Here is a 60,948-nt window from a genome sequence, read left to right on the forward strand (position 1 = left end):
TTGGGATCGTTTGGTCGAATGCATTATGGTCGAATGTCATTACATCGAATCCATTAGGTCGAATTGCTAAAAGGTCGACATGATTCTAGGTCGACATGGGAAAAGGTCGAAATGATTCTAGGTCGAAAGGTCATTAGTTCGACAGGTCATTAGGTCGACAAGGTCATTAGTTCGACATTGTCTAGGTCGACATTCACAAAGTCGACATGGGGTTTTTCACTGTTTTTTTACCTGAATGTCAACACAGTCGACATGGACACAGTTTAAAGTGCACTGCATCCCCTCGCATCGCTCGCTGCGCTCGCAATGCGTCGGGCACGGTGCCTCGCTACGCTCGGCACACTATTTTATTCTCCCACCACGCCCTAGTGGATGGTAGGGCATGAAATACCGCCTGTCAGCACATGTAGGCTCAAAAAACAGTGAAAAACCCCATGTCAACTTTGTGAATGCCGACCTAGACAATGTCGAACTAATGACCTGTCGAACTAATGACCTTTCGACCTAGAAGCATTTCGACCTTTTCCCATGTCGACCTAGAATCATGTCGACCTTTTAGCAATTCAACCTAATGGATTCGATGTAATGACATTCGACCATAATGCATTCGACCAAATGACCGCATCCCCTTTACACATATCGCACATTATTTAAAAGGTCCCCTAAATACAAATGACACATTGTTCTAATACACAGAGCTATATGGTAACTGGGGTATGGTATAATAGCCCGACAGTCAGTACTCCGACGTCGGAATCCCGACTGCACAGCGTGGGGAGCGCAATGAAGCCCCTTGTGGGCTCACTGCGCTCGCCACGCTGCGGGCACGGTGGTGAGCTGCACTCGCCACCTATTTTATTCTCCCTCTATGGGGGTCCTGGACCCCCACGAGGGAGCAGTCGGGATTCCGACGTCTGAGTAGTGACTGTCGGAATCCCGACTGTCGGGGAGCCGTCCGGCACCCGGTAACTGACAAGCTTGCAAATGCTCATCAAACCACAGAATGCTTAATATTGTAACCCACGAACCAGAAAATGGTCACTGATCCCTTCCAGGAAAATAGTTGCTCTCATACTATAAATTCCATTCTAATGTAAAGCTGGCCATACATCTACAGATCGATTGTCCAATCTGGCTGGTTGGAAAAAACACCTGGTAATGGATGAAAGCAAAGGACAGTTGACCATTTGCTTTGAAATGCTGGAAAACTGCCAAAACAGGTTGTTCAGATATTACCAGGTTTTTGTTCTAATCTGACAATCGATCTGTAGATGTATGGCCACCCTAACCTCTGAGACCAGTGGTCACCATGTACTGAGTATCTCACCTCTCACTTATTGCACAGGTTTGAAGTACTTGTCCTAAATGTGGAATCCTTCAGGTACCTCCTGTGGATCCTGCTGTCAGCGTATTTTGGGAATTGGCAGATGTACAGTAGAACTGGTGGTAAACTCCACATTTTATGCATTTTTGGTTTGGGCCTTAGGATAGAGACAATCAAACAATTAGCCACTTTGGGCTGGTTATGGGGTAGCACAGGTTCAAGACCTGCCCTGCGCATGTGCAGAATGGGTAATGAGCTATTGATCACAGCCCCATCTGCCGCAGCATGATTGACGCAGACCTATTGGCCTGGGTGGTGTTATATGCAGCACTCTGATCCATGTTAATGCAGTCAGCTGGGTCCTAGAGACTCCTCCTGCTGCATTTCAGTTTTAATTACACAGAATTGCAGTCACTTCCTTGCAGCTGTGCGGTTCCTTAACTAACATAAATTGGGTCCTATCCTATATAATAAAATGCTAACTCTGCTCTTTATCTTTATGGGGGGAATTCAAGTGTTATGCAATAAGAGTAATATAAGTGTTTTTCTGCTTAGAAACATGCGCTGACATGACTGTTCCATCATTTTATAATGCCTTGGCTAGGATCTGTATAAGCGGACAATTTGGGATGTATGTACTTAATCTGCGCTGATGGATGGAAGGCTGCCTGGGTATACGATAGTGAAGGTTCACCAACCTTCGGTACAAATGGCAGTAAAGAAAAAGGAATCGATACCCCTGACGCTCTCCAATCATATAACACTTACACTATAAATAGTGATTCACAGGATAAAAGTCCACAATACTGTAAAGGAGGAAGTCTCTCTGTGTTTTTCCACACAGCCAATCAGAATGCGAGACGAGGTATATATCCTCCAAAATGCAGTGTGCGTTAACCTTTCTCCCCTCTAGGTTTTTCTAGGGAAGAAAAAACGGTACTTATGTATTATCTGGGCTCCCATGTTAAATGCACCCCATTTTTTCATACCCCTACTATCCAATTACGCATGGAGTTGATTTTATATAGTGTGGCGAGCGCAGCGAGCCACCGTGCCCGAAGCGTGGCGAGGGTACGCGGTGTCATAATAAAAAACGGGAGCCCAGATATTACATAAGTACCGAAAAAACTGATCGTGCAAACCCTCTTTTTAAAGGATAACACAGTTTATTAAGGCACTCACAATTTTCCAGCATAAACAAGCATATAGTCACCAGCCGGTGACACTCGTTGTGGGAGGTTACACCCAGTAGCTTCCACGAAAATCAAGGCTCCGGAACCTCTCAAGCGTTGAAGATAGCAGGATGATCCACAGAATGCAATTGGACAAAGTCAGGTGATTTTACCAGCCACGGGAACACCAGCTTAATGCATTTTGGACCTTTTGGTCCTTCATCAGAAGCGTGATGTTTCCCGTGGCTGGTGGGGTTTAAATAGCACAAAAAGGGTGCCAAGGAACCTCCGTTCCTGTGCGCCGATACCGGAAGTCCATGTCACTTCCGCCGGAAGGAACGCTTGTGCGTTCCATTCTCCGGACCTCCATGCGTTCCACATCGCGGAATCTTACTTCCGGTTTTGATATAGACACAATTTACATATTGCACATGACCCGATATTTAACAACATTGAAAAAAAACAAACATGCTCAGTGTCAATATTATGTAATAGCGCTAAGGAAGATCTTCTTTCTCTGTGAAGATTCTTTTGTTATCCTTAATAAGAAATCCAATTTCATACCGATTTCAGTTCATCGGGAGTCCATTTTTGGATAAAGTCCATATACAAAAACATAAAATTAAAAACAGCAGATTAACCCCTTCCCGACATTTGACGTATATATACGTCATGGCCGGGATGTACTTCCCGACACATGACGTATATATACGTCATGACTTTAAACTGTCACCGCGTCTAGGGACGCGGTGACAGAGGGACGATGTCTGCTGTCCCTGATAGCAGACATGTCCCAGCATGCCCAGGGGGGGCGGCGATGCCTCCCCCCCGTCGGCGATCGCTGCGATTGGCTGTTCAATGTGAACAGCCAATCGCAGCGTTTTCCTGTGTTACCGGCGAATCAGACGCTCGGTAACACAGGGATCAATCACTGCCGGGTGTGAGGGGACGTTAGGGGGTCACCGGTGATGACCACACCTCACCCCACCTGCCCCCAAGGCTGTGATTGGTCCGTCGGACCGACGGACCAATCACAGCCATGGCGCGTGATTTAAACTAACGGTGACTGCGCTGCAGACGCCATTCCGGTCTGGAATTGCGTGCAGAGCGGTCACCGTGCCAATCTGTCGTGATATACTGACCTGATCCTTGCCTGATACTTACCTGATCACCGCTGGTAGCGTGCTGCCAGCAGCTGGATGCTTCCTGGATCTTGTGACTTCCTGTGTGCTGCTGCTGCAGTGTCATAGAGTGACAGATAGTGAGAGATAGTGAGAGAGAGTGATAGAGAGTGCTATATTTTGTGTCTGCTGCCCCCCCTTTTGTGCTGATCAGTATATCTGTGCTGAGCAGCAACTTTTTGGGGGTGCAGGTTTTTTTTTTTATATATATATATACACCTGTCAGTTGCACCAAAGGTTGTGCTGCCTGTGCAACTGACTGCTGCCCCCCCTTTTGTGCTGATCAGTATAAATTAACTGATCAGCAACTTTTTGGGGGTGCAGGTTTTTTTTTTTATATATATATACCCTGTCAGGTTGCACCCACAGTTGTGTGCCTGCTGCCCCTCACTGCTAATCAGTGTTGCATCACTGCATCACTGATCTGCAGTGTTTTTTTTTTGGAGAGTGCAGTGGGGTTTTGTTTTTACACCCACGTTGCTTTTGTGGGTGTCCTGTGGCCGCTGAGCGCTGATCAGTGACGTACATCACTGAACAGCATTTTTGGCACAGGGTTGATATAATTTTTTTTCTGCAGTTTTTTTAAATTGTTTTTTTTTTTTGGAGAGTGCTGTGGTTTATTTTTTTTAAATTGTTTTTACACCCACGTTGCTTTTGTGGGTGTCCTGTGGCCGCTGAGCGCTGATCAGTGACGTACATCACTGATCAGCATTTTCGGCACAGGGTTGATCTATTTTTTTTTTTTTTTTTGGATCAAATTCCTGTTGCCTTTGAGCGCTGTTCAGTGACGGACGTTACTGACCAACATCTGTGCTCAAGAAAGAGATGGTTTTTGGATTAACCTTGCGCTATGATCGTTGCTCTAGATTATTGTCAGATAGTATGTATCACCTTACATACAAGAAACAATTTGTAAAAAAAAAGGGGGTACCGACAATGTTCTTGAGCGCTGATCCTATATGTGTCTTTCAGCAGGTAGGTACCCAAAACACAAAAATAAAACCACAATAGTGCATTATCGTTAGAGATATAAAACAATACACAGAATTATCCTTTTCCAAATAAAATGCAGGAGGACTCGTACCCTATATTCTGGTCTACTAATAGGTAGACCGAACAGGCTTTGGGGGGAGCGGTTCTTTTTACCGACAGATCCACAGGTGTTCAATTTCGCTTCCACATGCAAAACAATTAATACACTGGCATGGTGTGATATCGCTTTGATACAATGTGTTGATTTCTTATATACACAATAACAAGCAGCCTCGTACCGTGTACTTTGGTCTACTTTTCACGGCAGACCTCAATTGCTTTGGGGAGGAGCGGTTAGTCACCGTCGGACCTCATCCGAATTTCACAACCAGTGGTGTATATAAAAGAGAAGAAAAGCTGGTATGGTGTAATACCGCTTTATTTGCAAATAATAATAAAAACAACAGTGTGAGGGGGGTCAAATCAGCAGACTCTCACCGATTCCGAATGTCCACAAGGCATGCAGACAAAGTAGGCAGATGGTTAAACCAGGCGTCCCTGTAGCCTTTCCCGGTGAAGGTCTTGTGTGTGTACCCCTCTAGCTCCAATGGCCAACGCGTTTCAAGACCACAATGGTCTCTTTTTCAAGGCATGTGGAGCTGTAAATGAGTACACATATTTATACCCCCTTTCGGGGGAGCCTATTTCCAGACATGGATTACCTAGCAGCTAAATCCCTATGTGCTCCGCTGGATCAAAATGTCCATAATTTATCCCTCTCCCTCTGATCTTTATGTTACAATCAGCTGGCGCCCGTTACAGCTGAATTTCTCTGTGATGCGGGGCGGATGTGACGTCTGCTTGTGTCCATCCGACTTGGAACACAGCGCTGATTCTCCTGCGTCGGCGGAAGTGACGTTTTTCTCTCCTAGTTCCGCCGGCTGTATGTGACGCGATTTGCGTTCCATTTCATCTTACTTCCTGGTTAAACGCCAGTTCTGCGTTCCAGCTCTTTATAATGGTTCAGTTACGTCCAGTTAATCTCCAAAACATAAGGAAATGTGCATATTTCTCCGATGTTAATATAAAATGTAGAAGAAATATGAAAATTAGATACTTTCAAAACATTTTCTATAAGTATCTTAAAGTGACTAAGTGCATCCACGAAATTCTTAAAGTGACAGCGTGCAATATAAAAAAAAATTTCATGATATTCAGTAATAAATAAGTTAAAATGGAAAAAGGATAAAAACATTGATAAAAACCTTTGAAATTTTTACTACATAAACCACTTTAGCTCGAAATCTTTGTTAAGACCACCTGGGATAAGGGTTTGTAGGTTAAAAATTAAAGTCATTTCACTCCTCGCTAATAGGGCTGCCATATCACCTCCTCTATTATTCCCCTCTATTTTTTTTATTATATAGAAATTTTTTATACAATCAGGGTTGGATTGGTGCTGAGTTTTAAAGTGCATAGGTAGTGCATGTGTTTCCAATCCTTTGCGAATATTGCGGAGGTGTTCGCCCATCCTTACTTTAAAAGGCCTGCTTGTCCTTCCTATATAAAACTTGCCACAAGTGCATTCGATGGCATATACCACGTTCACTGAGTGGCAAGTTACAAATTCTCTGATACGGTGTTTCTTTACATTTATTTGGATTTCTGTAATTTTTGGCCCAAAATTATTTTTAACGGTTTTACACCCAATGCAAGTACCACATCTATAAAAACCTGTAGATGTTATCACGGCCTTTTTAGGTGATGTGGGGCATAGACTTTTTACCAATTTTGATTTTAAATTGGGCGCCCTTCGGAAAATGCATGTTGGTTTTGGGGGAATTTCACCACCTATAATGGGGTCCTTTTTAAGGATATCCCAGTGTTTTTTTAGGATTTTCTTGATTTCCAGATGTTGTGAGGAATAATTTGTTACAAAGGACCATTTAAATTTATCATCTTTTTTGGTTCTTTTTTCCTTAGGTGCAAGTAAGGTGACCCTATCTGACTCCTCTGCTTGTGTGCGGGAAATTCCAACTTTTTGGGGGTCATACCCACTTTCTAAGAATCTTTCTGTCATTCCTTGGGCCTGTTCTTGGAAAGTCGTGGGGTCTGTGCAATTTCTTTTAAGCCTTTTGAATTGCCCAATCGGGATTGACTCAAGCCATCTATCTTGATGGCAACTGTTACGGTTGATATATGCTTGAGAATCCGTTGGTTTTGTATAGTTTTTTGTTTTCAGTACCCTGTCCTCTGCATATATAATAACATCGAGGAAACTGACTTGCTCACTACTAATATTGAGTGACAGTTTGATTCCCTTGTTGTTGTCATTTAAGTAATTACAAAAGGTGTCTAGACTTTGTCTGTCACCTCTCCACAAGAAGAGAATGTCGTCTATATAACGACGCCATGACACCAGGTTTGCCCCATATGGGTGGTGGGACCAGATGGTATCGGTCTCCCACTAACCCATAAAGATGTTGGCATAACTTGGGGCAAACCTGGTGCCCATGGCTGTGCCCCTCTTTTGAATATAGAATTCATCTTTAAACACAAAGTAATTGTTCTGTAAGATGAACTCTATACCTTCTACTACGAAGTTTTTGAGTTTTGAGTTCAGGTCACTGTTGTTAAGGGCCCTTTTGACCGCTTCTACACCTTGGATGTGACTTATAATGGTGTATAAGGATGTCACATCTGCTGTGACGAGGAACATGTTGTCTTCCCATTGTACAGTCTCAATAAACCTGATGACTTCGGTAGTATCTTTGAGGTGTGATTGATTTTTCAGCACCAATGGTTGTAAGTGAACGTCTATGAACATAGAGAGATTTGAAGTTATTGAGTCCACCCCGGAGATAATTGGTCTTCCGGGGGGATGTTCTGGATTTTTATGTATTTTTGGGAGAATGTATATGGTAGGTATTATGGGACATTCTATGTTCAAAAATTTGTTTTGGTCCTCTGTTAGGGTTCCAGATCTACTGTATTTATCCGTTAAATTTTTAAGGAGGATAATAATTTTTTGGGTGGGATTCCCTCTCATCTTTTTGTATGTGTCTTGATCTGCAAGCTGTTTATGAATTTCTTCCTCATAGTCCCCCTTATTAAGGAGGACTATGCCACCCCCTTTGTCAGCGGGCTTTATGATGAGGTTTTTTATCCTCTTTCAATGTTTTAAGGCCTTTTCTTTCTTTAGACGTTAAATTTTGGCCTATTTTTTTTATTTTCAAGTTTCCTGACATCATCCATTACCAATGTGCTCAATTTTTGGCGCAGGACCTTTTTTTTTTTTTTTTTTTTTTAACCCCTTCAAGGTTGTACCAAAAGCTGCCTTGAAGTTGCTGAGTGACGTACATCACAGATCAGCATTTTTGCCACAGGGTTGATCTAATTTTTTTTTTTTTCATTGGGATCAAATTCCTGTATAAAGTATTTTTTTTTCTGCACTACATACACACTACACACTACATACCCCCCGTGTTGAAATAAAGTTTGTACCCCCCCTACACTATACACGTGTTGAAACATTACACTTACAGAAACACAAAAATAAAAATGGCATCCCAAATGTCATCCCAAAGAATGTATTCAGCGGAGGAGGCATATGCCATGCTTGCCTCTGACTCTGACACAGCCAGTGATGCAAGTGGGGAATTTGAAGGATTCGTCTTAACCTCATCTTCCTCCTCTAGTGATGAGGGACCCCCTCAAAGACGCCCCCGTAGAGCAGCTGAGACCCCCCCCCAAATGATTGATCCCGTATGGACCCCACCACCAGACAATTTTGAGCCCCAGGTTCCTGCGTTTTTGGCCATCCCAGGAATCCAATTTGATTCAACAGGTCTCAGAGAAATTGACTTTTTCAAATTATTTTTCTCTGATGATTTTATAAATTTAATGGTGGACCAAAGTAATTTATATGCCCAGCAGTTTATTGCTCAAAACCCCACGTCATCATTTGCTAGGTGGACCCCTGTAGATGCAGTAGAGATGATGACGTTTTGGGGTCTGGTGTTACATATGGGCATAGTAAAAAAGCCAGAAATTAGGCAATATTGGAGTACAGATGTTCTGTACAGCACCCCACTTTACCGTATGGTCATGACTCGGACTCGTTTTGAGACAATCCTTAAATTTTTACATTACACCGATAATGCACAGTGCCCACCCAGAGATGATCCCACCTTTGACCGGCTATTCAAAGTCAGGCCGGTCATTGATCATTTCAGTGCCAAATTTGCAGAGATGTACATCCCTGAAAAATTTATTTGTATCGACGAGTCCCTTATACATTTTAAAGGAAGGGTTAAATTCCGCCAGTACCTTCCCAGTAAGAGGGCAAGGTATGGCATAAAAATGTATAAACTGTGTGAAAGCACCTCAGGGTACACCCACAGGTTTAGGGTATATGAAGGGAAGGATTCAAGAATTGAACCGCCAGAATGCCCCCCCTCCCTCGTAGGTGTTAGTGGAAAAATTGTCTGGGATTTAGTGCACCCCTTCCTGGATAAAGGTTATCACCTCTATGTGGATAACTTTTACACTAGCATCCCCCTGTTTAAGGCCCTTGGTTCAAGAGGTACAGCAGCTTGCGGTACTGTGCGCAAGAACCAAAGAGGCCTCCCAAAAACGCACATTGCCCAAGTACTGAGAAGGGGTGAAAGCAGGGCACAATCCACCGAAAATATGTTGTTGGTCAAATATAAGGACAAGAGGGATGTCCTTATACTGACAACAATTCATGGAGACAGTACCACCTCCGTCCCTGTAAGAGGAACCAGTACCCACACCTCAAAACCTAATTGTATCCTAGATTACAATAAGTACATGGGCGGAGTGGATCTTTCAGATCAGGTACTGAAGCCGTACAGTGCCCTGCGGAAAACAAAAATCTGGTACAAGAAGCTGGCCGTGTATATCATCCAGATGGCACTGTATAACGCTTACGTGCTATTCCGTTCTACCAGCCAGAGGGGGACATTTATGCACTTTCAAGAGGAAGTCATAAAGGGCCTAATATTTGGGAACCAGCAGGCAGAGGGCCCCAGTACTTCTAGTACTGGCCCCCGTATTGTACCAGGGCAGCATTTTCCTAACGAAATCCCCTCCACTGCAAAAAAGGGCAGGACACAAAAAAGGTGCAAAGTTTGCTATAAAAAGGGAATAAGAAAGGATACTATTTTCCACTGTGAAACTTGCCCCGACAAACCCGGCCTATGTATAAAGGAGTGTTTTAAAATATACCACACATCTATGGATTATTAGGTTCATCATTTCACCGTGCTTCGGGGGTCTTGCTAATGCCACATAGCACCCACCATTCATTCCACCAGAATCTGAGCTGCAAAATCCAAAAATCACTCCTTCCCTTCTGAGTCCTGCCATGCACCCAAATGGTATTTTTTGGTCACATATGAGGCATTGCCGTACTCGGGAGAAATTGGGGCACAGATTTTGGGGTGCTTTGTCTCCTTCATTCCTTGTGAAAATGAAAAATTTTGAGCCAGAACTGCATTTTTGTGTAAAAAATGTAATTTTTCATTTTCACAGCCCAGTTGTACCACAATTGGTGAAACCCCTGGGGGTTTGAAATGTACACTATACCCCTAGATGAATTCCCTGAGGGGTGTAGTTTGCAAAATGGGGTCACTTGTGGGGGGGTTCCACTGTATTGGTGCTTCGGGGGTCTTGCTAATGCAACAAAGCACCCACCATTCATTCCACCAGAATGTGTGCTGCAAAATCCAAATATCACTCCTTCCCTTCTGAGTCCTGCCATGCACCCAAATGGTATTTTTTGGTCACATATGAGGCATTGCCGTACTCGGGAGAAATTGGGGCACAGATTTTGGGGTGCTTTGTCTCCTTCATTCCTTGTGAAAATGAAAATTTTTGAGCCAGAACTGCATTTTTGTGTAAAAAAATGTAATTTTTCATTTTCACAGCACAGTTGTACCACAATTGGTGAAACCCCTGGGGGTTAGAAATGTACACTATACCCCTAGATGAATTCCCTGAGGGGTGTAGTTTGCAAAATGGGGTCACTTGTGGGGGGGTTCCACTGTATTGGTGCTTCGGGGGTCTTGCTAATGCGACATAGCACCCACCATTCATTCCACCAGAATCTGTGCTGCAAAATCCAAAAATCACTCCTTCCCTTCTGAGTCCTGCCATGCACCCAAATGGTATTTTTTGGTCACATATGAGGCATTGCCGTACTCGGGAGAAATTGGGGCACAGATTTTGGGGTGCTTTGTCTCCTTCATTCCTTGTGAAAATGAAAAATTTTGAGCCAGAACTGCATTTTTGTGTAAAAAATGTAATTTTTCATTTTCACAGCCCAGTTGTACCACAATTGGTGAAACCCCTGGGGGTTTGAAATGTACACTATACCCCTAGATGAATTCCCTGAGGGGTGTAATTTGCAAAATGGGGTCACTTGTGGGGGGGTTCCACTGTATTGGTGCTTGGGGGGTCTTGCTAATGCGACATAGCACCCACCATTCATTCCACCAGAATCTGTGCTGCAAAATCCAAAAATCACTCCTTCCCTTCTGAGTCCTGCCATGCACCCAAATGGTATTTTTTGGTCACATATGAGGCATTGCCGTACTTGGGAGAAATTGGGGCACAGATTTTGGGGTGCTTTGTCTCCTTCATTTCTTGTGAAAATTAAAAATTTTGAGCCAGAACTGCATTTTTGTGTAAAAAAAATGTAATTTTTCATTTTCACAGCCCAGTTGTACCAAAATTAGTGAAACCCCTGGGGGTTTGAAATGTACACTATACCCCTAGATGAATTCCCTGAGGGGTGTAGTTTGCAAAATGGGGTCACTTGTGGGGGGGTTCCTAACTTTTAGCATCTTATGGTGCCTAGAAACCTACATGGTGCCTAAAAAATAATCTCATAAAAAGGAGGCTCCAAAATCAAGTAGGTGCTCCTTCTATTATGAAGCCTGTGGTTTGGTCAACGTGCACACTAGGGCCACATATAGGATATTTATGAAAACAAAAGAATTGGGGGAATCATTTTTTAGTCACATTTCTCTAGTAAAATCTACTGTGTTCCTTAGAAAAATGTATTAAAATTGAAAATCTGCAAAAAAAATGAAATTTTGAAATTTCACCTACACTTTGTTTTAATTCCTGTGAAACACCTAAAGGGTTAACAAACTTCCAAAATGCTGTTTTGAATACTGTGAGGGGTGCAGTTTTTGAAATGGCATCATTTATGGGGGTGTCTCACATACAAGTCCCTCAAAGTCACATCAGAACTGAACTGGTCCCTAAAAAAATCAGTGTTTGAAATTTTCTTGAAAATGTGAGAAATTGCTATTCATATTTTAAGCCTCCTAGTGTCCAAAAAAATTTAAAGGAGGTTGAAATAATGATGGCAACATAAAGTAGACATATGGTCTATGTTAGTTATTAACTATTTTGAGTGGTATGATTATTTGTCTCACAAGCAGAAAATTTAACATTTTGCAAAATTTTCAATTTTTTTACGACATTTTGGTATTTTTAACAAAAAAACACAGACTGTATCGACCAAAATTTACCACTAACTTGAAGTACAATGTGTCACGAGAAAACAATCTCAAAATCACTGGGATAAGTAAAAGCAAAAAAAAGTTATCCCCACTTAAGTGATACCGGTCAGATTTGAAAAAAAGGGCTCTGTCAGGAAGGCAAAAACAGGCTGCGGCGGGAAGGGGTTAAAAGAGATATAAAAGATAAAAAAATACATGATTTTAGGAACAGAATTATACGACAACTTTTTCCAACTGCCGGTGTCTGGCAAGACCGACATTTAAACTTCTGTGGTTTTTTTTCCGGTACTTACGTATTATCTGGGCTCCCATGTTAAATGCACCCCATGTTTTCATACCCCTACTATCCAACTATGCATGGAGTTGATTTTATACAGTGTGGCGAGCGCAGCGAGCCACCGTGCCCGAAGCGTGGCGAGTGGACGCGGTCTCATAAGAAAAACGGGAGCCCAGATATTACATAAGTACCTTTTTTTTCTTTTCCTGCCTTCTGATGGGTTCCTGCTTTCTGGATGACCAGTTTGCCTTTAGTATTACTGCAGACCTTGGCCCTTATTTATATCTGATCGCAGTACAAATTTGTTCTCAAAATGGGCAAAACCATGTGCACTGCAGGTGGGGCAGATGTAACATATATAGAGAGAGTTAAATTTGTGTGAGTTATTTTGTTTCTGTGCAGGGTATATACTGACTGCTTTATTATTACACTGCAATTTAGATTTCAGTTTCACATGGTTATCCATTGTTTGTTCTGCTTTTGTTTATTGCTTTTCCCTTGTGTTTCACATGTTTGTTATGTTTATTGCTGTTCTGTCTTGATTTGCTTTTCTCTTTTTGACAAATAGACTAAAGAAAAAAAGAAGCAAAGTGAAACCAATGGAACAATAGATAAAACTATCATTAACTACTAAAACCTGTTATTGGTCTGTTGACATTTTTTTATATTGTATTCATAGCCCTACACCAACTCTCGTGATGTTTACAATGGGGTATGGTTACTAGGTTCACCTCATTTAGGTCGACATGCATCGGGTCAATGGGACTTAGGTTTACATGGCTAAGGTCAACCGGTTTGGAAGGTTGATCAAGCATTAAGTCGACATGAGTTTTTCACGTTTTTTTTGCCCTGCTGACGGGCGATAGTTCATACCCTACCATCCACCACGGCGTGGTGAGAGAATAAAATAGTGTGCCCGAAGCATGACGAGCACAGCAAAACAGACAGCCGGGTTCCCGACAGCCACCTGCTATTTTCCCTCGTGGGGGTCCAGAGGGAGAATAGAATAGGTGGTGAGCGCAGCGAGCCACCGTGCCCGCAGCAAGGGGCTTAGTTGTGCTCACCATGCTGTCTGGGTCCAGCCAGTCGGGATCCTGACTGTCGGACCCCTGTACCACACCCTTTTGGATTCTGGGAGGAAACCCACGCAAGTACGGAGAGAACATACAAACTCCGCACAGTTAGGGCCATGGTGGGATTCGAACGCATGACCTTAGTGCTGTGAGGTGGTAATGCTAACCATTACACCATCTGTGTGTGATAATATATATATATATATAAATTAGCATATTATTAGTTATGCTATTATAGCATTCCAGTTAAAGTCCATAGGTACTGTAGCTCTGTCCCTTTTTTTGTTTACACAGCAGATTATATTTATAATGGTACTAGCTGGCTGAGCTTACATTTATGTTCTTAAATCCATTTTTACTGCTTGTATAATGATTAACCTGCTGATAGTGAAATTGCCACCTTTTACTTTTAAAGCACCTGTGCCCTACCGACCTGACCTCAGACATCTCCTGCCGATCCCCGATACATCTGTCATGAGAAAGGTTGATGCTAGCATTTGCTCATGTGTCAGTAGTAAAGATGGCCATAGTGAGCAGAATGTATAGTACACAAGGTGGAATGGACAGTATATTGGATTGGCAGTAGGGGGTTATTCATTGCTGGGTTGTGGCTGCCCCTTTTTTGTTTATGTGTGAAGTTGGGGTTGACCTCATGTCTCTTACTATCACTTGTTCAACCAAAGGTAATTGAGTAGTTCCCCTGTACTATAAGAGCCTTCCCAGGTGTGGTATGGTGGTCCGACAGTCGGGGGTTCTGATCATTAGTATTTGACATCGGAATCCCGACTGCCTGGACTCTGACAGGGGGGCAGGTGTATTGAAGCTGCGCTCGCCACAGGTTCTATTCTCCCTCTATGTGGGTCAGGGACCTCCACAAGGGAGAATAGCATCTGTAAATCGGGATTACGACTGTTGGCCATTTAACAGTTGCAATTCTGATGTCTGTATGCTGACAGTTTGAGACTCGGAACCCCAACTGTCGGGATGTAATCCAGCACCCCTAGTGTTCAGATCCTGCTTATAAAGTGGAAGCTGGCCATACACTATAAGATCCATCGTCCAAAGGGGATTGGAAGGACCATCTTATGATGCCGATTTATTGTTTTCACCTCTCTATCATATCTTCCCATTTGATGTGTGGTGATGTAGAGCATGTCGGATGGGACAATGGAATGAATGATGTGTATTTACAGTGGGATGCTGATAGAAGATTGGTGTTGGGACATGAAATACATCATGATGCCGGCGTTGGCATACCAACAGCCGGCAACCTGATCGTTGAGTAGGTTCTGAGCATTAGCGTGCAGCTAAGGAAGGGGGTGGGGTAGGTTCACTTGGTTAGGCTGCAGGGAGGGGGAGGTTAGGCTGTAGGCCTGGTGGGATTTATGTTTAGGTGATGGATTAGGGTCAGGCTGCGGGGGAAAGGGTTAGGGTGGATTCTCCTTTTCAGATTTTCGGGGGTTGGTCTCTTGACAGCAGGCATCCTAAATGCTAGGATATCGTATGTATCCCCACACATAATATACAAGAGAAATAATACATTGAAGTTATTCCTCCGACAAAGTGTAAACGTGACATCGTTTGGAAGATCATAAGTCTTGATAACGTCAATATTCATCAACACACACATTATATAAAATCTCCTGTGCTATGTGCAGGGCCTGGCCCCGTGGGTGACCTCTGTGACAGAACGACCAGATCACCTGGGTTACAGGTATAAGGACACGTGTGAAGAGCAGCATTACCAGTGTGTCCCTGTATGCCGGCGGTAAAATTACAACTACCAGACGGACTCGGCAGGCGGAGAGCCACCGGGTGCATCAGCCTAGCACCATGCAGTAAAGACACTGCCACTGTGACATGAGATTGTGCCCATGTTACTGTGGCCAGTGACAGCAGCAGTTTAGCACTATAATAGATGACAGGCAGTAGTCACGCCCCCGACACATCATCCTCCTCCCCCCGTGCTGCTGCGCGTCTGCTAAGGCCCGCCCTGTGTGTGCTGGACCTTTCCTTTCTCCCTGGGAGTGACGATCCGGTTTTGTCTATTTGCCCTTCATGGTAAGGACCTTGTCCTTATGGTGAAGGGTGATTAGCTAAATCTTTACAGAGCAGGCTATTTCCCCTTCACCGTAATTATTTTTTTTTTTGCTCCTAGTGGTCAGTTCTTGCATACCAAGAGGAATCAGCCAGCTTTTTAGTGATAATGCTATTTTCCCTTCACCATAAGTACCTTTATGGACCAATAGATGTTAGGTCCTTATAGTGATAATGCTATTTTTCTATAGAAAATGTATGATGATGATGATGTTGCAATGCTTATCTTTCCTACCGCACAGTTCTGTCTTACGCTGGATGCACACCTGTCCAATGGGTCAATAGTTTTGTGAACCAAGCAGTTTTTAAGTGCATACAGATGGAGCGACTACCAGCCAGCTTGCAGGATTGCCAAATGTCCTGCGCTGCTGGCGGACAGGCACTCCATATGACAGGGATGCGCAAGCGTCCCGTCAGCACGGAGGCAGGGAGCGACTTCCCTGCCCGTCTCCACTTCAGGGAAATGGGCAGGGGATCAAGGGGAGCTGCTGGGACTGGTGGAGGGCTCAGACGGAACAGGGTGCGCAAGCGTCCCCTTCAGTCAGTGGGTATCGGCAGCCAGCTGCTCCATCTGTACATACTAACCATCCGTCTAAAACATTGTAACTTAGAATGGTTTGGGCATGTTTATATACTGAAGTTAAGATGTTATACACTTCTTGCATGGGCCATGGGTGTGATTCTAGTTAGCTCGGTCCCTGGCGAATTTGCAATGGGGACTGCTGTTCAAGCACTGCTCATGCGCATAATTGCTTATGCACATGTGCAGCTATGCGGGCCCCTTCCGCGCTTGCACAGGGGGTGGAAGCGGGCAGTGCGTTTCCTGGGTGTACCCACAAAACAGTGCAAAACATCCATTCGCCAAGTGGCGGGGATGTACGGACCATGGCGGGGGTGGGCATTTTTGCAGACGGCGTTAAGCTGTGTACACGCGCTTCGATTTTTCCCTGTTTTCGATTTCATTTTACTTATGGAAGCAAATTCGAATCCACATTGAATTGTTTTTAGGACACTTTCGATCTGCATTCGATTCGATGCGCGCTCCCGTTTTCTCAAAATCGAAAAGAAAAATAGACTGTGCAGCCGAGGAAATATCAAATGTGTACAATGTACCATTAATGTAAATCAAATTCGATATCTAATGCAAAAGTACAGATCTAATGCCAGATCTAATAGAAAATCAAATTTAACATCGAATGTAAAGCAAAACGAAAAGTGTGTACATAGCTTTCGAAAGCAGCAAATTATTCAGAATCACTTAATTTTAGAAGTTACATTTTATACCATGTTATAGGATTTTCTGTGCATCCATAGCTCTACTTACTTTTCTTGAATAGGTGCTTTAGTTCAATATATTAGTAGTGGGTAGCACCTCCAAATTTAATTATAAAGTATTGCTCCTTTGAATATGTGTGTCATTCTGGTTGACTCGCAAAGCTGCGAAATTCATGGTTTTGCAAGTCAATTAAATGCCATACACCGTGAATGTCCTGCACGCATGTGAATGGTTGTTTTGCATAAACACCATTTGCATCCCCCCCCCCGCTATAGAAAGGTGCTCTGGCTCCTTCCAGTACAAAACAAAAACTGGCTGCCTAGGGTGGAGGTGGGGCATAGGGGAGGAGGAGCCTGAGCTGCACAGAGGCAAGATGTTTAACCTGTTTGGTGCCAGGCTGCTACTCCACCCCTACACCCCGGCCCAGTCTCCTTTGGAGCGAAAAATAAATGTATTCTAATTTCTTTCATGCCAGTTCATTTATTATGCTAACATGATACATTTACGTGATTTAGGTAATGTTATTATATGGGGAAGTGGTTAGCATATCAGCAGTCTGTATGCCTCCAGTTAAAATCCCAAACGCTGGGCAGAATATTTGGGTTTAGGGTTAGGCTGCGGGGAGGGAGGGTTATTCAGCAGTTTAGCCTCTGCAGGGAGGGGCCCTGCCAGGATGCCTTCTGACCGTTGGCCACCCATATGTATAGCGATATATGGACTGCCTCATCAATACTGTACCAAATATAGAACAGATTATGTTAGGATAACAATTGTTGTTCAAGTAAACTTTTATTGTAAAATTAAAACTTCAGTTCATATATATCTGGTACATTTGATTCAGAGACTTGTCGGATCTCTGAAACAGTTTTAGAGTCCATGTTTCCAGTGGCTGTTGTGTGTCACTGGTGCCAACCATCAAAATAAATCTGCAAGAGAGATGAAATATATAAACGGATTAGCATTTCCCTACTTTTACATAAAAGTACCACACCTCCCAACTTAATGAAAAGCCTCAGCAAAACGTCTGCGCATGCCTGAAATTTGGGTGCATGGTGTGGTGATAAGGGGGTGTGGTCTACAAATCACATCATTCTGCGAGGCCACGCCCCTGTTTTGCTATTGTGGGGGCTGAGCTATCCATGCTTCCAGCCCCTCTGGCTGCCGGAATAGACGCTGTGTCTATTGACTGCTGCTCAGCAAGTGACAGGGGGGGACTTACAACTGCCCCCCACCCCCACAGGACACTGCGGGCCCCATCCCCAAAAATGGGATGTTCCTGCGGAAAGTTGGACAGTTGGGAGGTATGAAGTACTGTACACCATGAAATTAATCATGCAAACCCTGCATGTTGCCATCATAAAGGGTGGGAACAGGAGGTTTTACCCTGTTTTTTTTCCCCAAAATATATTTTATTGAAACTAGAACGATGAGGTAACATACAGTAAAGGTGCACTTATATATGGTCCTTTAAAACTGCTTTGTGTCCACTTCTTTGTGTCTGAGTGCCGCCGCCCCCTAACCTGATACAAGAAGGATGGATACATGCTAGTTTAAAATCGACCACATGGTACCTCACTAGGCTGGCTGCCCAAGATCCCCCTGTCCCTCTTGATTAATAATTGGCTATGCCATATAACTGATTCGCTACCAAGATTGTTTATATAAAATGTATGACGGTTGGATTAATGACATCAGACTTATGTACATTGTTCAAATATTTTATTATATACCAAGCATTGTACAACATTTACTGTATACTATGTGTATATGTATGCAATGTCTCAATAAAAAAGTAAAAAAAATAAAATAAAAGAAGTTATCTTGCATAAAGCAAATTGTGTGTTTTACCACAGATTATACATTATGTGTATGCCATGAAATTCCTGATAGCACTAGATTGTTACAATCCGTGTTTTGCCTAGAAGGATGCGTGTACATCAAAACTGGGTTTTGTCCAAAACGGAGGACAAAACAACATAAACATCATTAATAAAACAAACCAGTTGTGCCTACCCGGTCCCAAAAGCCGCCGATCCATCCATAGGGCAATCCATCTGCAGAAGAGGCTCAAGCATGAAGAGAAAGAGAGATAGAAAGAAGAAAAAAAAGGGGGGGGGGATGATTGGGTAAAGCTGGGTACACATCTATACAATCCCTGTTTTCTTGCGACCGTTCGACCGACAGTAGATGCGTTGGACCGTCCACTAACAACAGCCGATACGCACATACTCACCTGTACAATTTTACTTGCGACGTCCGATGTACTCCCTTCCAAACAGTCACAAGAAAAACATTGTACCACTGTGCACACTCTCTCGATTGTCATTGCATGATGGTTAACACCCCTGTTGTACAGGTACTTGTAGTGCCACGTAAAAAGATATAGTCAGCCGGCAGGGTGACTAGAGACAGACATACGGCAAATAGCCGGGGTGCGTATCTAGATGTAGTCAGCCGGCAGGGTGACTAGAGACAGACATAAGGCAAATAGCTAGGGTGCGCGTCTAGATGTAGTCAGCCTGCTGACTACATCTAGACGCGCACCCTGGCTATTTGCCGTATGTCTTTCTTTAGTCACCCTGCCGGCTGACTACATCTAGACACGCACCCCGGCTATTTTCTGTATGTCTGTCTCTAGTCACCCTGCCGGCTGACTACATCTAGACGGCCAGATACACCGTTCTACAGAGCAGTTTACCGGACTTAACTTTTTCCTGGTGTTAACCATCATGCAATGACAATCGAGAGAGTGACTACATGCTGTGCTGTGGGAGAGATCATGCAGCAATGGAATGCCCACATGGGCGTTCCAGCTTTGACAGTATAGTCGCAAGAACGGCCAGCATATCGATCGAACGTGCATACACGCTGCACTTTTGTTCTGATATGGGCCCGTCCTGTTGGATGAAAATTAAACAAACAAACCTTTGACCGACCGAGTATGGACGGACAAGACCGTTTTTGGCCATTTATCGCTCGTACAGAGGGAATCGTGACAGCGTACACACCTCTGCAATTGACCGGCCGTCTGACCCAGAACGGGAGAGTTGATAGGAGCACCAGGTTGTAGATTCAAAACATTGATTAAGAGCAAGTTTAGTTGCAGGAGGCAGGGTCTGGATAAATTTCTCCCAGCATCTAAACAAAGCAAGTCTTAAGGTTTCCCTGTACTGGGAGGTCTCCAGCCAATCCATTATGAACAAAAAGATTAGACGAGAGGGTATGCCATGGGTAATGTGGGTCTAACATCATGGCTCCATTGTTGCAGGATCGCCTTACGGCCTACAGCTGATAAGATCATTATTAATTTTTTGTCGTCTCTAGGAATTTCTGGTTGATCTGCTAGATAGCTAAAAACTGCCAAAGGAGCCGTGCAACGAAATGGGATGCCCAGGACTGTGGTCAGGGCAATTTTTCAGCCAGAACGCCGTTCCTGAAGCTCAAATTAAAAATGATGTCATCAGGAACGGCGTTCCGGAACCTGCTCCAGGCCGCCCGGCATAGCCTGCCCGCTCCCTGCTCCCTGTCCGCCCATGTATCCGGCCACCCGCCCGTCAGCTGCGGCTGCCCTTGCCTTCCTTCCCCTGCACACGGAGAGACAGACGCTAGAAGTCATAATTCACCTCTAGCGTCTGACAGGTAGCACAGCTCTGCGACTTCCTGGTGACGCTGCCGGGCTGTGCTTCCTGTCAGACGCTGGATGTGAAAAATGACTTCTAGCGTCTTTCTCTCTGTGCGCAGGGGAATACAGGGTAAGGCAGGGGCAGCAGCAGCTGACGGGCAGGTGGGCACGTATTAACCCCTTGGCAACGAGCTGGAACCCCTGGCAATGGAATATAACCCCCCTTGGCAACGAGCAAAAAATATTAACCCCTTGGCAATGAATAAGCAAGAACCCATGGCAATGGACATTAACCCCCCCCCCCCTGGCAACAAGCAAGAACCCCTGGCAACGAGCATTGACCCCCCTTGGCAACGAGCAAGAACCCCTGGCAACCCCTGTTCTGGAAGGAGGAGATGGAGCTGACCCTGGTGGGGCTGCAGTACTCCGGGAAGACCACCTTTGTGAACGTGATTGCGGTGAGAGATGGGGGCAGCAGGAGGCCCGGCCAGGGAGTAGAGTTCAGGGATGGCGTGTAATTACAGCTCTATCACTGGGATTATTTCACGGTGTGGGGCATATGTATAATGGGCATCTCTGTGTGGGGCATATGTATAATGAGCATCTCTGTGTGAGGCATATGTATAATGGCCATCACGGTGTGTGACATATGTATAATGGGCATCTCTGTGTGGGGCATATGTATAATGGGCATCTCTGTGTGGGGCATATGTATAATGGCCATCACTGTGTGTGCCATATGTGTAATGGGCATCACTGTGTGTGGCATATGTATAATGGCCATCACGGTGTGTGGCATATGTGTAATGGGCATCACTGTGTGTGGCATATGTATAATGGCCATCACGGTGTGTGGCATATGTATAATGGGCATCTGTGTGTGTGCCATATGTATAATGGCCATCACTGTGTGTGCCATATGTATAATGGGCATCTCTGTGTGTGCCATATGTGTAATGGGCATCACTGTGTGTGGCATATGTATAATGGCCATCACTGTGTGTGGCATATGTATAATGGGCATCTCTGTGTGTGCCATATGTGTAATGGGCATCACTGTGTGTGCCATATGTATAATGGGCATCACGGTGTGTGGCATATGTATAATGGCCATCACTGTGTGTGGCATATGTATAATGGCCATCACTGTGTGTGGCATATGTATAATGGCCATCACGGTGTGTGGCATATGTATAATGGCCATCACGGTGTGGGACATATGTGTAATGGGCATCACGGTGTGTGGCATATGTGTAATGGCCATCACGGTGTGGGACATATGTGTAATGGGCATCACGGTGTGTGGCATATGTGTAATGGCCATCACGGTGTGGGACATATGTGTAATGGAGCATCACTGTGTGGGACATATGTGTAATGGAGCATCACTGTGTGACATATGTGTAATGGGCATCACGGTGTGTGGCATATGTGTAATGGCCATCACGGTGTGTGACATATGTATAATGGGCATCACGGTGTGTGGCATATGTATAATGGGCATCACGGTGTGTGGCATATGTATAATGGAGCATCACTGTGTGACATATGTATAATGGGCATCACGGTGTGTGGCATATGTATAATGGAGCATCACAGTGTGTGACATATGTATAATGGGCATCACGGTGTGTAGCATATGTATAATGGAGCATAAACGGTGTGTGACATATGTATAATGGAGCATCGCGGTGTGTGGCATATGTATAATGGAGCATCGCGGTGTGTGGCATATGTATAATGGAGCATTATGGTGTGTGGCATATGTATAATGGAGCATCGCGGTGTGTGGAATATGTATAATGGAGCATTATGGTGTGTGGCATATGTATAATGGAGCATTATGGTGTGTGGCATATGTATAATGGCCCAATTCTCTGCGTGCAGGTTGCAAAACCGCGGTATAAAGTAGTCTTTTCCTGTAATGCTGTGCCCCTTGCAGTGAGGCTACACCCCTAAGGCGCGCGCATATTCTCCACTTTGCTGCTGGGGATTGTTATGTTACTGCCACTGTTGGGAGGAATTATATGTTTGTTTGTTTTTTAACTGTAATGCCCCGCCCCTTTTGTAGCTCCTCCCACATCACCGCCCACTTTCTGCCCCCGCCCACAGTTCCTGAACCTATTTTCCTACAAAAATAGCACTGACTGTGCTGCCATATATATATATGTAGGTCAGACCAAAATTGTCGAATATGAGGGCATTCCCAAAAACAATGCATTATATCGGCTTCTGTGGCCAGGCACTTGGTGCAGCCTGCAGTGTCAGATATGCCCATTAAATGTCTGGTTTTACCCTGTTTAATGTTGGCACGCTTCTCCCTACCAGCTGACAGGTGTGAAAGGGGGGGGGGGGGCTGCCAGGTGGTAGGGGTGACCATCGCTGCTATTACCATGGATGGCGATAGTGCAATCATCAATAGCAGCATATTTAATGGATAACCATTGATTTTTTTTTGGACTGAATGGCCCCTGGGCCAATCAGGGGCAGGGCTCTCACAGTTGCCAGAGGCCGGGAACTGCACCAGGCAGGGGGTGGTGGTATTTACAGGTGAACTGCACTAGTCAGGGGGTGGGGTTATCTACAGGTGAACTGCACTAGTCAGGGGGTGGGGTTATCTACAGGTGAACTGCACTAGTCAGGGGGTGGGGTTATCTACAGGTGAACTGCACAAGTCAGGGGGTGGGGTTATCTACAGGTGAACTGCACAAGTCAGGGGGTGGGGTTATCTACAGGTGAACTGCACCAGGCAGGGGGTGGGGGTATCTAGACGGGAACTGCACCAGGCAGGGGGTGGGGGTTTCTACAGGAGAACTGCATCTGGCAGGTGGGGGGTATATATGGGGGAACTGCACCTGGCAGGGGGGGGGGGATATAGAGGAGACTGCAACTGGCAGGTGGGGTGTATATATGGGCGGACTGCACCTGGCAGGCGGGCGGTATATATGGGAGGGTTGGGGGATTGCAACTGCAGATGAGAGCCGGGCGGTGTTGATGGATACAGCTATATATGATATAAATAGGGGTGAAAAGCGGGTGATAACTAGATGGGGGGTGTCCGGGTGCAGCCGCGGGTGAGAACTGAGGGGGGCTGATTAAAAAAAAAAAAAAAAAAAGGAAGGAAGGTGGTCCGGGTGGACGGCGCAGCCACGGGTAAGCGGGGTGTGCAGCACATGTAAGTTCACCCCACAAATGCGTACCTGACACCGGCACACAGAGCATCCCGCTCCTGCAGCGGCCGGGAACTGTGGCTGGCTGGCTGGCTGCTGCTGCTGCTGCTCTGGTGAGTGACTCCTCCCCCTGATGAGGACAGCGGGTCACATGGGGGGAGACGTCATCAAAGCTCCTTTTCACGAAGGGAAACTAGGTGCTACCGTACCGTGGCCCCCACCGAGGAGGAGATGGACGACAAGAGACCGGATCCACCTGCGGGTCCCACTGGGGAGGGCGGGCATGAAGCCAGCCAGCCCGGTACCGGTGCCCGCGGCGCCGCTGTCAGAGTGCTGAAGGTGAGGAGGGTACTGCCCGGCAGCCAATGAGCTCTCCCTGTCACCTGTGTGTAGCGGGGCCATCTCCTGTCTGTCCTCCTCACCTGTGTGCAGCGGGTGTCATCTGTCTCCTGTCCTCCTCACCTCTATGCACTGGGGGTCATCTCCTATCTGTCCTCCTTACCTGTATAAAGGTGTCATCTGTTATCTGTCAGCTTCTGTCCTCACCCGTATACAGGCGTAATCTCCTATCTGTACTCCTCACCTGTATACAGGTGTCATCTGTTATCTGTCTCCTTCTGTCCTCACCCGTATACAGGTGTCATCTCCTATCCATCTCCTGTCCTCCTCACCTGTATACAGGTGTCATCTGTTATCTGTCTCCTTCTGTCCTCACCCGTATACAGGTGTCATCTCCTATCCATCTCCTGTCCTCCTCACCTGTATACAGGTGTCATCTGTTATCTGTCTCCTTCTGTCCTCACCCGTATACAGGTGTCATCTCCTATCCATCTCCTGTCCTCCTCACCTGTATACAGGTGTCATCTCCTATCCTCCTCACCTGTGTGCACCGGAGGTCATCTCTTATCTGTCTTCCTCACCCGTGTACAGGTGTCATCTCCTGTACTCCACTGTATACAGGTGTCATCTCCTATCCATCTCCTGTACTCCTCCACGATATACAGGTGTCCTCTCCTGTCCTCCTCCACTGTATACAGGTGTCATCTCCTGTCTGTACTCCTCACCTATAAGCAGGGGGGTCATCTCCTATATTTACTCCTCACCCGTGTACAGGTGTTATCTGTTATCTGTCTCCTTCTGTCTTCACCTGTATACAGGTGTCATCTCCTGTACTCCAGTGCATACAGGTGTAGTCTCCTATCCATCTCCTGTACTCCTCCACTATATACAGGTGTCATCTCCTGTATGCCACTGTATACAGGTGTCATCTGTCTCCTGTCCTTCTCATCTGTATGCACCAGGGGACTTCTTCTATCTGTACTCCTCCACTGTATACAGGTGTCATCTGTCTCCTGTCCTCCTCACCTGTATACAGTGTCATCTCCTATACATCTCTATTGCTCCACTGTATACGGGTCTCATCTCCTATCCATCTCCTGTACTCCTCCACTGCATACAGGTGTAATCTCCTTTCCATCTCCTGTACTCCTCCACTGTATACAGGTGTAATCTTCTATTCATCTCCTGTACTCCTTTACTGTATACAGGTGTCATCTGTCTCCTGTCCTCCTCCACTGTGTACAGGTGCCATCTCCTGTCCTCCTCACCTGTATACTGGTGTGATCTCCTATCCATCTCCTGTATTGCTCCACTTTATACAGGTGTTATCTCCTATCCATCTCCTGCCCTCCTCACCCGTATACAGGTGTCATCCCCTGCCCTCCTTACCCGTATACAGGTGTCATCTATCCATCTCCTGCCCTCCTTACCCATATACCAGTGTCATCTCCTGTACTCCACTGTATACAGGTGTAATCTCCTATCCTTCCCCTGTACTCCTCCACTATATACAGGTATAATCCCCTATCCATCTCCTGAACTCCTCCACTATATACAGGTGTAATCTCCTGCCTTCCATACCCGTATACAGGTGTCATCTCCTCCTATCCATCTTCTGCCCTCCTTACCTGTATACAGGTGTTATCTGTCTTCTGTCCTCTTCAACTGTATACAGGTGTCATCTTCTATCCCTCTCCTTCTGTCCTCCTCACCCATATACAGGTGTCACCTCTTATCCTTCTCCTTCTGTCATCCTCCACTGAATACAAATGTAATCTCCTGTCCTCCTCAACCGTATACAGTTATCATCTATACTTCTCCTTCTGTCCTGCTCAGCTGTATACAGATGTCATCTCCTGTCCTCCTCACCTGTATACAGGTGTCATCTCCTATCCTTCTGTCCTCCTCAGCTGTATACCGGGGTCATCTCCTATCCATCTCCTGTCTTCTTCACCCGTATTCAGGTGTCCTCTCCTATCCGTCTCCTTCTGTCATCCTCATCTGTATACAGATGTCATCTCCTTTCCTCACCCGTATACAGGTGTCATCTGTAATGTCTCCTCCTGTCCCCCTCAGCTGTATACAGATGTCATCTCCTGTCCTCCTCCTTCTGTCCTTCTCAGCTGTATACTGGGGTCATCTCCTTTCCATCTCCTGTCTTCTTCACCCATATCCAGGTGTCATCTCTTATCCGTCTCCTTCAGTCATCAACATCTGTATACACATGTCATCTCCTCACCCGTATACAGATGTCATCTCTTTCCCTCCTCACCCGTATACAGATGTCATCTCCTGTCCTCTTCACCCATATACAGGTGTCAACTGTTATCTGTCTCCTCCTGTCCTCCTCAGCTGTATAGAGATGTCATCTCCTGCCCTCCCCATCCATATACAGATGTCATCTCCTGTCCTCCTCACCCATATACAGGTGTCATCTGTTATCTGTCTCCTCCTATCCTCCTCAGCTGTATACAGGTGTAATCTGTTATCTGTCTCCTCCTGTCCTCCTCAGCTGTATATACAGGTGTCATCTGTAATCTGTCTACTTCTGTCATCCTCCACCTGGTATACAGGTATCATCTATTCAGCCCCTGTCCATCTCTTGCCCTAATCTCTGCTAGAGATAACCATGTCACTCTATCTGTGCCTGTATACTGGTATTATCTCTTATCCATCTCATTCTGTCCTTATCTGTATACAGGTGTCATCTCTCCAAAATACATCTTAGTCTGCCTTTACCTATATACAGGAGTCATCTCTTATCCATCTCTCTCTGTCCTCCTCACCTGTATACAGGAATTATCTCTGCTGCAGACATACATCCCATTCTGTCCTCACCTGTATGCTGCTAAAATCACGTCATTTTCTCTTCACCTGTGTATAGGTGTCATGTCTTCTAGAGATATGCATCCTGTTCTAGTCACTTCTGCAGAGATATTTCCTCTTCTGAAAACATCCATCTCATTTTGCCCTTATCTATATAGAGTTACCATCTCTTCTAGAGATATCCATGTCATTCTATCCAAACCTCTATATAGGCATCTTCTCTTCTAGAAACATCCATCTCATTCTGCCCTTATCTATATAGAGTTACCATCTCTTCTAGAGATATCCATGTCATTCTATCACACCTGTATATAGGCATCTTCTCTTCTAGAAGCATCCATCTCATTCTGCCCTTATCTATACAGAGTTACCATCTCTTCTAGAGATATCCATGTGATTCTATCACACCTGTATATAGGCATCTTCTCTTCTAGAAACATCCATCTCATTCTGCCCTTATCTACAGTATAGAGTTGCCATATCTTCTAGAGATATCAACGTCCTTCTCTCCTTGTGTCATCTCTTCTAGAGATATCAACGTCCTTCTCTCCTTGTGTCATCTCTTCTAGAGACATCCATGGCCTTCTTTCCTTGTGTCATCTCTTCTAGAGACATCCATGGCCTTCTCTCCTTGTGTCATCTCTTCTAGAGACATTCATGGCCTTCTCTCCTTGTGTCTTCTCTTCTAGAGACATCCGTGGCCTTCTCTCCTCGTGTCATCTCTTCTAGAATCATACATTTCATACAGTTCTTCTCCCCTGCCTATATACAGGTGTAGTCTCATCTATAGCCAGAGATTTCATTTTGTATTTACAGCTAAGTCAGTGGTGTCTAGTGGAGAAGAAAATATCCAAATGTAATCTATTAGATCGGTGGACAGTAATTAGATTAACTGTCAATATGTCAACACAAGCAAAAGGCCGACATGCCAATGGTCGACACATGAAAAATGGTGTGGGGCAATAGGTCGACACATGGAAAAGGTTGACATACACTAGGTCATCATGGACAAACAAAATGTCGACATGGGAATGTACAGGAGGGCTACCCACTGACATTACACCTACGTTACACAGCAGGGCTGCACACTGACATTACACCTACATTACCCAGCAGGGCCACGCACTGACATTACATCTACATTACACAGCAGGGCCACGCACTGACATTACACCTACATTACCCAGCAGGGCCACGCACTGACATTACACCTACATTACACAGCAGGGCCACGCACTGACATTACACCTACATTACACAGCAGGGCCACGCACTGACATTACACCTACGTTACACAGCAGGGCCACGCACTGACATTACACCTACGTTACACAGCAGGGCCACGCACTGACATTACACCTACGTTACACAGCAGGGCCACGCACTGACATTACACCTACGTTACACAGCAGGGCCGCCCACTGACATTACACCTACGTTACCCAGCAGGGCCGCCCACTGACATTACACCTACGTTACCCAGCAGGGCTGCCCACTGACATTACACCTACGTTACCCAGCAGGGCTGCCCACTGACATTACACCTACGTTACCCAGCAGGGCTACCCACTGACATCACACCTACGTTACCCAGCAGGGCTACCCACTGACATCACACCTACGTTACCCAGCAGGGCTACCCACTGACATCACACCTACGTTACCCAGCAGGGCTACCCACTGACATCACACCTACGTTACCCAGCAGGGCTACCCACTGACATTACACCTACGTTACCCAGCAGGGCTACCCACTGACATTACACCTACATTACACAGCAGGGCTACGCACTGACATCTCAGCTACCTTACATGCTGACATCACAGCTACATTACCCAGCAGGGCTACACACTGACATTACACCTACATTACACAGCAGGGCTGACATTACACCTACATTACCCAGCAGGGCTACACACTGACATTATACCTACATTACACAGCAGGTCTATACACTGACATCTCAGGTACCTTACACACTGACATCACCGCTGCATTACACAGCAGGGCTATACACTGACATTACACCTACATTATAAATACATTACACAGCAGTGCTACTCCCTGACATTACACAGCAGGGCTACACACTGATATTATACCTACAGTATGCAGAAGGTCTATACGCTGACATCACAGCTACCTTACATGCTGGCATCACAGCTACCTTACATGCTGACATCACAGCTACATTACACAGTAATGCTACAAGCTGACATTACATCAATGTTACCCAGCAGGGCTACACGCTTACTTCACAGCCACATTAACACAGCTGTGAAGTAACATCACACCTACACAACAGCATTACACACTGACATCACAGCTGCATTACACGGCATGGCCGCCTAGTACATACTGACATCACATAGTGAAACTTCCTCTCCCCATTACTTCTATACCACCAGGACTGCATCACAGACCCATGACCCAAATGCTGACCTACAGGAAGAGACTGGGTGCTGATTGTCCCACGCATTACCTGCCAAAAGAAAAGGCACTCACAGCCATGTATGACTGTAGTGGAATGTGGGATAACCGGTCAAATTTTATAAATAGTATTCTATAACTCTGCTGTTGTGTTTTTAGGGCCGATGTATGGCTTCTTGTCACCCTAGGCAAAACTTCAACCCACTGCCCTCACCCCACACAGCCCCTCCAATGAAAGTGTGAAGGTGGTGTCTTAGAAGTTCCACAACCGACACCTGCATAATATACAACAAGAATGCCTCCCTCATAGACATCCAGATACCGGCAACCTAGGTAGATGCTCATTGTTCATTCTAGAATTCTTTCAAATCCCATGCAGTTCCTCTTCCTGCCTGTGGTGTCGCTGTCTGATGTGATGTCTTTATCACATTATGGCCTGTATCACGTTACAGTCCAGACTTTACTAGAAGCACCAGAGCAGAGAGCGACACCCCAGGCAGGAAAGAGGAACTGCACAGGTTTTCAAAGTCGTAATGTGCCAGAATGAACACTTATAAGGTAACATACAGTATGTATAGTTCAGTGCCCACTCTGAATCCTGTTATCTAGAAGAAGAGGTGGAGCCTTAGGCAGTGGGACCTACCGGAGGTTTCCCATGTACCCCTATGGGCCACTCCGACCCTGGTTGTACTTGGTTAATGCTGCCTAGTTTCACTAAAGATGGCAACTGTCAGCAAGAGGGACGATAGCAAAGCAGATGGGTCAAATATTTTGAGTGAAAGTTTAATTTGTGGTATATGTACTCCATGGTCTGGAGATCGGTGTTGTTCATATTTGTTTGTTTATAGCGAAACATGAAGCGCAGCGCCAGCAAAACCAGCTTGAGTCAGAAGTGCTGCCTAGGATTACGCGAGAGGGAGTGGCTGAGAGAGGATCCCAGCCGGGGATGTATCTGTATATATGGAATAGACCATGGGTCATCTATCCCCGACCTGCACGTGGTGATGTGCACTGTCCACACTGAAGCCTCCGAGATCTGCACCAGTCAGGAGACTGAAGGCTTGTACATGCAACTCAATGGAGACTTGGTCAGGTGAGGCTTGGTACTGGTAATCCTGTTTCGGCGTAATACTAAAAACTGATGCACAGAATACAATAGACCAATGGGTCTCAAACTCGGTCCTCAGGACCCCACACAGGTCACGTTCTCCAGGTCACCTGACAGGTGCACTCATTACTGACACATTTTAAAAGATCCACAGGTGGAGCTAATTAATATCACTTGATTCTGCGAGGAGACCTACAAAACATGCACTGTGTGGGGTCCTGAGGACCGAGGACCTTATTCTGACTGACTCGCAGCCTTGTGAGACCATCAGATGTAGCCTGCAGTGCCGGCCACATGAATAAATGTTTGCATATAGAGCCAGTCTTTCAAGGAAAGTCAGACACGGCGTTGTGACTGCACGTCCACTATGTACAGTGTATTGTGTATGACACAGCTCGGTTCTTTCATGTATCAGGTGAAGGTTTGTAAGTTGTGCGCCGCTGGCTGAGCGACTGTTTGCCTGCTGCAAATATTTAAATGTCCAACTAATTTGTCTTGAGATTACGCTGCACTTCGATAAAGATGTTTATATATCTGATTGGCATGTTGTACATTGCTAGTTAATTAATGTCAGCGTGTGCACAGGTGAAAGAACAGCGTAATAAGTAGATGACTGACAGATCGTAATGGCATAGGCTTTATGCATAGTTTCCATGTACGGTACAAATCCCAGGGAAACATATGGCTGGATTATGTCACTTTCATGTAATAAAATATCACCAATAGAACAGTGCCCCTAGTGGTCAAATCTGGAAAATCCTCAAACAACATTTAGTTGAAACACGTGTTTCATTCTGAGCAAAGGGAATCTCTTATATATTTAGCCAGATCTGTCACTCATTCCCTTTTGTATATAACGTTTCCACCCAGCGGGATACACAAACCCGCCCCCCCCCCCCCCCCCCCCCCCAGGCAAAAGACCAGTGTTCTATGTGTATAACGTTCCTGCCCAGCGGGATACACAAACCCGCCCCCCCCCCCTAGGGAAAAGACTAGTGTTCTACACAACCCACCCCCTTGACATCACCTCCCCCCGCCCAGCCAGGGCTACAGTACACGTCCACCATCCACCATTTCTCCACAGCCACCATCCACCATTACTCCCGCACCCCCCCCTCTGTCAGCACCTGACCCCCCCCCCCTCCCGCGATTTGCGCCCCCCCCCCGCGATCCTCCCATGATTCACAGCACCCCCCATGCCCCCCCTCCCACATTTCACGACGCCCCCTCTCCTGCGATTCACGGAACCCCTCGCGGGCCCCCTCCCGCGATTGACGGCACCTCCCGCGGGCCCCCGCGATTCACGGCACCCCTCGCCCTCCCTCCCGCGATTCGCCGCGCCCCTCTCCCGTGATTTGCAAACCCCCGCCCCTCTTGCAATTCTAGCCCCGCGCCTGCGACCCCCTCCCGTGCGATTCGCGCCCCCCTGCGGACCCCCTCTTGCGATTCATGGACCCCCACGGCACCTCCCGCGCCCCCTCCCGCAATTCGCGACACCCCCCACCCGTGATTCACGCCCCCCCCCGCATCACCCCCCTTCTGCAATTCGCGGACCCCCGTGCCCCTGCGCCCCTCCCTTGATTCAAGGACCCCCACAACCCCCCTCCCGCAATTCACTGACCCCCACAACCCCCCTCCCGTAACTTCCGCCAGTGGGGACCCGCTCACCCTGTGTTGCCCACATTCCCCTATCATGCTTGACCACCCAGCCTCCTGCTCTCATACAGCCTAACTCCCACCCAGTAGGAGGAGACACTGTCTCAGGGACACCATCCTGTACTCCTGTGCTGCCTCACCCACTGGCAGAAGCTGCACAGTGTCCCCCACCCTCCTCTTTAGTCCCCTGTATGCCCACACACCCCTATCACTACCCAGCTTCCTGCTCTCCTGAACCGTAACTTCCACCGCTGGGGAGTCGCTGACGCTGTGTTGCCCACATACCCCTATCATGCCTCATAGCCCAGCCTCCTGCTCTCATGCACCCTAACTCCCACCCAGTAGGAAGAGACACTGACTCAGGGCCACCATCCTGTACTCCTGTGCTGCCACGCTGGACCCTCATCCACTGGCAGAAGCTGCACAGTGTCCCCCACCCTCCTCTTTAGTCCCCCTTATGCCCACACACCCCTATCACTACCCGGCCTCCTGTTTTCCTGTGTTGTGACCTCCGCCAGTGGGGAGCCGCTGACTTAAAAACACCCTACTATACTATTGCACACACACACACACCTAAACAACACGCACCCCCCCCCCCCCACACCCACAAATGTCACTGTACCATCCACACTATCAATGTACATCTTACTCTGTAACCGCTTTTCAATTAAAAAAAACAATACACACCCCCTTCCACATCATATGCTCTCTATTTAACACATTTCACCTCAAGTTGCAATACAGGCATCTTTCATACAATTCTAACCATATTTCTCACAATACAAACGTTTACAAATTAAGGGGTCGCAGCCCCTTACGCCGGTGTGAAGAGCGCCCGTAGGGCACGATGAATCACCTAGTTCTATATAATATCTGTGATGAGATGGCCTCGCTCCAACCGGCGATCACAGATATTTCTCCACTGCCTTGGAATAGAGAGAGGGTGGTTACTCATCCCAGAGTGACTTGAACCACTTCTTCCAGGCTCCTACTATTGGCAGCAGGAAATGCCTGTGTCAGGGTATGTGTGGTTGGTGTTCCGTACTATCTGGGCCAGCACCAGCTGGCAGTGGGGTTGAGGTTGGAGACACTGGACTCAATCCAGAACAGCCTGATAATAGCGTTTGTGTCTTGCACTATTTTGGTGGCCACAGGATACAGCAGAGGCACTTGATTCAAAGGCAAGATGTTTGTTACTCAATGACTTAAAAAATAAATTTCCCCTTGCTGAAGGTGCTTGGGCATTCACAGAATACAGATGCCATAGAAGATGTTTGGAGTTTCTATACATTCAGGGCTCACAGGCCCCCTTTCCTTCCCACTCCAACACGTAGCACCACAGAGCTCTAGTCCGCCCTGAGTCCCTCAACCAATCAAGCTAGGTGATAAAGCACCAGCCAATCAACTCCTAGCTGTCATTTTTCAAACACAGCTGATTGGCTTTTGCGTTCTCACCACTTCACCAGGCGTAATACATCTGCCCCACTGTCCCCAGTGGACATCTGAGAATGGCCATCACCCCATGCACAAGATCTCAAAGACCAGAACACACATTGGACCTCTCACAAAGCACATTTACACAAGTGCACAGGCTAAGCACGCCAACCAGTTTACATGGGACTCTACCAGAGCTATTGCTGCCTTAGTACTGTGCCTTAGGGATGTCACTAGCTCCTAGGAACGCTGCACCAGGTGTGCATTAATCTCCATTTACAGGGTCCATCAATAATCCAATTTACCAGTTACCGGTCCCGCTGGCATTTTATGCTCCCATGTGAGTTATTGTTTCCTCCTTGTGCTCTGTACGTGTTGGCTAGTGTGTGCGGACATGTCGTAGGATACTCTCTGACACATATGGATAAGAACCTTAAATGAGACTTCCTGTTTGGTTTGTGTTCTCAGGAGGCTAGAACCTCAGGAGAGGCCCCTGCACATCATATACCAGTACTTGTCCGACCTGGGATTCCAGGACACTACGCGGATACAAGAGGAGGCCGCCCACTCTGACCTTGGCTGCATGATCCGGTTTTATAATGGTGAGTTTTTGGGAAACGACAGGGTTTCCCATAGGCACCTCAGTCTGCATCTTTAGGCGGGAATTCTGTTGAAGGCAAGACCCAATGGTTTCTATAGTAATCACTGCATTGTTTTTAATGCGCCTTTTTGTCCCCAAAATCAATAATTTTCGGAAAAATCACAGGGACTTGCTCTGCCCCCCCCCCCCCTCCATGATTAATTTTAACAATTGTTTCCAAAAGCTTCCAAGCTGTGTCTTCAGTGGCATAACTATACAATAACGGCCCGCCCCCTTTCTCCCAAAATGGCCGCCGCGCCTCCTCTAGCATCCCTAATAATGGTCTACGTTTTGGGGGGACAATTTTAACAGGGGCAGCCACAATGGACCTGCAGACAAGTAGCTGCAGGTCTCGCAGCGGTGTAGCAATAGCCCCTGCAATCCCCCAGATCCCCAAAGCAACCCAGCGCTGTCTTGTCCAGGGGTGAGTGCTGCGTATGTGCTAAATCTCCCAGCAGCCCCATCCCCAGTGTGAAGATGGCAAAGAGATTACCAGACAGTTGAGTTTCATTATTTATGTAGTTTTTTATCACACGCCACCCGTTTTTCAGACCTAAAACCTCCCTCCTATTTGAATTCCCCCCACAGTGTGTTCAGAGCGGGGTGGTACACCTGTCACACCTGTCACACCGTAACGCAGGTGGCCTAAGGTAAACTAGGGAGGACAGAAGATTCCCACGGAGCAGAACCTACTGGAAGTCTTCTGACACCAAAGTACAAGAGTTTCCTATGTCCGTAGCGGGGGTATAATATATACAGGGCCTGATTCTGGTTTACTCCGTCCCCTGCGAATTCGCTGCAGGGACCGATGTTTTGGGTCTGGGCATGCCTATCTACGTATATACGCATGTGCAGATCCAATGTGCGAACGCCTTCGGCGGCTATCACAGTCACCAAGGCGTCCGCGCACCGTGGGGCGGTCAGGGGGCTGACGCTGTCACAAAAACAGTGGTCGCGCCCAGAAAACCCACGTGATGCCATTTCCGGCCCAGATAAATGTCTTCTCCCTCTAGTCGCTGATCGGCATGAACCGCCAGTCCTACATTAAGCCAGTGTTTCAATTTAATTAGACTTTCTCCTGTTTAGTGTTCTAACTTTAACGCATTTGCTTTAAATCCTTTAAAAGCCAATGCAATTACATTGTAAATGAATCGCCGGAACTTATTGCTGTCACGTTTTGCACGGCAGGTCACAATTATACTGTACGGGTTGGTTTATACCCTGTGCTCACATCTCTGAACACAGCAGTGAAATCACCTATAAAACTCTCATTCCTGGTGAGCTGAGGCTGATCTTGTGACTTTTGTCCTCATAAACCGTCCCCATGCCCTTGGTTGTGCTGTCACGTCTATGTCTGGCCTTAACGATAAAATAAACAATGCAGTAAAACCGGTTTGTGTTGCATTGTCTTGCCGGGAAGAGGGGCCTTGTTCTTCCTGCTTAGACTTTACATAACATTACTTCCATCTTCTGCACGTTCTAAAAGTAATAACGAATGTCTTGTTGCTTTAGAGAAGCCAAGTACATCTGAGCAGCTGGACCGGATTCTACTGTCGGGGGTGTTTAATGTGCGCAAAGGCAAGATCCAGCTGCATAAATGGGCGGAGAGACTGGTGGTTCTCTGCGGGACGTGTTTAATCGTCTCCTCGGTGAAGGATTGTCAGACAGGGAAAATGCACATTATGCCCCTTGTGGGTGGCAAGGTGAGAATGGGATCCTTGTGTTCCGCCTGTATATTGCACAGTATATGGGCGTGCGCTGTCAACCGCGTGCCTATGTTCTCTGGCACGTACGCCAACCTATGTAGCCTTGTATCCCACAATATTATCATATATTATTACTATTACAGTTATTTACACAGTGCATACTTATTTCACAGTGCTTTACAGAGAATATATATATATATATATATATATATATATCCACATGGAGCTTTCACTCTATGGGCCTAATTCAGACCTGACCGCAGGACAAATTTGTTCTCAAAATGGACAAAACCATGCTGCTCTGCAGGCGGGGCAGATGTAACACGTGCAGAGAGAGTTAGATTTGGGTGAGTTATTTTGTTTCTGTGCAGGATAAATACTGGCTGCTTTATTCTTACACTGCAATTTAGATTTCAGTTTGAACACACCCCACCCAAATCTAACTCTGTTACATCTGCCCCACCTGCAGTGCAGCATTGTTTTGCCCATTTTAAGAACAAATTTGCCCTGCTTGCTGTATACACATTGTTAATTGTTGATTATGTAGAATACTTTAACATTTGTGAGTCGGGCAGATTTATTAGGACCGGTGAAGAGATAAAGTGGCTCATGATAACGTAGCAGCTAATCACTTTCTAAATGTTATTCTTCAAACCCAACCTGTAACTTGACAGTTAGGAGCTGATTGGCTGTGTGTTATCACCGACCACTTTATCACTTCACAAGGCTTATTACATCTGCCCTCAGTCAGATCAATGCAACTATGATTTATGGCCAGTTATAATTGTACTTTGTCACTCCATGTGTCATAAAGTGTTGTCACTACGGAAACTCTTCCCATTCTCTCTTCTCAGGTGGAAGAGCTTAAGCGGAGGCCACACTGCCTGTCCTTCTCTTCTGCCGAACCGCAAGTTTCTACCTACCACGTCAGTTTTGATTCTGCGGCAGAGTATCAGAGGTGGCTCCGCCAGGCAACCAAAGTAAGGGAAAAAGCCTACTTAGAGTTATTGGTGTCCTAGTAATTGGGTTGGATTGTATGCCGTAGGGTCCACTCCATCAATGTATTCGCTGTGGCGTAAAGCTGGGTACACACCTGACAGCTTTGCGGGACAAGGCAATTTTTGGGAATGTGAAAACTATCCTGGAAACATTCTACGTTCAGTGTAGACACTGCTCCGTTATTTTTTTTTTTTTTTTTTTTTTTGAATAACGTTTTATTATTTTATGTTGAAGTAAAATAACAATCGTACAAGCATAGCATAGTTTGAAACATAGATAAATGAGTATAACATTGTACATTGAAATATTGAGTATTCGAATCACTATGACAACAAGGTGTACATTGCATGAGTCAAGTAGTTTCTGTAAACACCATAACAGCTATGCTGTGTATAGATATTGCGGGGCGGTATAAAAAATTGTAGGGGGGAGAGAGAGGAGGGGTGAGTGGGAGGGGGGGGCTTATAGTTGAGTATTATATCATGGTACATTGCAATATTATACAGTAAGATGTGGCCTCACATGTCAGACAAGTCCATATAATATTTACCCAAAGTGGTCCAGGTAGCGTCAAGAGAAATATGTGGATACAGTTGATGTTGTGGGAATACATATATTTAAGTACTTTCAGGTATTTGTCAATAGGGTAGACCATTTTGAAATATCAAAGGATACCAGTATTTTTTCCCTGAGGTCTGGAGATAAAGTGGTTATATACGGGGCCCATTTTCGCTCAAACTTATGTGAAGTGCCAGGCCTAGAGGATAACCACGTCTTTCGGTCAAAGTAGAGATGTTGTAACATCATGTTATGTAATTGGAGCATAGTGGGTGCCGTTTTTACAGTCCAGTGTTTGAGGATAAGTTTCTTGGCTATCGTAAACAACATTGTTAACATTGGGAACAGTGGCTCTATATTATAATTGTCAGACCATTCAGTAAAGTTTAAACAAAGACTGGCAGTAGGGGATGGAGATAGAGACATAGAAAAGTGTAAATTAATGAAGAGGTATACTGCTCCGTTATTGAAGACATCACTGCTCATTTCAACACAAATGCCAACAAAGGTTATGTGTCAACATGAACTATTGATGGTCGGAGTTCCGTACACCGTATAGAACTACAGATTAATCATAGCCCGATGGTCTTCATCCCATACACATTACAGGTTCTGTCTAATAATTTACCGTATGGTAAATGTAACGCTTCTGATACCGGGATCCCATGCCACTGATTTGGGCTAAACAGTCAGCATAGGGTGCAGTTGGTGTTCCCTCTAAGCTGTGCGCGTGTGCGCGGGCACACAACTGGGCGAGCGTGCGCACAGACATTACAACAGAGCGCACAAAGCAGCGGTGGTCCCTTTTTGCAGTTGTGGACTCAATTGCTGTGTGCTTCACCCATTAACTACATTGTGTGCTGTGTTTTGAATGTTTAAATGTTTAATATCATTTTGAAGTAAAGTTAACACAAATGCTGAACGCCATTTTCCAGTTATATATAAGTGACGCACAGAAATTTAAATTTCCTTCCAAAGTTGCACAGCTAAAATATTTTGCCGCACACAACCTTTGTAAAATTAGAGGGAACATTGGGTGCAGTATAGATGGGTAGTTGGGCTGGACTGTATGAAATTTGCTTTTTTTAGCCCCATTATTGTAGATTGAGCCTGATTCAGAACTTGGCACACAGGGGGCGATTCAGGCCTGATCGCTTAGGTCCGAATTCACAGATTTTTGGGGTTTGCACATGTGCGAACGCCTTTGGCGGGTTTCACACGTGCTGGGGCATTTGCAAGAGGATGGGCGGAAAGGGTGCAGGCATGGAGCGGACATAGGGGACCACCCAGCGTTTTATGGGTGCGACTATAGAAACGCTAGCCATACCCCAGCGAACGCAGGCATGTCGATCCCTGCTTTGGGCAGGCAGCTGACGTCACATGACCCCAGAGCCCTCCCCCAATTCGCCGGATAGCGGCCACCTGATTACGAGAAATCATTTGAGCCACCATTGAATGTTTTCTCCTTGCGGCCACATGCAAGTGAATGTGTATGCCTACCCCCTCGCATGCTAGTGTGTGGGGATTCGTTTGGCGGAGCGGCATATAGCCAGCAAATAGTCTGAATCAGGCCCAAAGTACCAATGTTCGGTGCTTTGCCCCAGACCTGTTGCAGGACGATGTCAGACAGTCAGTGAATGACCGTCCAATTACATTTTAGGGGCAGGGGGGTGTTGACGGCCTCAGTTTTCCAAAACAGAGGTGTATCCGTACCGTTGTGGGGGATAGGCAGAGCCAGGAGCTTCTGGCCCCTTGGTAGGACCTGTGATGACCGGTTTGCATGACCCCATGAAGCACACAGCAAGCCGATGGTGTTGCAGATGATTCGATGGTGCGTCCTAGTACGCAGCTCCGATCAATAATGTAAGCAGGAGGCCTAACCAGTACCCAGGTGAAGTCATGGTGTGATAAGAACAACTATATCCATATTAGCCTATTCTAAGTCTCATGGAGGCACGAGGCACAGAGTTACTCGTTCTTGCCAGCACTCTCCTAGACATCGGACTGCCCCCTCTTTAGTGGGTCTTTAAATTGTATTTGATTCTAATTTCAGGTCGTGTCTCAAAGACTGAGCACTGTTGATCTTTCGTGTCAAAGCCTCGAGGAGATTCCTGTGCACCTGTTCTACTGCCAAGACATCACCTCTCTGAATCTCCGCAACAATTTCCTGCATCTGCAGAGCACGGAGGGAGTGGGCATCCTGTGCAGGTTTGTGCAGGTTCCCCTACGATAATTGGGGTGGCCAATGCCGGTCTCGTGACTGATGTGAACTTGCTCCTCTGTAAGCTGATTGGCCTTTCATCTTCCTTTTATTTAAAGGTTTTCACAACTGAATATTCTCAACCTATCCCAAAACAAGCTGGGAGAATTCCCCCTCCATGTGTGCGAGATTGCCACGCTCACGGAGCTGAACGTGTCCTGCAACGGCATATCCCAGTTACCGCCACAGATCGGCCAATTGCTCAGGTTAGTTCTGGCATAAGTAGATTGATGGATGGATGCCCACTTGGCACCTTCTCTATCATTTCCAGGATCTCTAGATAAAGCAATGGAGATGTGGCAAATGTTTTTCTATTGGGGATTTGGTCATCATTTTGACCCTATGAAGGTAGGCCTGCATTAGGTCGACAAGGCTTAGGTCGACACCTGAAATAGGTAGACATGGCTAAGGTTGATAGGGTCGGAAGGTTGATAGTGGGAAGGTTCACAGGCAAAAGTTCGACATGAGTATTTCACTTTTTTGAGACGACATGTGTCGACAGTCGGTACTTCATAACCTACGACTGTGTCTATGTTGACATTCAGGACAAGAAAACTTAAAAACCGCATGCCGACCTTTTGATTGTACACCTTCCCATTGTTGTTCTAATGCTTGTGCCAAACTTCCGACCCTGTCGACCTCAGCCATGTCGACATCAGCCATGACCACCTATTTCAGGTGTTGACCGAAGTCCCATCGACCTTTGGTCTACATGCAGTAGACCCAATGACCCATACCCCTTCTATCAGAGGTGTTGCTGGAGAAGGCAGAACACGCTGCCACCATACAGGGGAAGATGTATCAAACAGGTCTTGTTGTTACCCATAGTAACCAATAATCTTTTACCTATCATTTTATAGTACTTTTCTCTTCAATGATCTCTAGAATCTGATTGGTGTATGGGAAATTTTCCAACTTGTTTGCTGTTAGGGTTGATACTTCTGTTACTACACAAGTATTTGCTTTCCAATATATGCATTGGGTCCTTGTATGGCTCGCCTTCTACAGTGTAATCTTCCTAGTGCGCCCACCATGGCTGCCTCATCTGGTGCACTTGTGGATGGGATGAAAGATACATTGTTGATGGTACTTGATTTTGCTAAAGCTTTTTTTTTTTTTAATTGAGTGTTTTTTTTTTTATTATAACGTAACAAATAAACAAGGTACAAAAACCCAGACGGAGACACCAAAAGAATAGATACTGCCTGACAGTAGGTATTATTTAAAACATATGCAGGAGGACATAGACCTATATGTATAATAGGCAGTACTGACCCCCTACATTACTAAGGATATAGTGCAATAGCCCGACGGCGCCAATCGGGCACATGCATCAATAAAGAATATGGTGGGTCATAAACACAGTGCAATAATAGAAATAATACTACAGGACTAGAAATATGGAGTGTATCCAAGATATAGTCAACTGTCGGGAGACCTAAACCCACTAACTCTAATAAAATAAAATATTCCCGCCATAAACCCAAATCAAACCACCCATAACCCCCCCCCCCCACCCTGTACAACCCTCCCCCAACTGAGGCGTACCTGGATCCCCTTACTACCCTGCTAACTACCTAAACTATACCTATCTCACCCAACTCCCCCTCCCCCCCACATATGAATGAAAATGAAGCTCTCAAGAAAAGTACCAAAAGAGAAAAAAAAATAATCTGTTTCCACAATCAATGTAAGCATAACAAAATGGAGTATCACATATTGGAGAACCAGGAGATATACAGCATTAGTGAAAATGAAGTACGCGAATCTCGGACATCATCAGTGAAATACCAATCATAAGTATAACTGAGGAAGAGGATATGCACACTAAAAGGGCCATCTGAAAAAGAAGTAGTACTGTGCATTTCGTCCATCCGGCCAGTCCTCAAGTCCAAGCCAAAATAGGGAGATCATAGTATGAGACATGGCTTCAGCATCTTGTGGAAAGATCGGCCAGTATTCAATGAGTACAGGCAAAAGGTCCCAGACATCTACAGAGTTCAAAGCCAATATGAATGAAGGGTCAGCCTGAAAGGGACGCATATCAGGAGCAAGCACAGGAGGAGCAAAATTCCCAGACAGAATGGATATTAGCAGGCCATCATCCATAGTCTCCCCAACCTCCAGGACATCCTCAGGAGGATAGGAAGAAATAGGGTCATCACAGCGTACATCCTCAAACTTACGTAAAAGTCTGGCAGTGGAGGCCCGGATTGCCAAGAGTATTTGTTGGATGGATAGATCCATATTCATTTATAGCACACAGTAAAGGAGTGTGATCATTAACAATAAGCGCCACTCCCAGCTACGATATAGTCATGTAAGTGAAAGGCAATGGCTAGCACATCACCAAATAAGTGTTAGAGCCACAGCTCGAGAGTAGTCCGATAGAACAGGATTCAAATTAACCAGACACAGTTACCCTAGATACTGATGTGCAGGCAAACAGGTGCTATCAGTGTATCCAGCCTCGGTACAAACAAAGGTCAGCCGATGCCAAATGTTGGGGATCAACTGCTTACCAAGGCATATATCCCTCTCTGCAGGCTCCAAGTAGTCAGAAATATCGCTGAGCCCAGCGCATTTAGGAGTTTTTTTCCTCTAGGGCACCGCAGCTCAGGGGACGGGTAAGCAAGATGGCGCCAGCCCCTCCGTGCGGCAAAGCAGCGCACCTCAATAGAGGCAGCTCCCGCTTCCCCCGCTAATCCTCCAGAGGGTCTCCAGATGCTCTCACTGGTCCCGACACGCGGCATCCGCGAGGACAGTGGTTAGTATAGCAGCATAAATGCCGGTACCCAGCTGTATCCACCGGAGCTTCTAAAATGGCGCCTGCATCCAGGAAACAGGGCCCACGAGTCTCACCAGGCCAGCCAGCCGCCCAAGCCTCCACGATCCACCCCAAAGCGTCACAAGTGGTGCAGGGAGGACAGGAGTAACTCCAGAGCCAGGGGTAACCGGTATGAAGCTTCCATGGGTCCCAGGGGAGGATATATTAGAAGGATATGGGCAGAGCTTTCAGTCCCCGCTCACGTTGCCGGCCAAGCCCCTTCCCCCCTGATTTCGCTAAAGCTTTTGACACTGTGCCTCATAAAAAGTTATTAATGAAACGGTACTTGTTTCCTAGCACGGCGCCCACGATTTTGATCTTACTGCATCTTATACATCTCATTGCATCGCATCCGATATAGTGCCATGCGATGCGATGCTTAGTTGTACAAGTACCCAGATGGGTGCTTACAATGTTAAATGCACCCCCATTGTCAACGCCACCCCTACTATCAACGTCAACCTGAAGCGTGGCGAGCCCGCGAGGGGCGGTGGTACGCATCCTCCGACCTTTTCATACCCCCACTATCCACGTCGGCGTGGAGTTGATTTTAGATAGTGTGGCGAGCCACCGAGCCCGAAGCGTGGAGAGAGCACGTGGATGACTTAACATGTATTCCGCGTCCGCTCGCCACGCTTTGGGCTCGGTGGCTCGCTGCGCTTACCACACTATCTAAAATCAACTCCATGCCGACGTGGATAGTGGGGGTATGAAAAGGTCGGAGGACGCGTACCGCCGCCCCTCACGGGCTCGCTGCACTCGCCACTCTTCTGGTTGGCATTGATAGTGGGGGTGGCGTGGACAATGGGGGTGCATTTAACATTATAAGCAGGGTTGTACAATAAAAAATCGCATCGCATGCCATTTGCTGGCATGCAATGCTGTGCGATATTTAATTGTACAATCCGGGTCATTTAGCCGATTTTAAAGCATCGCATCGCATACCTTATGTAATGGTATGCGATGGGCGCCGGGCTAGGAAACAAGTACCAATGAAACTAGGTAATTTGGGGTTAGGAGATAAAATTTGTAATTGGATTAAAAACTGGTTGCACAATCTGGGACAGAGAGTGGTGGTAAATGACATACATTCCAGCTGGGTTCAATATAGGGACCCACCTTGTTTAATATATTCATTAATGATATTGGAAGTGACTTAGTGAGTAAAATTGCAATATTTGCAGATGACACGAAATTGAGTAAGGAATTTAACTCAGGAGAAAATGTGGAAACACCACAAACTTACTTAAATAAACTGGAAACGTGGGCGGAAGGGTGGAAAATGCGGTTTAATGTTGAAAAATGTCAAGTAATTCATTATGGGAACAAAAATTAACAAGCTTATAGGCTAAATGGAGTTATTATAGGAAATTCTTCTGTAGAGAAGGACTTGGGGATCATCATAGATGAAAAATTGGGTAATAGTGCAGCAGCAAAAGCCAACCGGACACTGGCATGCATTAAAAGGGGTATGGATTCAAGGGATGCCAATGTGATAGTGCCTCTTTACAAGGCATTGGTGAGACCACACTTGGAATATTGTGTTCAGTTCTGGGCACCGCACCTTAAAAAGGACATAAATGAATTGGAACAGGTACAGAGAGGGGCGACTAAGCTAGTAGTAAGAGGTCTTGAATCTCTAGAATACAAAGACAGGTTATACCAGGATAAATATGTTATCACTGGAGAAACGGAGGTTGAGAGGTGATATAATTAGTATGTTCAAATACAGGATTGGGAATCATATGGAACTGGGAGATGATTGGTCACTAACAGGCCTATACTTAGGACACGCGGGCATGTACTGAGGCTTGGGGAAAATAAATTCCGTACTGAATTAAGAAGAGGATTCTTCACCATTAGAGCAGTAACATTCTGGAACTCATTGCCGGTGGTGTGGTTACAGAAACTACTGTTAATGACTTTAAATCAAAACTAGATGCATTTTGGCAACTAAGATAATCCTATAGCTATGACTTGCTGAAGTCAGTAGTTACAAGTTAGATAGGTTGAACTCGATGGACTAACGTCTTTTTTTCAGCCTTAATTACTATGTTACTATGGACCTGAGTATACACTGAAATTACCCATTTTGGGTAGTTTCTTTTAGGGGTAATCTACTCCACCTGCCGTACCTGGTACCTCAGGGGGGAGTACACAACCCATGGAAGTTATTATCAAAAATGCTGCACCAATCCTGCATTATGCACTGTTTGCTCAAGGGTTTATTTTGTCTGTGACTTGTCTGTTACTGTACCACCAACATTTTTTTTTAATGTCTGTAAAGCGCCTTGAGTCCTGGTGGAGAAAGTGCACTATATAAATTAAATTAAACTTACTTACTTCTCCCCCAGTGCAGTAACAATACATTTTAGTAAACATTCTAAGGAGAAGATTCGGGGGTAGATGTATGAAGCAGCGATAAGGGAGGAGAAGTGATAAAGTTCCTAGTACTTTATCACCGGCCAGTCAGCTCCTGGCTGTTAAGTTACAGGCTGGGTTTAAAAAGGGACAGTCAGGAGCTGATTGGCTGATGATAAGATACCAAGCACTTTATCACTTCTCCTCCCTTATTACTGCTTCATACATCTACCCCTCAGTTACCTGTGGTGCTTACCTGTAACCTAAGCTTTAATTCCTGAAGCTATTCAATTATAAACCCTTTCCTTGTCGGGTAATCTCATGGCTAAGTGCCCGGAGCTATGGATTAACATGCTCCCGGTGTCCACAGTAAAGGGAAGAAAGTCCTACTTACCAGATGTGTACAGAAATTCACGGTAAGTGTGGCCTCAAATGAAATAGCCCCTGAGACTGATAAAAGCCTGCGGTAAGCACCAAGGCTAATTGAATCTGCCCTAAAAAGATCTGTCATTTATATAGCCCCTTACTTTGAACAGGGTAAAACTTCTCGTTCATTGCATGTAACCTGCATGTTCTCTGCTCCATTGTAGTCTACAAACACTAAATCTGGATGGGAATTCCTTGGTCTCATTACCCGAAGAGCTGGGATCTCTGCAGCAGCTCTCCCAGCTTGGACTCTCCTTCAATGACCTGAGCAGTATTCCCAAGGTGTATGAGAAACTAGTGTCTGTGGAGAAGCTGTGCATGGCGGGGAACCGGGTGGAGTGTCTAAGTCTGCAGACCCTAAGCAACATGCCACACCTGAAGGTCATAGACCTGAGGTAAGCGGAGCAAACCACGGAGTTACCATAGAAAGGGAAGGTCGGGTTTCTTGTTACATAATATTCTGCTACTGGAAGTATAGTTGGACCCTCAGAATGTTCTAGCAGCTAATTCTGTTGAAAAAAAATGTAAATTTGGGCAAACATGGGATGATCGGCAGAGAATAACCAAACTGTACCCAGGATGAACACAGGTCTGTCCCTTACATAATCGCAGAAATTACCAAATTAGATAAACCAGCATTCTATAAATTTAAACGTGTTATCGGTACAGTGGCGTAACTATTAAACTTGTGCCCCCCTGATGAAAATTTGGGCAGCCCCCCCCCCTACATAGAGTTAACCCAACCCCCACCCCTAAGTAGGGTTAACCCAACCCCCAACCCTGCCTTACCCCTCCGAATCAAGCTGCCACCGCCGCTCTTTTCTGCGCATCTGTCTGCAGGCCCGGCTCTCCTGGCTCCTGCTGCTAATGCTAATGAAAACTGACACTGACAAAATGGCTGCCCCCGTACAGCAGACCGTTTTTAAGGATGCTAGAGGAGGCAGTCGCAGACTCCTGGCACCCACGCTTTCTCAGCACCTCCCCTGCCACAGCGGGGTCTGCGAGGCTATTGTTACACCAATGTATCGGTAGACAATGTTCCAGATCAGGGGAAGCCACAGATGACACAGATGTGTTCTAGATTGCACATTTTTAAAAGTGAAATAGTCATGTTGATCTTCCCATTGTCGATCTACTGCTTGTGTCAATCTTCTGACCATGTCATTCTATTTCATGTGTCGACCTTTAGCGGTCGACCTAATGTAGGTCACCTTTCATAGTGTTGACCCCATGATCCATCTAAATGATGTTCTCTATCTCCTGCATAGGATGAATTGTCTTACGCGAGTGAGTGGCAGTTTGGAGGGGATCAACAGCATCACTCACCTAGACATACGAGACAATCAGCTGGCAGAACTGGACCTCAGCTGCATGGGAGGCCTGGAACATCTGCACTGCGAACGCAACCAGCTAAAGGAACTGACGCTCTGCGCAATCTCCCTGCGAGCAGTATATGCCAACTCCAACCGTATGTTCCGATATGGACTTACTTAGGTTCGTCCTGTTTTCCAATGTGGGCACTTTGCCTGACTCGCACTCATTTTATTTGCAGGACTGACATCGATGAATGTATTCCTAGTTCCCGCAGTGCTGGTCACTCTAGACTTGTCCAGGTAAGTGCTATGTGTATTGTCCGTCTAGCGGGGACACAGCGGTTAGTGACAGAGGGGTAAATGTATGAAGCATGGAGAAGCGGTATCTCCAGCCAATCAGCTCCTAACTGTTCATTTACATATGAGAGCTGATTGGCTGGTGCACTATCACCTTGCACATACAGTAATGTTCTCTATGGGGATAGATGCCACTTCTCCAAGCGTCATACATTTACCCCACTGTTTGTCTAATGCCGGCTGTTTCCAACACAGGAACTGTTTAACAACCGTCCCGGAATGGATATGTGCAGCCAAGAAGCTGGAAGCTCTAGATCTCAGTTGGAACCTATTGACGGAACTGCCATTAAGGTAATTCTGGAAATCTGACATCACTGCTAAATAAAATCTGAGCTTGCATTGCTAAAGCGGTTTGATTGTTTGCTGTAGGATCATGAGCTGTCCCAGTCTGAGAAAGCTGCTCCTTGCGCATAACCAGCTGAAGTGCCTGCCCTGTCCCCTGGACGCCATTTCTCTGGAGACTCTCAGCGTGCAGCACAATTTGCTCAGGCACCTTCCTGATATTTTCTTCACTGTAGCTTTAAAGTAAGTGTCCAGAACTTATCGAAGCCTATTGTTTTCTTGTTCCTTCATGTCATCTCTTCCACTCCATATTGTTTATATTTTGGGTCTTTTCTGCTCTTTTCATCCGCTCCTTGGCTTGTTTGCTGTGTATGGATCTCCCACTGTGTTTATCGGCCTTAAGGGGTGTACACACAGGCTGCTGCCATACGATTTTGACTAAGCGATTTTGCTTAGTCAAAATCAGCCAATCGCTGCCATTCCCAGCAGCAGCCCGTGGGGCAGATGTAACATGTGGAAAGAGAGTTCGATTTTGCTGAGTTATTTTGTTTCTGTGCAGAGTAAATATTGGCAGCTTTATTTTTACATGGTTAAGATTTCAGTATGAACACACCACACCCAAATAGAACTCTCTCTGCGCATGTTACATCTGCCCCTCCTGCGGTGCAGCCCATTAAAGAAAAAATGTGCTTTGAGATCCAGTCTGAACTAGGCCCGTAGCCAGTTCTGCAGAACAGACCCTTGCATTCACAGCAAGCTGTAGTGAGTGTACCCAGGGTGGCTGCAGAACAGTGCAGTATCTGCTCCTTGGTCTGACATTTGGCAGATTTGCCTGAGTGAGGAAAGTCTGCCTGGAAGAAGGTCCTGTATGGTAATGCCCCAGCAGTTAATTGACCAGTAGCTTCCATAGATAATAGCAGGTTCTCCGGGTCATCTCCTGGACCATAGAGAAGCTGCAGCATCTCCTGGACCATAGAGAAGCTGCAGCATCTCCTGGACCATAGAGAAGCTGCAGCATCTCCTGGACCATAGAGAAGCTGCAGCATCTCCTGGACCATAGAGAAGCTGCAGCATCTCCTGGACCATAGAGAAGCTGCAGCATCTCCTGGACCATAGAGAAGCTGCAGCAGTCACAGTTACGTGTCCGTGTCCTTGCTCCGTGTCAGCTGTACATATGTGTAATCTTTGCTGTTCTATGGTTCCCTGAACTCACGCGGATGGAATTTGTCAGTCTCAGGTTTCTCAATGCATCTGCGAATGTCCTGGAGTCGCTGCCATCGATGTGTAGCGGAGAGGAGGGTGGGAGCCAGCTGCACGTCCTCTACCTGACCAACAACAAACTAACAGACCAGTACGTTCCCTTCTTAACCCTACACACCAACCTCCGAGTCCTGCACCTGGCCTATAACCTGCTCGACACCTTCCCAGCCAGGTGAGATGCTGACCGTAGGGTTTCATTGTGTTCAGTGGAGTCGCCCACAAGGGAGGTGTATGGGTCTTAGGGTGGACTGCATTAAGGTCGACACCTGAAATAGGTCAGCATGGTTACAGTTGATGGGGTCCGAAGGTCGACACATGCATTAGGTCTACAGTCAAAAGGTCGACATGCGTTTTTCTCGTTTATTTTTGTCTCGAATGTTGACATAGACGACATGGACACCGTCTAAGTGTACGGCGCCCGCTCGCCATGCTTCAGGCACACTATTATATTCTCCCACCATGCCCTAGTGGATGGTAGGGCATGAAATACCGCCTGCCGGCACGTGTCGGCTCAGTAAAATGTGAAAAACGAATGTCGACCTTTTGACTGTAGATCTTCCCATTCACGACCTATTGCTTGTGTCGCCCTAAGCCCTGTTGACCTTCAGTGGTTAACCTAATGCAGGGGCGGCCAAACCTGTCCTCAAGATCTACCAACAGTTCATGTGCCTCAGGCAACCTGTGGATCTATAGTAGAATGCAGCAGGTTTGACAATGTGACAGTTAGTAATGACTACAGCTGTGCACCAGCTAGGTGATCCGGGGAATGTGACAGTTAGTAATAACTACAGCTGTGCACCAGCTAGCTGACCTGGGTAATGTGACAGTTAGTAATGACTACAGCTGTGCACCAGCTGGTGAAATGGGGAATGTGACAGTTAGTAATGACTACAGCTGTGCACCAGCTAGCTGACCTGGGGAATGTGACAGTTAGTAATGACTACAGCTGTGCACCAGCTAGCTGACCTGGGGAATGTGACAGTTAGTAATGACTACAGCTGTGCACCAGCTAGCTGACCTGGGGAATGTGACAGTTAGTAATGACTACAGCTGTGCACCAGCTAGGTGATCTGGGGAATGTGACAGTTAGTAATGACTACAGCTGTGCACCAGCTAGCTGACCTGGGTAATGTGACAGTTAGTAATGACTACAGCTGTGCACCAGCTGGTGAAATGGGGAATGTGACAGTTAGTAATGACTACAGCTGTGCACCAGCTAGCTGACCTGGGGAATGTGACAGTTAGTAATGACTACAGCTGTGCACCAGCTAGCTGACCTGGGGAATGTGACAGTTAGTAATGACTACAGCTGTGCACCAGCTAGCTGACCTGGGGAATGTGACAGTTAGTAATGACTACAGCTGTGCGCCAGCTAGGTGATCTGGGGAATGTGACAGTTAGTAATGACTACAGCTGTGCGCCAGCTAGCTGACCTGGGGAATGTGACAGTTAGTAATGACTACAGCTGTGCACCAGCTGGTGATCTGGGGAATGTGAGTTAGTAATGACTACAGCTGTGCGCCAGCTAAGTGACCTGGGGAATGTGACAGTTAGTAATGACTACAGCTGTGCACCAGCTAGGTGACCCGGGGAATGTGACAGTTAGTAATGACTACAGCTGTGCACCAGCTGGTGACCCGGGGAATGTGACAGTTAGTAATGACTACAGCTGTGCACCAGCTGGTGATCTGGGGAATGTGACAGTTAGTAATGACTACAGCTGTGCACTAGCTGGTGATTTGGGGAATGTGACAGTTAGTAATGACTACAGCTGTGCACCAGCTAGGTGATCTGGGGAATGTGACAGTTAGTAATGACTACAGCTGTGCACCAGCTAGGTGATCTGGGGAATGTGACAGTTAGTAATGACTACAGCTGTGCACCAGCTAGGTGACCCGGGGAATGTGACAGTTAGTAATGACTACAGCTGTCTACCGTTGGTAGATATTGAGTACCGGTTCGGCCACCCCTGACCTAATGCGTGTCCACCTAATGGCCGTGTCCCCCTACAACAACCCGGACTGTTGTCTTGCAGCAAACTGAGCAAACTGCAGAATTTGGAGGAGTTGGACCTTAGTGGGAACCGCTTGAAGTCCATCCCGAGCACTGTGTCCTACTGCAAACACCTGCACACCCTGATCGCCCACTCCAACTGCATCAGCGTGTTCCCGGAGATCTTCAATCTGCCACATATCCAGGTCTCGCCCAGTGTAAAAGCTGTAGAATCAGACCTCTCCTAGCTCTCTCCGCTTCTAGCTCTGATCCCCTATTATCTCCCCTCTTGCCCCCTCTCTTACCCCTGCAGGCTGTGGTACAGCTGTAGAGTTGTGTACATGGTGTCATCTCATTGTCACTGACTCGGCACATGGCATGAGATGTTGCTGCTCTTTGTTCCTGCAGCTGGTTGACTTGAGCTGTAACAGTCTGACGGAAATCCTGGCGCCCAGCACACTCCCTTCTGCCCTGCACGAGCTGGACCTGAAGGGGAACCGTGACCTGGTGCTGGATCATCAGCTGCATGACATCTTCAGGTAATTGAACCGTCTGCTTGCAAAATGCTCCCCGTCCCCTTTTCCCAGGTAATAGCTGCATTTGGTGCATTGCTATTTCCAGGCGTCAGCTACATCTGGCACAGTAGCCCCAGGATGTGGTTGCATTTGGTGCCGCGATAGCTCCAGGGGTTAGCTGCATTTGGGGCAGTGCTAGCACCAGGTATTGGCTGCGTTTGGCACAGTTCTAGCCCTGCACATCTTGTGTTTGCCCCAGGTGTAAGCTGTGTTTGCCCCAGGTGTAAGCTGTGTTGGCCCCAGGTGTAAGCTGTGTTGGCCCCAGGTGTAAGCTGTGTTGGCCCCAGGTGTAAGCTGTGTTGGCCCCAGGTGTAAGCTGTGTTGGCCCCAGGTGTAAGCTGTGTTGGCCCCAGGTGTAAGCTGTGTTGGCCCCAGGTGTAAGCTGTGTTGGCCCCAGGTGTAAGCTGTGTTGGCCCCAGGTGTAAGCTGTGTTGGCCCCAGGTGTAAGCTGTGTTGGCCCCAGGTGTAAGCTGTGTTGGCCCCAGGTGTAAGCCGTGTTGGCCCCAGGTGTAAGCCGTGTTTGGTGAACTGTTACCATTTGGCCCAGTGCTGGCCCCATTTATCAGCTGCATTCGGAAAATTCTTAGCCCCAGATGTTGGCGGTGTTAGTATACTGCTAGCCCCAGGATTTGGTTACATTTGATGAATTGCCGGCTCCGGGCGCCTGTTGCGTTTTGCACCGTGCCGGTTCTGGGCGACTGTTGCATTTTGCACTGTGCCAACTCGGTGGCTGTTCCATTTTGCACCATGCCAGCTCCAGATCCACTGCTGCGGTTCCCAGTCATCCTCATTTGCGCTTGTGTAACTTGCTACATTTTCTGAATGTAAATGATTTCATTAACAAAGATCCGCTGTTGTCTCTCCGCAGTCATATACCCATGCTGAAAATTGACCGCAAACCTTTGCTGAATGCTGAGCTGACTGCGCCCTCCATTCCCTGGAATCATGGCTTAGCTGAGATGTCTGGCCAGAGGAACAAGTGAGTATTGCTACCATACATGAAAAGAGCAGATTACTGTGGTACTTGGAGTAATGTTTCCATGTCTGCCATCCCTGCAGGCTGTGCGTGTCTTCCCTGGCCATGAGTGATTTTGCAGACGGGGTAGAGGCCTTGTACGGCATGTTCGATGGAGACCGGAACGAGGAGGTGCCACGTTTGCTGCAGTGCACCATGGGAGATGTTCTTCTTGAAGAACTGCAGCAGTCCTGCTGCGATAGGACCTTCATGTGCCACACATTCCTCGTGTCACACAGGTCTGCTGCTTCCCAGTCCCTGAAATCATCCGTTAAATTAGAACATTTACAGCAGAATTATCCATTTTAAGAAATTCATAGCGGAAGGGTCTCTTAGCTAAACAATGTTTTCCATAAACGATTCTTTTTTAACATACATTGGCGCGTATGTATTGCTATGGAGCGCACATCCGGTGGGCAAGGTGATAATACCTGTTTGTGACACCTAGTCGTGGTGCCAGACCTCTCTCCAACAGGATCATAGGACGTTCTTTAGTTCTAGCTGAAATTTACATTTAATGCGCATCATAAGATTTCTCAGTGATGTGTGACCTTTTCAATGGCTGCACTCCTTCATATTTTACAAAGCAGGATCCCACCTACAGGCGGTTAGACGGTACTGCACCTTAGGGAAACCCTAATTTATGTAATTACTTTACAAATGGTCTCATAAGGTGCAGTTGGTGCATCCAGGTGTTCAGTGGGGGTAACTAGAAATTGTGCGTCTCCTGCCCCAAAATATTCTGGTGCCCCCACCTCCATTTATTGATTATTATTTTTCCCTGAATGCTCGTTGCCAGTGGGGTTTCATGCTCATTGCCCAGGGGTTTCAGGCTTGCTGTTGGGGGGGGGGGGGGGGTTCATGCTCATTGCCCAGGGGTTTCATGCTTGCTGTCTGGGGGGGGTTTCATGCTCATTTATTTAGGGAATTGTATAGGGGCAAACGGACTATGCTGCGCTATGTAGGAAACTGTAAATAAATATATATATTTTACAATGGCAATATGTATCGCTACCCAGAATCTGTCATTTCCAGGTGGCGATATACGCTACTCAGTAGGACCTCCAGCATCTACCCATCTGTCCAGTAGGACCTCTAGAATCTGTCTCCTCCAAGGTGGCGGCCATTTTTCAGCATATTCCATACAGCTGGCCAAACCCATTGGCATCTGCAGAGACCATGCGCCGCCCACAGCACCGGCTCCTCCAAGCCAGCGCTTGGGCTGCAGTGTCATGGTTACGTCACTGCAGGCGTTAATCAATAAACATATATTTCCCATCATTTGCCCTCCTTAAGGGTGGAACCGTCTGTGCCGGGCTACACCGCCAGGCTTATCTATTGTTGCAGCTAATAACTTTTCCATTCATTGGAACATTGCGCTCTGTCAGATGATTACTGTTGCTTTTCCCAATAGGAAGCTTGGAACGGCTGGTCAGAAACTGGGATCTTCTGCGCTCTTGTGCTACATTGGGCATAGTGCGGCCGACCACAGCAACAGCTTCTCACTGACCGCGGCCAACGTTGGGACCTGCCAGGCAGTCTTGTGTCGGAACGGCCAGCCTCTCTCTTTATCCCGAGCCTTCACCTTAGAGCACTGCCCTGAAGAACTCTTAAGAATCAAGGAACAAAAGGCAATTATCACTGAAGTAGGTGTCCAGTTGTGTAATCGTCCTTGCATTTTGTTAATGTGTCCTGAGGCGCGACATTATACTTACTCCTTTGAGTGCCAACGTTGCTGTGAGATATCCACACTAGCCTTGATAAACTCTCTCCGGTCCTGAATCAAAGTTGTGCTCAATTTCACATCAATGGAGGCGTCTGAGGTGAGCTCACGCGGAGTCAGATCACCCGCAGCAAGAATGGGGTTGGTGCAAATGCAGGTAATCGTGATGATACACAAGTGGGGGTGGTTGTATAGATGCGGGGGACTGGGAACGCAGGTGGATAGTCACATGATCACCACAGGGACGAACTTGATTTAAACTTCAGGGAGGAAATAAATGAAAAGGGCCAGCTCCCGTAGGGCTCTCCGTTTATGTAAATAGTGGCATGTAGTGGCACTAAAACAAATACAGACATAGACCAAATCTAGTTGTAGATCTCCGCGTATAGGACCTAATTCAGCTATGGGTTGTATTTCTGCAAACTAACCTGGGGGGGCAGCACATAGCAAGGCCGTCTCACATGCCAGGTGTCGTCCAAAGATGTGCCCGCAAACTATACAGCGACGCGCTCGCACCTCACCGCCTGCCTAGTAATGCAACTGTGGTGTAAGGGCTGGCGCATGTGCAGATGGCAGAAAATCGCAGTTTATGGGTCTTGTTAAACTGGTCCATAGCAAGTCTTTTGTTGCTGATATGGCGTGACCGTCTGCACCTCAGGATAATATGGTATCACAGGCATGTCCAAACTGTGACCCTCTAGCTGTTGTGAAACTACACATCCCATCATGCCTTGCCATAGTGTTAGCATTCTCTAATAGCAAAACTGTGGCAAGGCATGATGGGACTTGTAGTTTCACAACAGCTGGAGGGCCATCATTTGGACATGCCTGCTGTAAGAAAAAAATATTTTTTTCCTTGTAGTATAATAGCTGCAAAAAAATCGCTACTATTTTTCAAGCCTTTACTGTGTTAGGTTCAAAAACCAAGGTTATAGATTTTTGAATATGTTGTATTATTATTATTATTATTATTATTATTACTAGAGGAACGAATGAATCACAATAATCTCTGATGGGTCTCCCCTTTATTACTGTGTACATTTGTACTTGGAAGTTATAATGAAATCCCATTGTTGTTGAACTACACATCTCAGCATACCCTACTACAGTTTTGCTATTTGGCCATGCTTAAACTGTTGCAGGGCATGCTGATATTTGTAGTTCAACAACAGCTGGTAACCAAAGGTTCTCTATCCATGACTTAGGACAGGCCTGGCCAACCTGTGGCTCTCCAGATTTTGTCAAACTACAAATCCCATCATGCCTTGCCACAGTTTTGCTATAAGGGAGTGTTAAAACTGTGGCAAGGCATGCTGGGATTTGTAGTTTCACAACATCTGGAGAGCCACAGGTTGGCCTGTCCTGACCGAGGATAATCCCTATCATTGTCATTATTGTCAGTGGTCTGAGAGATTGATACTTGCAGCCTCCTAGGTAACATTACAATTTTTCTGTTGCAGGACAATAAGGTTAATGGTGTAACCTGTTGTACACGTATGCTGGGCTCCACATATCTCCACCCTTGGGTGCTTCCCGAGCCTCATATCATCACACTACCACTGACTGTGCAGGATGAGCTGATAATCCTGGGGAACAAAGGATTGTGGGAATATTTGTCTGTGGATGAAGCTGTGCAGACCATTCGTCACTTGCCTGACCCGCTGAGAGCTGCTAAGAAACTCTGCACTTTGGCGCAAAGCTATGGCTGCCAGGATAACATAGCTGCCCTGGTGGTGTGTCTCAGTATTGGGGAGGACACTTGCACTTGTGAAATGCATACACTGACATTACCTAGTCCATCAGGATTGAACTCCACAGCTGCAACAAAAGAATCCCCTGGTTCGTTCACGCCGTCTTCCAGCAGTGGCATCGCCTCTGAGTTCAGCAGCGAGATGTCCGTGTCTGAAGTTAGCAGTGAAGTTGGCTCCACTGCCTCTGATGAACACGCCATGGCTGGGTTAGAAGGTGGCCTACTCCTTAGGCCTGAGAGGAGATGTAGTCTACATCCAGTTCCCTCAGCCAGCACCTTTCAGCGGCAGCCATCTTGTGCCACATTCTCCAGCAACCAATCAGAAAACGGTCTGGATAGTGATGATGAACTGCAGGCTGAAGGCAGCAGGGTAGAAGTGGAGGTGGACATACACTGCAGCAGGGAGCACTCCCCAGAACCACTCACATTGAGCACTTTTCAGGGCCTGGAGGACGACTTTGATGGAATTTCAATGCAGGTGGTACATAACCATCCCGCAGCAAGCCAAGAGAGGGACATCCTGGCGTCTTCATCATCCATGTCATGTTTGTATAAGAAGCACTCCAACGGTTCGGTCGTGCCTCTGGAAGAAATTATCAATCTCATTGAGGTGGCCTCTGTGGCCCCTAAGAGAAGAACAGGCTATTTCTCTGCACCATCTCAGATGGATCTGGAGGATCATTTTGTAGTTCCGCCAGATCTGGAGAACGAGGTTAGAGCGCAGTTGAGTGACCTAGAATCTGGATTGGAAGATAAAGGCGATGCCCATGAAGAGTTTGACACTGCTTTGTGACCTGGAACCGGGAGCCTGGGGGAGGGGGTCATGTCTTCTTGGCGTTCCTAAAATTGCACATTTTAGAACCAGGCCTCGCTGCCAAGCTGGTTCCATTCTTTTAAGTTGAACATTGGAAAAGGTTTCTCTTTTTATTTCTTCCTCCTTCCCCGAGCCGATGATAACAATCCCTCCTTTCATTTTTATTTACCTTTGATGAGTGGCACATGAATTGGCCCATAGCAGCATACCTCTTAAACGTTATCCTTTTTAACGCCAAATGTTTATTTCGTTCCTTTTTTTTTTTTTTTTTTATGAATGTGTTTTAATTCCTGGTTGTTGAGCCAATGAACAAATGTGAATTTATTCCAAATATTTATATTTTTTTAACAATCGATCCTACTGAAGGTACGGCCCACTTATCCATTTCTTGGTCCCTAGGAAGTGGCAAATGAACACAATGCCTGCTGTATGATAGCCTTTGCCTCTAGGTCTGATGCCACTGATTTTGGAAGATACGCGTGATTGTGTCCGCTACAGCTGTATCAGGATCTAATTCATTTTGTATCCTTTTCCAGGAATGATGGTGCAATGAGCCTTGTTGCTTTTTTTTTTTTACCACCACTATAGCGCTTATTAAAGGATGTACTGTATGCATCTTTGGAACAAACGGGCATGGTTTATTGTAATGCAAGTCCCAGACGTGCATGCTCCAGAAATGCACTTACTTATTTGTCGCTAGAGTCACATACATCTCTTCCTAACTGTTTTCAGTGTTTCCATCTACGGGAAACTCCATGGGTATAACTTTATACCCATATCCTGATGATTCGCAATAAGGGCAGAACAGTCGATTTATACGAATACTGAATACCCTGTGGGTGGAACATGGAATTAAGTCCCCATGTAAATGACCCATTATCATCTCAGATAAGCTTCACTTATGGTGGATGGTGCCCGTTCAAGTCATTAATAAACTTTGAGACTTTAAACAGGTTATCCACTTTAATAAGTCCTCTGCACTTACTGTAATAATATCTTTGGTGGAGGTTCATCTTCCAGAAACCTCCGCCACTCATCATTATATTAAGCAGGGTCCCGGAACTTACTTATAGCTGGGACCTACTGCCCCTTACGCTTGGCGCAGCAAGCATGAAAACCACAGATGTTTATGGCCAAAGTAAAGTTTGAAGTATTTTTTAATTAATTTAAATTTTCTGTATTCTGTAAAGTGTTTAATTATAGTTCAGCTGAGACTGAACAGGAAACAGATAAAAAGTCACCTTTCTGTACATAGACTTTTGTCTCGAAGGTTTAAATAATATATATATATTTTATTTTCTTTAAATTGATTTTAAATCCGTGGATATCCATTGTATACTATTTGCTAAGGTTACGTTGTTGGGCGCGGGGAAAGGTGGCCCATTTGACGCAGCATCCTCGGAGAAACCTCATGAACAACTGGTGTTATAATTGTGGCAGAGGAGGCTCTAACGAACTGTGGACGCAGATCCAGATTAACGAACTCCAGAGGAGTGACCCAGTTTTATGACCAGTGGACATGAGCCAATTTTGTTTTATTATGCACTTTGAACTTTGCCCTCTTCAGCCAGGTACCACGAACAAAGCTCTGATTGGTACAGGAAGACAAAACTGTTTACTTTATCCCGTGGGTGGGGCAGGAGCCTGGTCTACAAATGATATTGCTATAAATTCCTCCTAGTTGCACTAAATGCTTTACATGTTCAGCTGTTTGATGCTGCAGATCACACCACTTTAAATAGAGCTCTTGTCTGGTTGTTGTAATTCCAGCCTCTTAGAAAGGCATTTGTTTGTGGGTGATGTGTGTAAAATACGCAACGTGAAGAAACTACCAGGTACTGTACCATAAAAGACCACTCTAGATCCCAGTTGCTTGAGCTGCATTTCCCCCATAACTCAGTGCTACTTTGTCAGGGGTTGGCTATCCCGACCTGTCTTTTACAAGAACAGCAATTTCGGCTATTACTAAGTTTTTTCTTTAGCCCCCCTTTTCTGGTTGCTGGCAAAACAGGTTAAAATTAACACTAAGCCGTTTCACCGTGACCCACAAAACGGTGGAGCATATATATTGAGTGGTGAAGTGATAAAGTGGCTGGTGGAAATGCAGCAGCCAATCAACTCCTGTCATTTTTCAAACCAGCGTTTAACATGACCGTTTGGATTAGATTGGCTGGTGCATGATCTACTTCCACTTTATCACTTCTCTGTGCTTAATAAATCTGCTCCACAGTCTCCAAAAAAAGAGATATAACAGTGTCATGGATACTTTTGATGTTCAGCCAACAAGAAAGGGGAGTTGAAATAGACAAGTATGTAAGGAATTCACTCACTCTTCAGTAATCCTTACAGAACATGGGTAAATTCTCCATCATTTTACTGCATATTTCTTGGATCCCTGCCCTGGATCAATTAAGACCACTGCTGCTTAAATGATCATTTTGCTGATTCAGACAATTTGTAGATGGCAAATCAACCACAATGTAACATCAGATTACTAGGTGGAAGCAGCTATTTCTGGGCAGAGACAATCTGGCCTATTTCTAGAGGTATAGTACAGGTTAAGTGTCCATTATCCGAAATGCTCGGGACCACTAGCATTTTGGATAAGGAATTTTTCCGGCTTTTGGAATATTTTTTTTTTTCCATACTTACCCCTGGTGGTTCCCTGATGTCCACGGTGTCCCCTTACCTCTTCAGTGGCATCTCTGGTCCCAGGGGTGCATTGCGCGAGCGTGCAGGTGCGCTGGTGACTTTAACGCCGCACTCGCACAATGCACTCCTGAGACCGGAGATGCCGCTGAAGAGGATCTGAAGACCGCCATGGACATCGGGGGGATGAGGTAAGCATGAAAAAAGAGCAGGCATCAGCATGTTCTCAGCGAGTCTGCCAAATGTTAAATCAAGTTCCAACCCTTGAAAAGACAAAACAAACCTGGTTTTGCATTTTAAATGAATGCTATATAAAAACAATGGGGCAGACTCGCCAGGTCTCCGTCCATTTCTGCAGTTCAAAGCTTATTCCATTTACCTCAGAGGGGGGGGGGGGGTATTCTATTTGCAGCGTTTAGAGGTTCACCAGGAACGATCCTTTTTAGCCTCAATGCTCGCACTTATCCGGTATCAAGCCGTGGTAAAATTAAGAGAAGTAAACAGCCAGCCAATCAGCTCCTAACTGTGATGTTACTATCTGGGTTTGATAAATGACAGGTAGGATCTGATTTGCTGGCTGTTTTATCACTCTCCACTTTATCACTTTTTGAAGCTTGATACATCTGGCCCTAAATATTTTAATATTTAAATATATTGGTTTATGTACTGTAGGTGGATGATCCTTAAGGTGCCCACACACTAGAAAGATCTGCGATCGTAAGATGTGCGCATAAATTAGCCTTGAAATCTTTTTTCCGCCCTGGACCAAAGATTTCAGGCAAGCGCACATCTTCACCAAAGATTTTTCTTAAGATCCCGTGTGCGTTCCTATGGATCTTTTGTTAAATCTTCTGATCTTTTGTGCAGCACGTAAGATCAGAAGATGCAGCTAAAGATCCACGGGAGCGCGCATCGGACCAAAAGCGGCCGATTTTCGACCGATTATCGGTAAACATCGGATGATATAACGGCCAATTTATTGGAAATCGGCCAATCGGCCCAAAAATCGTTCTAGTGTGTGGGCACCTTTACACTTCTGTGTTCTGGTAATATAGCCCTGGGCTCATATGGCAGTGGTATGGGGGAAACAGTCAAACGGGATGGGGAAAGGTTTTCCCAGTATTTGTCCCCTGGGGTAATCAGTCAGCAATAATTTTTGGCTGCTTATTTTTCTGTCATTTGTGAAACAATCTACTGAAGGATGTCTATGCAAAGAGCTGTTTAAGCATTGGTGACTGTAGGTTTTGACCTCATATTAAAAAGATGAAAAAATAAAAATTGACAACACAATCTTATTTATTCTACTAATTTTGGTTGTTCATTTGAGGACTCACCCCCTGGATTTGACCAAATTGTCATCCCAACATCACATATTCTATTATAATCTCTTTATAGCCACCGGCTGCCCATCTTGTCTTTCCTCACAGCTGCACTAAGTGGCGACTCTCAAACCCAACTTCCTAAAAGTGTCACATGACCGCAGATGGTGGAGAGTGTCGGACAATAACAGCTCTTTGTGCTGTAAGCTCAGTAGAGAGCGGAAGGATATACCTGTGGTTTGGATTAAAGCTATGTGTACAATGGGAGTAGAAATGTTTGGTAGAAGTCCAATGTAAAACAAATGTGGGAGGACATTGGCTTGGAATGTTTTAACAAATGCAGCAGAAAATAGGATTCCACAGGTGTCTGGGGCTCTGTAACCATCTTCAGCACTGTAGATGCATAGAGAACATAAAGAACTCTGCAGGGGTGTCTGATGACCTCTATAGACAGTCAAAATTCTAACGGCCAGTATACGGACATTGGAATCCCAACATAAATGCCGGACAGTCAGAATCTCAGCATACAGGGGCTATTCTCCCTCGTGGGAGAACGCGTGGCGAGCCCGCAAGGGGCTAAGATGCGCTCGCCCCTGTCGCAGCACAGG

The 60,948-nt window shown here is 46.1% G+C and overlaps 1 protein-coding gene across 1 annotated transcript; it reads left to right on the top strand.

Moving 5' to 3' along the window:
• The first annotated feature begins 23,866 nt into the window (after positions 1-23,866).
• On the top strand, positions 23,867-60,311 carry PHLPP2 (PH domain and leucine rich repeat protein phosphatase 2). Its single transcript, XM_083164847.1, has 19 exons — positions 23,867-24,059; positions 30,165-30,409; positions 33,983-34,116; positions 35,667-35,857; positions 36,715-36,840; positions 39,471-39,625; positions 39,737-39,883; positions 45,456-45,686; positions 46,560-46,759; positions 46,844-46,904; positions 47,157-47,252; positions 47,331-47,486; positions 48,475-48,675; positions 50,539-50,701; positions 50,904-51,034; positions 51,939-52,049; positions 52,130-52,324; positions 53,500-53,731; positions 55,269-60,311. Exons 1-19 carry the CDS (start codon positions 23,952-23,954, stop codon positions 56,349-56,351), a joined length of 3,966 nt encoding a protein of 1,321 aa, XP_083020973.1. The 5' UTR covers positions 23,867-23,951; the 3' UTR covers positions 56,352-60,311.
• Positions 60,312-60,948: the final 637 nt, after the last annotated feature.

The sequence above is a fragment of the Crinia signifera genome, chromosome 11 (assembly GCF_055691185.1).
Source record: "Crinia signifera chromosome 11, ASM5569118v1, whole genome shotgun sequence".
Classification (NCBI taxonomy): Eukaryota; Metazoa; Chordata; class Amphibia; order Anura; family Myobatrachidae; genus Crinia; species Crinia signifera.

Coding starts and splice junctions, on each gene's coding strand:
- PHLPP2 (XM_083164847.1), top strand. CDS start 23,952: ATGGACGACAAGAGACCGGATCCACCTGCGGGTCCCACTGGGGAGGGC. Junction 47,253..47,330: donor TTGACGGAACTGCCATTAAG/GTAATTCTGGAA, acceptor TGTTTGCTGTAG/GATCATGAGCTGTCCCAGTC. Junction 47,487..48,474: donor TTCTTCACTGTAGCTTTAAA/GTAAGTGTCCAG, acceptor GGAATTTGTCAG/TCTCAGGTTTCTCAATGCAT.